This window comes from Megascapheus bottae, chromosome 5 (assembly GCF_031878675.1).
Source record: "Megascapheus bottae isolate mThoBot1 chromosome 5, mThoBot2.hap1, whole genome shotgun sequence".
NCBI lineage: Eukaryota > Metazoa > Chordata > Mammalia > Rodentia > Geomyidae > Megascapheus > Megascapheus bottae.
Window position 1 is genome coordinate 57,519,415 of NC_143513.1, and position 72,089 is coordinate 57,591,503.

Sequence of the window (72,089 nt, forward strand, 5' to 3'; positions counted from 1 at the left end):
CTTCTATTTAAAGTATTGTTAAATGTCTTGGTCACACAAGGAACGCACACCAAACTTGCGTTATCATTAAGATTTAAGATTCTCTTGATTCATTTAGAGCAACTGTCTACTACCTATTATTTTTAAAATATGAGTGATTTATTTTTGTATCATATCTTACTATTTTTCCCCTCTTCTTCCCTAAATTGAATTGAGAAAAAAAAACAAGCTTCTGAAATGGCACCCTAGGAATAAATAGGGTATGTAATGAGCAACCATTATACATGATTTCTTCACTCATGCAGAACCCCTATAACTGACTAATGAGTTCACCACTTGTGAGGCACTAAGCCCTTTTGTTTCAACTAGGTTAATCATATTTTATGACCTACCATTATGTCTCCTCTATTCCTGGGCACTGCTCTTTCATCCCTAGGTAAAATAGTCATACTTTATGGTCCAATTTATTATTTGATTACAGCTGAAAAATCTGGCCTATAGGAATAGTGTGTTTGATGCATATGCAAAACATACTCATGCTCCCATTACCTCTACAAGCATGTAGTAAATTATATCTTTTCCAAAATAAAATCTTAGTATAGGAAACAAAGAAAATGAAATTAGGAATTTTTAAGCTTTCTCATCAAAACTGGCCACCCACTAAATATGCAAAAAGTAATTTACCCCCACATCGTTAATAAAAGCTACTATCTGTTGAGTAATTTCCATATGCTCCTTACACATACACTTAAATATTTATTATTTCACTTAACCAAATTCTAAATGGGTCTAAAAGTCTATCACTGTACGATGAGAAAAGAGAGGGTCAGAAGAGGTCTATAGTTTTTCCATATCAACACAGAACAGCTGAACTTTGATTTTGTCCTGCAAGACTTTCTTGCATGAAAGCTTTTCCCTGCTCTCTTCCTTCCATTGAGTTAGACCAGCAGGGGGATGTTTTGTCTTTACTGCTATTCCATTATCTCTCCAGGTCATCTCTTCAGTTATTTGTTCAAAACATATTTCTCGATACCTACTGTAAGCCAGGCCTTGTTTTATGAATTTGAAGACACAAACTTACCAATCATCAACCAACCAAGCAAACAAACAAAATTAAGCTCAAGCATTTAGTCTCAGGGTAAAGTCAGGCAACAAGACATAAACAAGATAAATTCAGAAAGTGATAAGTGCTGGGAAGACTTTGTGGAGTGGCATGACACAGAAAGGGGGGTTGGTGGAGATGAGGAGTGTCTATTTTAAATGACAAGACCTTTCTGGGGCAATGACATCTCAGTTGGACTGTGAATGATTTGAGGAGAGTACCAGGTAATCTGGGCCTGGATGTTCCTGATGGTACAAACACCAAAGGCAGGAACAAACTTAGTGCTCCTGTGCCAGGTGAAGCAAGCCAGGCAGAGGAAATAAAAGAATAAATCGCCATGAAGACTCAAATGTAGTGAACGGGGAAGAAGGTTGGTAGCAGGAAATCAGATTGGAGAAGCAAGAAGTCCCTAAGTGCCAAGTTTATAAAGCCTGCCAAAGAGTTGAGTTGCTTTTGTTTTTTGTATTTTGAGGCTTATTTTTAATTGATTTACAACACATGGAAAGGTGCACATACAAATGTTCTTGTGAATGTGGTAACTACTATTTTACAATAGTAAGCAGGTTAAATGCATCTATCACATATCCATGAAAACATGCAAAATCCTTTCTTGTCACTTTTGGAAACAGTAGTCTATATACATATTTGCCCTATTGTATAATGGCACTAGAAATTCGTACTTAGCCAATGCAAATTAGTAATCATTCATTTGTCTTTCCTATCCCTACACGTCTAATCGCCCTAGTTTCTGTTCTAGTCTACTTCTATAAGATCAACCCTTGGCTTTGGGTCATATCATACAGCATTAGGGTGTGTATGCATGCCTGGGCACTATGGGCTTAAACTCCAGGTCAGGGCACTATCCTGGAGCTGTTTTTGCTCAAGGCTAGTACTCCACTACTTACACTACAGCTTTTTGGTGATTAATTGGAGATAAGAGTCTCATGGACTGACTTCAAAATGCAATCGTCAGATCTCAGCCTCCTGAGTAGTTAGTATTATAAGCATGAGTCACTGGCACCTGGCTAATTACATGCCATTCTGTATGTTGCTCACTTTCACTGTCTATAGCAAAATGCAGTCTATTTTGTTGCAAATGACAGGACTTGATTCTTTTTATGGTTGAATAGTATTCCATAACAATTAACAGCTATATTTTCATTATCTATTTATTATATGATGGCTATTTAGAATCTTCTCCTTTTCTGGAAGATGTGAAGAGTGCTGCAATACCGATAGAAGTGTATTTCCTTGCTTTGTGTGTGTGTGTGTGTGTGTGTGTGTGTGTGTGTGTGTGTGTGTGTGTGTGTGCCTGTGTGTGTGTGTGTGTGTGTGTGTGTGTGTGTGTGTGTATGCTGATCCTGGCACTATTGCCCTACTACTTGAGACACAGATCTTCTTCTGGCTTTCTTGGTGCTTAATTGGAGATAAATGACTCATGAACTTTTCTATCTGGGCAGGCTAACTCAGTGATACTTAGAACTCAGTCTCCTGAGTAGTTAGGATTACAGGTGTGAGCCACTGTCTCCAAGGGAATGTATTTCTTATAGGTGCTGATTTCATACCAGTAATAGGATTGCTAGATCATATAGTAGTCTTATTTAGAATTTTTTGATAATTTTGATAATTTTTCTTAATTAATATTTCAAATTTATTTTATTTTGTATTTCTGCTGTCTTTAGATAGTTCTGAAAAGGATTGCCATTTAGCTAAGCAGTTTATGAATTCAATACATGTTGATTAGTGTCACTGCTTTGAACATTCTTTCCCAACTCTTTCCACCACTTCCCCTCCCTCTTCTTACTTTTGTAGGACATAAATTGAACTCTTAACTGTGTTTCCTTTCTCCTCTTAATTCCTTGACTTTTCTTCCCCTTGGTCCCATTCCATACTTTTCAAGTACCTGTTTATTTTGTTGAAGTGTGATTTTGCCTTTCTAAGGAACTATACTCTTTGAGTTTTCCCTTGAATCTATGTATTTCATTTGATACATTCTTATCCATTTGCATACCACCCCACATAGTTTACTCATAAGCTAAATCTAGTTTCTACATATAAAACAACATGCATCCTTTTAGTCTTTAGCTCCAGCTTACAATTTTCTTTTTTACCCATTCTGGACTGTATTTATTATCATCTGTCTTTCATACAGCAACCTTTCTTACTGGGGGTGAGCGGATACCTCACTGTGGTTTAAAAAACTGTATTATTGGGGGCCAGGAGTTTGGCCTAGTGGTAGAGTGCTTGTGTAGCATGCACGAAGACCCATGTTTGATTCCTCAGTACCATATTCATAGAGAAAAGCCAGAAGTGGTGCTGAGGCTCAAGTGGTAGAGCTCTAGCCTTGAGAAAGTCCAAGGACAGGGCTCAGGGCCTGAGCTCAATCCCAGGACTGGTAAAAAAAAAAAAAACTATTATTATTGTTGTTGTTGTTGTTATTGTTAGTGTTACTATTATTTTAAATGGGATATACAGCTGGGTTACAGTTATATAAGTAAAGCAATAAGTACATTTCTTGTCCAACCATCTTACACCTTCCTTCTCTCCTCCCACTTTCCCATCCCCACCTCCCCCAGTTGTAAAATTCATTTCCAGTGTGGTGTCTAGTGCGTATGCCTGTAGCAGCAGTTCACCCTGTGTCCCACCAATTCTGCAATTCCCCCTTCCTTCCCCAAATCACATAAATTTATATATGACAAAGGGAACCCAACATAAAAACACTCACCTCAGGGAAAGGGTAGGGGCAGAAACAAAGAAAAATGAAATAATTGCAAACAGCATATTAAACAAAAAGGGAAAAAAACAAAAACCTTTTGTTTCCATATCTTGGAGTTCATTTGTATTAATTTCATTTTAAATGGTCATATGTTTATAGCTATCACTGTCATTTTGATGTACTTTTTCTTGTGATTAGTGATATTTAATATGCCTATTGGCCATTTATATATCTTCTTTTGGAGAAATATTTAAATATTTAGATATAAAGCTCAAATTATAATTGCTTTATTTTTATATTTTGCTATTGACATTTTGTTATTCCTTCTGCATATTACTCTCTTGTTGAAAGTGGAGTTCACACAAAGTTCCTTTTTGTTTTTTACATTCTGTAAGTATATCTTTACTGTAATGAATGTTTTGAAGTTCAGAAGCATTTTTGTTTAATAAAATCTAATATATCCATCTTTGCTTTCTTTCACTTACTTTGCTTTGAGGATCTTGTTCAAACAATCCTTACTCATTTGAATGTCTCTCTTGTGTTTTTCCTACTAGTGCCATTGAAGGCTTACAAGAAATAGTCAGTCCATTTTTGGTTAATACTTTCAATACTGAGAAACAGGGATCTCCTTTCAGCCTTTTGTATGTAGATACCCAATTTTTTTCTATGTATGTGGTACCAAGGAATTGAACCCAGGTCTTCGTGCATGCTCGGCAACACTCTACCTGTAGGCCAAACTCCTGGCACTGGATACCCAATTTTATTAGCACAGTTTATTGACCATTCTATCCTTTCCACAATATGCATTCTTACTACCTTTGTCAAATATTGATTGACTGAACTGCAGATGGACAAAAGTCACATACTTTCTCTCCTATGTAAATATTACATTAAAAGATATAAATGTAAACATATATATACATGTAAACATATTAAATTATTGTATGTGCGTGTGTGAGGCATGATTATGAAGTCCTTTTGAACAGCTCACAGGGATGACCAAAATGAAGATTAGGAAGTTGAAATACATTGTGGATGAGGTATAGGCACTATTGCAATGGAGGTGGGAGATTGGGAACATTTTATGTGCATGGGTTAAAATGAGTCAATAAAGAGGGCTAAGATTGGTTTGGGAAGAAGGGAGAAGAGAGAATGGCTCTGATCAAGATGCATTGTATGGATAAGTGGACATGTCAAAATGAAACCCCCCGGTTCAACTAATTGATGCTAATGTCTTTAATTAGCTAGCTATATATACTAAATCTCATTCCCATTATAATTCAGTTGGTATGTCTGCTATTTGTTAGCATCATACCATTTTCATTACTAATATTTTGTAGAAATTTTATGTCCTCTTGAAATGTCCACTTTTCTGTGAAATCTCTTTAGTTCTCCTGAATTCATATTCATAGGTCTTCTGTTTCTGCTGCTTGTAAATTTTGCTCAAACAGAATAAATACTATAAAAGAAAATCTTGGGAAGTTATGATGTAATTATCTTTGCACTTCAGGAAATCATCACAAATCCCAGACTGGAGGAACACTTCAGTGGACTGTGTTGAATGAGGAAATACTAAATTAAGGAATGATGCGTTGAATGTTGCGTGATACTGGTTTTTCAAAGGAGTTATAGTGATATAATACAAACTTATGGATTCATAATCTTTTATGTAAATTTAGTGCTCACGTTATATACAGTCACAATCCACATAGTGCCTTTATGCATATAATCAAATTAGATATAAAATTATACATATTATATGTAATACATAGTATATATAGTTTATATAGTTTATATATAGTATATATATTTATATTACATATAGTATATATATTACATTACATGTAATATATAGTATATGTACTATATAAATTATACATAGTTATATATATATATGGTTACAGTTATAGGTCCCTTAACTGAATGAAAGAACAATTGGAGTCATGGCACAAGCAGCATAAAGTTGCCTGACAAACATTGAGTTGTGATTTCAAACCCCAGCACCATGAGAAAATACAGAATGGAGGAAAGAGAGTAGCAGAAAATATTAGAAAAAGAGGGAGAGAAGGAACGGAAAGAATGGAAGAAAAGAGGGAGAGAGAAAGTGAAGGATGAAGGAAAATAGGAAGAAGAAGAAAATGAGAAGGAAAAAGTATTAAATTTAGTGTAATCAAGTCTACAAGTGATTTGAGGTTTAGAGAAAGATCTAGTAAGTAAATAGCACTGACCATGATTTTTCACATCTGCTTATTAAGGCCACCAGGGCACAGTAGACAAAACATCCACTCCAGAGTAAATAAACCAACCAGAATGTGATCCTCAGCCCTGCCATTATTTGTTCACAAAATGAAAATAGCTCAATTAAATTCATAGGTGTTTCATGGATATTAGATGATCATTTTAAATAAGAAATATACTATCATAAATTAATGGAAGGTGGACATGGATATTTTTGTTATTCCCTAAAACTTTGACACTCTATAGAAACTAAATAATGAGCTATCACATTGTTATAATTTATCACTAAGTTAATACACTAAGATACACATTTGAATTACTGAAATTACTTAAAGCAGAAGAAATCTTCCTTCTGATGAATACAATGCTTCCAATATTTAAATGTAGTCTTGTCTTCATGATTGCAGGTTGTATTTTCAATTTGGTTCCTTTCCAAGTCAGATGAATTTTCAAGTTGTACATGAAAAAAGAGAATTGGACACTTTACACATATAAAGCCTCTTTGGTTTTGACAAGTTGAGAGGTATATTGTGCTTAGTTCTCAGGATCATTTCCTTACTTTTCAGACAAAAGGTTTTCGGCTGCTCATCTGTCAGTCTTAAATCTCCTGGGATATGCTCTCTCCAACCTCGCTCTCTCTTGTTTTTTGAGTAAATAATTATATGATGTTTTCTTCCTAATGCATACATTGCTCTAAATCAAAGCTTTCTAAAAGAAAAAAAATTTACATAGTAATGGATCACATAGTATTAATGGTTCTTTGGAATAATAAGTACCAGATATAATGACTTTTAGCCAAGTCAAACTAAAAATAAAATAGAAATAAAGAGGTTACCAAGTTCAGGGCGATGTTATTTTTTACATCATTTGTTTCAAAGTTGAAAGACACAAGTGGAGAGGGAAAACAATAAAATGCTCCAGACTTGAAGCAACAAAGCATTAGAAGAGCAAGTCCAAGATCCCACAGTACCAACTTCAATGTCAGGGAATTTAGACTCCTAAGCACATGAGACCATTCAAAGTCTGGTTTCCTCTAATGCCCAATATTACATGCAAATTCCTATGGGTTGTTAACTCCATGCCTCATATGAATTACTGAAAGAGACTTTGTCAAGCATCATAGTCGGTTTAAACAAGTCAGCCATAAACTTTTAAATTTGAATAACTTTCTTTTTATGTGCTTTGAAAAAATTATATATATATGATTGCTGGAGAAGCATTCAAGTTCTTTAAAAAAAGAAGGAAAGAGATTTGGATAAGATGTTTAAACAAAGACAAATAATATCTTTTGTGAAGAAAGATAGTATTTGGAAAATGCTGTGAGTGCTTGGATCACATAGAGCACATTCACCAGTGCCATTATTTCCAAGTGTCTCTCTCTGCATTGCTGGTCCTTAAAGGTACTGTGGAGTTCTACTTTGCACGCTGGAATTGGGAGCCCACCTAACAAGCCACCTGTATTTTGGAAGCAGTAAGCAGGATGATTAATGAGTTACTTAGCCCTTCTCCTTTATAATGAGCATTTATTGAATCTGACAGAGACACAGAGAAGTGAATGATAGAGCATAGAGTTGCATAGTTCATCTCACTCTCTGCCTTAATTTGTTTGCAAAAATGGATTGAGGCTGATGGCGAATGGGACTGTGCAGGACAGACAGGATAGAAAACTAATAGCCACAAGAGAAAGATTCTGCTCCAAATCTAATTTTTGCACTAGCTGCTATTTTTATAATCTAGGATTTTAGGCACACACAAGCCATTTTAATAGCATGCATATGAATATATTCACAAAGTTATATGCAGTTTACTGCCTTAAAAACAAGGTTTTCTAACTTGCAGGGCTGCATGCTTGATTTCATGTATCTGGGTCTGAAAATAAAATCCGATCATGTTCCAAGTCTCCCATATCATCACTAATAGAAGAGATTTCTTATATTGGACCACCACAAACGGCACCTTTGTTAAAGATGCATTAAGAGAATAGTACATTTTATCTTTCTGATAAAAGTAAACATTCATCCATCACTTAAAAGGTGCATTAGCAATTCAGGAAAGAAAAAAAAACAATTAGAGATAGGAGTGTCTGTTATTGTTTGTTGTTGTTGTTGTTGTTTCATTTCTTAAGACATTCTGTGGCTACCCAAAAATTAAGGTTATTTTTTAAAAGTTTGTTTTTTTTGTTGTTGTGGTAAGGTATAGAGTGGTTACAGTTAAATTCGCCAGATAGTAGGTGCATTACTTCTCAGACAGTGATACCCCTTCTCATGTATTTTTTCCCATTTTCCTCCTCCCACTTCCTCCCAATCATCTTGTTTTCTCCCCTTCCCTTTCCTATTTCAAATGAACAAATAAACATATAGTATATATACGATACACCAGGTAACAAAGATACAGTAACAATAAGAGATTGACCAAGGGGAAACAAAAGAGAAGAGAAATAACATAGTATATTAGGAACAACAATCACTCACGGGAAAGCTCTTGTTTTCATATCCTAGAGATCCTTTCGTTTTTAGTCTCATCCTATATGACCGTATGATAAAGGGAAAGATTTGAAAAGTTGTTCCATCTTCTTCCATGTGGTTTTAGTTTTTATCTTCTCTTGTTTTGATGAAGAAAAGAAATTATAGAGTGAAAACTGCTAATTAAGAAGTCGCATGGACATTCTATATTATTTTGTCTCTTTTTATGAGACCTTGAGACCTCATAATTTCAAGATAAGAATTCTACCAAATGAGTCATGTTGCCCGCCATTCCTTCATTTACCTTATTTTATTTTATTGTATTTGCTTTATTTTTCAGAAAAAATCTTGGGTAGCTGGAAACATAAAAGTACACTACCATATAAACTGGGTCTTTTAAAATAACATAAATTTGTTGGGTCACAGTTTTGGAGAGTAGAAGTTTGCAATGAAGGTAGCAACATATACCCTCTGGAACCTAAAGAGAAATATCTCCCTTGCCCATCTTGTAATTGCTGATGCTTAGTCCAGTCTCCATGATGACATGCCTGTCATTCCCTGAGAATATCTCTCTGCATTTTCCTCTTCTCAAAAGGACACCAGTTGTATTGTATTTAGTTCTAGTATGACCCTTAACTAAACAATTACATCTACATAAACGCTGCTTTTACACAAGTTCACACTCTGAGGTACCAGATGCTGAGGCAGCAATCTATCATTTTGAAAGTTAAACTTGAAGCCAAAAAGATAAATAATTGTTTTCCTCAATCTGACATGCTTAGATGATATTTTTCACAAGGAGAAGAGTAAGAGGAGCAAAGGGCAAGTTTCAAGAATACTTAAAGTTACTTTTGAATTCACTAACTCACTTATCAAGTTAATTGCAGCAGTCTTCTCAATTTGTTTTAGAGGGTTTTTTTTAAAAGAATGCTTGAAAACATATTTCTTACTTGCCAGAATCTTGTCCTTTTTATTTTACCAGCTACCAATGAATGAGCATATGTTTCTCAACCCCCACAATTTTACCTATGATTCAAATTACCTTCAGGTAGGCTCTGAATTCACACTGTTGACAAGGTATTTTCTATAAACCAAACCCTGCTCCTCCTTTTACCTCCCCTCCCTTTATCTTGAAACTCAGTATTAGTTCTACTTTTATGTTTTTTTTTGCAATGTTGGCTCTAAGAATTGTTGATCTCTAGCTATTTGGTTATCATATTTCTCATCGTTAAGAGCAGCAAAAATAATGATTCTCATCTCTCTCTCTCATTTTACCTAGTGTAATGGAGAAGTAGAAATTGATGAAGACCACTGTGCACTTCTGACTCAAGCTAAGTTTCAGTTTGAAGCCATCCCAGGAAGTAAAGTCCATGCGACTATTATCTCCACTAAACTACCAAGAAAGCCAGAAGTGGAGTGGTGGCTCCAGTGACAGAGTGACAGCCATGAGCAAAACAAGCTTGAAGACTGTCTTCAGACCCCTGAATTCAAACCCCAGCATGCAGAACATCAGCTAGAAATGATGAAGACAAACATTGTAGCAGCCCAAAGGTTAGTGGAAACAATCAGAGAGGGGATGCACAGCTATAAAAACCATTCTTATCTCACAGGTTTCTACAGACTTTTCATGGTGACACAAACAATAAATAACAATATATTGTAAAATTTTTAGTAGATAGTTGAATTAGTGGCTACTAATTATTTCCATGATTTTGTTTGAATCAGTAATATGATACAGTATTGTTTTAGGACAAATCCCTAGATTTTTAAGCATTCATGCATATCAAATAAATGGTCATTCAACATGTATTATTAAATTAAGAACTAGATTTTATGATCTGTTTTGTGACCTTTCCTAAACATTACCTTCACCCAGTAGAATCATGTTTACTAAGCAAGGCTTTGGGGGGTGTATCTCCCCACATTGCCCTCTTATTGTCATTTTCTCCCTCTCTCTTTATAATATGTGAACAACCACTGCGATCAATAAGTACACCAGTGAGGTAGTTATTAAAATTAAAATTCAATCAGGCCAATTAACCAGAAAGTTACTTGCTACCTCTTTGAACTCCTTAACCAAACAACTTTCAAACAGCCTTTTAAGGCTGGATAATATAGTCTCTGGAAATCAGGGGTCGCAAAGCAAAATATCCACATGTTCAATAACAACTAATGAAATCCTCCCCACATACGTGTTCTTATTCTGTGGATTGCAAATCCTCAAATGATAATTAGCAATTAATTATAATACATTTTACTGGGAGTCACTGGTATTCTCTAGCTGTACAATAGTAGCTTTTGTCCTCTCACAGTGTCCCCTTTTGAATTCTACCTGCAGGGGTCACTGGTGTCACAGAGCAAACTTCCTCTCACATTAGGTTTTGATGGGTAATTACCTACTGGCAGGTAATGTATTATAGGAATAAAGTAATATATTCTTACAATTTACTATTCAGTAAGGAATTCATTAACATAAAGATTATGACCTAGAATATACCCTTGGGAAACTTTCATGTTGATATGCTTTTATTTGGAAGGTGAGTCACTATGTTTGCTACAGGAAAATAGTTGACAGTAACTTCAATTTTAACTTCTTTTATTGCATGTAACTGTGAAATTCAGTCAAATGACAATGATCCAAGGGAAAAAGTGAGTAGTTTATTGAAAAAATATTAAAACAGAATTTGAATGTCAAAAATGGTGCAATTGTCATAAGAAAATGCATTATGAAAAAAAGAGAAAATGCATTATGTAAACCTGCTTAATGACCACTATCTTTATACATTTATAAGTTTGCTGATAAATTTTAAATAGTTGCCTTCACTCAATCACCCTATTTATAATGTACACATATAGGATATCTTTTCTATGGATTACTTAAGTAAACAGTGACAATAAAATAATACTTCACAATGAAAGTTATTTCAATTTTTTATTCCTGTTATATTATTTACCTTAGTATCATGTGTTGATTTTTAAAATCATTTTCTAATTAATCTCAGTGGCTCAATCACACTAATGGCAAGCTCTTTGCAAAAATGCCAAAAATATAGACATTATTGAAAAATAGAACTAAATCAAATCACTTCTTTATTTTTTCTTTTGTTTGTCTGTTTTGGGGTAAAAGTGTGGTCCGGGACTGCGATGTGGCTTGGTGGTAGAGTGCTTGCCCTACCATGCGTGAAGCCCTGGGTTTGATTCCTCCATACTACATAAACAGAAAAAAAGCTGGATTTGGCACTGTGGGTTAGAGTGGTAAAGTGCTAGTCTTGAGCCAAGCTCAATGACAGCTTAGGCCCTGGCTCTAGGACCAGCAAAACCAAAAGAGCAAAAACAAGGTTGGCATGGTGGCTCATGCCTGTAATCCTAGCAATCCTAGCTACCAGGAGGCTGAGATCTGAGGATCGTGGTTCGAACCCAGCCTGTGACACTCATCTCCAATTAGCATCCAGGAAACCGAAAGTGGCGTTGTGGCTCAAGGCGTAGGGTGGTAGAGCTGAAGAGCTCAGGGACAGTGCCCAGGCCCAGACTTCAAGGCCCAGGACGCAGAAGAAGAAGAAGAAGAAGAAGAAGAAGAAGAAGAAGAAGAAGAGAAGAAGAAGAAGAAGAAGAAGAAGAAGAAGAAGAAGAAGAAGAAGAAGAAGAAGGAAGGAGGAGGAGGAGGAGAGGAGGAGGAGGAGGAGGAGGAGGAGGAGGAGGAGGAGGAGGAGGAGGAGGAGGAAGAAGAGGAGGAGAAAAGAAGGAGAAGAAGGAGGAGAAAAGAAGGAGAAGAAGGAGAAGGAGGAGGAGGAGGAGAAGAAGGAGGAGAAGAAGGAGGAGGAGAAGAAGGAGGAGAAGGAGAAGGAGAAGGGAGAAAGAGAGGAGGAGGAGGGAGAAGGAGAAGGAGGGAGGAGGGAGAAGGAGAAGGAGAGGAGGGAGGAGGAAGAGGAGGAGGAGGAGGAGGAGGAGGAGGAGGAGGAGGAGGAGAAGGAGGAGAAAAGAAGAAGAAGGAGGAAGGAGGAGGAGGAGAAGAAGAAGGAAGGAGGAGGAGGAGGGAGGAGGAGGAGGAGGAGAAAGAAGGAGAAGGAGAAGAAGGAGAAGGAAGGAGGAGGAGGGAGGAGGAGGAGGAGGAGGAGGAGGAAGGAGGAGGAGGAGGAGGAGGAGGGAAGAAGAAGAAGGAGGAGGAGGAGGAGGAGGAGGAGGAGGAGGAGGAGGAGGAGGAGGAGGAGGAGGAGAAGGAGAAGGAGAGGAGAAGGAGAAGGGGAAGGAGAAGAGGAGGAGGAGGAGGAAGAGGAAGAGGAGGAGGAAAGAGGAAAGAGGAGAGGAGGAGGAGGAAAGAAGAAAAAGAAGAAGAAGAAGAAGAAGAAGAAGAAGAAGAAGAAGAAGAAGAAGAAGAAGAAGAAGAAGAAGAAGAAGAAGAGAAGACAGGAGGAAGAAAAGGAATAGGAAAGAAGAGAGAAAGAAAGAAAGAAAGAAAGAAAGAAAGAAAGAAAGATAGAAAGAAGCAATCAGGAAAGAGGGAAAAATGAAAGAATCTGTAGGCTGGAGAATACATGGGCAAATAAATTAATTGCAAATGTGTTACTGCAGGAAGAAGAAGAAAGAAGGAAGTTCTTTATAAGTGTCCTTGATAAACCATGAAACTTCCTCTGTGTGAGTCATAGAGTATTGAAAAATTCAATTGCTGCTATGTTTGTTTTGGTTGGGAAAATAAAATAAATGTGTCTAAATAGAAGAAAAATGGTAATTTTCCCCCCTAAAACCTTAGATCGGTGATAAAAATCAATCTCAAAGTTTATTTTTAAGAATTGATTCATTTTTCCTTAAAAGCCTGACTTGGCAATGAAACTATCCAAAAGTCAGAAAAAAATGTGAAACTATAAATTTATTTTTTATTTGGATTGAATTCATTAAGGTTTTCCCAAATTAAAAAGATCTTCAGAGTTAATTTTTTAATTCCTTATAAATTTTCTCCTACTTTTCCAAAGCAAAGCAAACACTATCCTTGAAGTTTAAAGGAGAGTCATTTAATTTTGGAAAAATAATAAAATGTATTTGAACTAGAACTGCAAATGTTTGACAGAAATTGGAGAGTGGCCTCTCTAAAGAAACTCTTAGCAGGAGAACCATACTTTTAAGATTTACTTCTAATGGATTCCCACACTAACAGGACTTTGTTTGCAGTAGCATCTTAAGTGTATCTAGAGAGCATTTAGTGTTTACAGATCAAGACATGCAGCTTGATGTGATTCATGGAATATTGTAAAAATATGATGTGGTAGTCACACTAAAGGTTTCCAAATAAAAGCCTTGCAGGTTAAGACTAATTTTGCTTTTTGGAAAAATAAATTATGTTGAAACCTTTCATAATTTGTAGTTACTATATCATCTCTTAAATTGCAAGTTAAATTTCTTATTTTGTTCATAAACTATGCTCTTCTTTTCTTTTAGGAAGTATGTGGTCTAGTGTTTAGGGTAAGATAAAGTTAATCATAGTAAAGTAGCATATTTTTTAGCTCAATGATGCAGCAGTGGTATAAACAAAACATGATTTTAATTTTACAAGTCATAGTTGTTCTAAAAACTTGATCTACCAAATGTTTCATCCTATTGGAGGAGAATATAATATAATACAAAACTTTGTGCTAACATTGGTCCAATAAGCCAGTGAATATTATTTGAGCCTATAATGTATCCTAGTCTCTGTTTACAGAAAAAAACCCATAAAAATGGTGCTTCTTTTTGTTGACTTTACAATTGGTTGTAAACACATACATAATTATTTTAAAGATCAATAAAAAGTTACTAAGTACCAAGTAACTGGGGACATTACACAAATGCAAGTCAATATTATGAATTTGCTAAAAGAAGAAAGATAGCCCTAAGAATTATCATTATGAATCAAAAAATTGTGAAAATATTTAAGCACAAATTAAAGAACAGAGAGTTCATGAGATCTACATACCAATTTGATGAAAAAAGACAAGTTAATAATCTATGGTGCTCTCAGGACCATGGAAGCTTAAGTAAATATGGAAGCAAAAGCAGTTTGGATTCCATGCCCATCTTAATTCTCACCCTCCCTCCCTCCACTCTGTGCTCTGTTACCCAAATGATTTTCCAAAAATGCCTTTGATCTGTCACCGACTTGTTTAAAAACCTCTACAAGGCTCCATGAGAGCTGAACACAGGCTGCTTTTCCGCCTCTCTTCTCACTAACCTCCTGCCCTCTGTGTATATTAAACATGAGCTAAGCTATTCACCCAAAATGGGCTCAACATTTTTAAAACAACATTTCGTAGTGCACATTAGTCCTTCCCCTCTAAATGCCCTCCACCTTATCTTTGCAACTTCAAACATATCTGTCCTATGTTCTACTTACAAACCAAAACTTCTCTTCTATTTGGACTAAATTTATCTCATGTTTAGCCCATATAACTCTGAGATATATATCCATTCTTTTTTTTTTTTAGGAGACTGAAAGTTCATTGAGGAGTGAGACTATTTACTGTATTTGTGCTTTCTGTAGTACATTGAAAGCATACAGACAGACAGACAGACAAGTATATATATATATATATATATATATATCCACAGAAAGAAGCAATGATATAGAAGTATATTATTGATAATAGCAATATAATTAAAGTGATTATGTGTATTAGGTGCTTAGCCTATGTTAGACACTGGAGATGAAATAAGATTTATAGGAAAGCAGTCCTTGCTTTTATTTAACAGCTTAGGCTCTAGAGTCAACTGCTTTCGACTGACTGTTGATTCTATCTCTGTAACTGGCTCAATGTTTCTTTTATAAAATAAAAAGTTATAACACCTGACTTATAAGTTTTACAATAGATTAATTTAGGTAATTCATCGTATATTCTTTGAGCATTTTTAGGCATCTAGCAGCATAGGTTAGAAGTTCGTTCTGTTTTTTTTTTTTCAATTTTGTAGTATTTGTTGACTTAATTATTTCAACCCTCAAGTGAAACTCCAGATTTTTCTACCACTTGTCACAATCTCCTAGATTTAAAGTGAGGACCTATAAACCAGCTACTCTGTGAAATCATTTCAAATTCTTTCACTATCATGTATAAATCTATCCTTTCATCACAGTTAATTATGTGTTACGCTACAGAAATTAGTTATACCAATAGTGATAGCTGTACTAACAGCATGAAAAATAATTAGAATTAATTATAAACTTGTTCTCATAAGAACAAAAATAATCTTTTTTGTATTTGGGATCCAATTTTCTTACTTAATTAAACATGTGAAAATATTCATGTACTAGGCAGAACACTAAGAAAGACAGGGATGAGAATATACAAAATAAAAATCCTGTAGTTGGCCTCATCTACAGCAGAAATTTTAATTTATATATTAGAAGAAAAAAAGGCTTCCAAGTCCCTATGTAGTACTGACATGTAAAAATGAAGTATTTAGTCATTATGCTAGTAAAATCCAAATTTAATTCAATCATTTGCCATACAGGAATTATTTTGGTATCTGACAACACATACTCAATTTTCTAGGTTCTATTAAAGCAGATTTTAAAGTGGTAGTCCATGAAGATGTATTTTGCTATAATGAAAGGTAAATATATTCTGGGAATACCCATTGAATAAGATCAAAGCGATTTTTACAATTGTCAGGGATTAATAGCTTGTTAGGTCCATCATGATATAGCTCAGGAGAGTGACATAAATAACCAGAGGAGAGGTCTCCATGAAGTACTTAGGGGTTGTTATCATATTAATATGCCTTTTGATGGTGAAACATAATACTAATTGAAGTCAATCATCAGCTAATGTGTTTTTTCAAGGCTGAAATATTTTTTAGTTCTTTTCTCTAGTGGAAATAGTCTATATAACACTAAAGGTTATTTTTGATTTTTTAGTACTTTTATAATTTAGCATGGTAATAGTAAGCACTAATTTATTTTAAATAAGACAAAATTTTGTGAGATATTTTATTTTTGAGTGTTAGAGAGCACATCAAGGTAACAGTAAAATATTTTTAGTGGTAAAGATTAGGAAGAAGCAAGGGGATTATGGGATATAAAGTGAAAATGGGAGAATAAAGAATTATAAAGCCTAGATTTTATCTCATGATTCCTAGTGGAATTAAACTTGTGTACAGTGATATTCTTTTTCCTTGTACAGTGTAAGGCATGGAAAGAAACAGCAACAAACCTGAATTGCCAAGCAATGGTGCTTTCTTACCTGTTATTTAGATGTACATTTTTAAACATTGCAGAAAACTTGAATTACAATGGAGGAGAGGTTTCCTAAAAATGTTTGGACGTCTTTCACACATAAATAGAGTGGGTTTTCAAACAAAGGAAATAAAGTAGTAAAATTTGTTAATGCATTCTGAATATGTGAGGATTTAATTGCCTTTAACATCTATTCGTTCCAGACTCACTTATTTCAGTGTTCACCAAAGAGAATGAAAGACAACATACTAAATCAGAATTATGATAATTTAATCAGTAGACTTTGAGAGTTAAAGGGATGATATTAATAATATTACTGAGAAATTTAACATGAATAAGCACGTGCCCAATCATACCAAGATGTACACCTACTTATGTATGAAGAACGTAGAAGTTATGAGGCATTTGTGGGGTTTGTTGCAATTTATTCATACCTGGAATTGCAGTGGTAAATAGATGACTCATCTCTGAAAATAAGGTAAGTACTTGAGTGATCAAACAGTTCTTTCTTCATGTTACTTGTACGATTTATCTTGTTATTGAATTATTTCCTTATGTCTCATCTCCTTTACTGTGTTCAATCTAGGTAAAGTGTAGGCCTAGTCTATTATTTATGGTTGGAAAAAATATATCTTATTTAAAATAAATTGAATAAAAATGAAATTGTCAGTAAGATTTTTTTTAAGATTTTTAGAGTTGTAGAAATAGTAATGACTAAGTAGATAGATATTGGGAAAAGATTAGTAGGGTCTTAATTTAGAGTTTATGATTTACTAGAAACCAAGAGTAAGAGGGGCTGAGAGTGCTTGCCTAGCATGTACAAAACCCTAGGTTCAATAAGCCATATAATGAATGATTGTTGTTCTTAAGGTACTATGTTATCTCTCACCTTTTTTGCTGTCCCTTGGTTATCTCATATTGTTACAGTATCTCACTTTGTTACCTGATATATCAGATATATTTGTATTTGGTTATTTGAAATTGGATAGGGAAGGGGGGAAAACAAGATGAGGGGTAGGGGTGACGGGAGGGAAATGGGGACCAAGACATGTGAAAGGGTATCAATGTATGGGAATTAATGCACCATCTATCTGGCAAATATCATGTAATCCTTCTATTAATTACAATAAAAATATATGAAAAAAAACCCCTAGGTTCAATTCCTAGTACCACATACACAGAAAAAGCCAGAAATGCTGCTGTGACTCAAGTAGCAGAGTGTTGGCCTTGAGAAAGCCCAAGAACAGTAGCCAGGCCTTGAGGTTAAAACCCAGGACTGGCAATAAACAAACAAACAAACAAACAAATAAATAAATAAATAAATAAGAGTATTTTTCTTCATTAAGCCATGCCATTTCCATTTAATCACTCAAAATTTGACTCCAGTTTTGTTATTATTATTACTGTTAAAGTTTGATCCTCATGCACACAGATCAAAGAGATAAATGTTTTGTTTGTATACTCAGTAATCCAAACTACAATTATATGATGCCTTGCTATTCATTTAATATTTAATAGACTCATGAATTTATGTAAGAGTTTTAGAATGACAATAGGATTAACAGGCCAAATAACTCCCATGAAAGTAACTAACTTCAATTATAAGCAATTGATTCAACACAACACATTAAATACTATGAAATAAACAGGAGCATTTATACCCTCCTAACTTTTTCCTCACTTTCCTTTCCAAATTTTGAGTGGAAATGCGCTAAAAATATTTCCACATATCTATAAATTAGGAAATAAATTATTTTATTTATAATCTTTTTTTTCTTCCTTTAGATAAAACTCAAATTTTTTAACTTTAAAACAGATACCATTTATATTGCCAATGATAAAAGATAATTAGGTTTCTCAAGAGTTGATTTATAGCTTGGGAAGACATCTCATGTGTAGAAAAAAATGAAACATTATTGCATGTGTAAAACATTATTGCATTGCCTTAAATAGATGTTATTTTAATTGATCTTCTTTGCTAATGAATATAGTATAAACTCTAGCATAAATGCCTCCTAAAAAAGTTACAGTAGAGGAAACAGGAGTTTGGCCCAGTGGTAAAAGTGCTTGCCTAGCATGCACGAAGACCCGGGTTCGATTCCTTGGTACCACATACATAGAAAAAAAACAGGAAGTGCTGCTGTGGCTGGAGCTCTAGCCTTGAGAAAGTCCAAGGACAGTGCTCAGTCCCTGAGCTCAAGCCCAGGACTGGCAAAAAAAAAATAGTTACGGTATATTATGAGTCACTGAAATGTTGGCATAGAGAATTTCTAGTATCTGACATAATATTTAAGTATCTTAGATATTCATTTCACATACTGCTGCATATTGATCTGTTTTGGGATAAATGTCATAAACAAGACTATCTTTGTGCTTCCATATGACTGTGATTTCAGTATCTGATGATCCTCCTCCAGGAAAGAGTAAACCTGCACATAGAACATGAAGAACTACACATGGTGTTATAAAGTAAGACATCACTGCCATTTATCCATTAATTGCATGGTATAATTGTGTCTGTGTTTGTACACTGCATATATACTAATCAGTAACTGCTTTTTTTGCCAGTCCTGTTCTTGAGCTCAGGGTCTGAGCACTGCCTTTGGGCTTTCTCAAGGCTAGAACTCTACCACTTGAGTCTCAGCACCACTTCCAGCTTTTTCTATGTATGCTGTACCAAGGAATAGAATCTAGGTCTTCATGCATGCTAGGCAAACACTCTACCACCTCTCCAAACTCCTGGCCCCAGCTGCTTTCTTTTTTAAAAATCCTCTGGCTATTTCTGTAATCCCTTGTGCTTGCTATAAAGGTTGTTATGCAGAACAAGTTGAAATTGAGAGGTCAGCCATTTTCAAAGGGCAATGATATGGTTAGAAGATTTAGTATCTTACACTTTCTACCTTGTGATGTTTGTTGATTTTTTTTGCCAGTCCTGCACTTGAGCTCAGGGCCTGAGAGCACTGTCCTTGGACTTTCTCAAGGCTAGAGCTCTACCACTTGAGCCTCAGCACATTTTCTGGCTTTTTCTAGGTATGTGGTACCAAGGAATTGAACCCCAGTCTTCGTGCATGCTAGGCAAGCACTCTACCACTAGGTCAAACTCCTGGCACCTGTTTGTTGATTCCTTTAAGCTACTGAGCTGATTTACTGGAAACAAACCTTTTTGTGTTCATTTTTTATGGTAGTCAGTGAGTTAAGATATGAATTATCATAATTTCAATGTGTATTTGGTATGACATTTTCTATGACACAGAAAGGGAATATTTCATGCAATTAGAAGAATTTATAAATATGGGAAATAATTTAATTTAAGAGAAATGGAACAAATATTTTTCATTCCATATCCCATGCCCAGTGTATCGCTCCCTCTTGTCTCTTCATTCTCTCTTTGTCTTTCTCTCTCTTTTTTTTTTACCTATCTCCAGAAGTTGACTGAAATATAAGTAGATTTGACTTGGGTTAGCTTGTTCAGTCATAAATCAGATCTCTGAGTATGCTATTCACACTTCAGGGCCAGAAAAGAAAGAAGTCATTATTGCAGTTCAATCCTACCTACAACTATTGACTGGGGACTTGTACAAGCTAGATAGATCTCTGATGGTTGTTGGGGGACTAGAAAAGCTTTTTCCCTATCTTGAGCAAGCAGACATTTTTACAGACTAATTAAACAAATCCCTGTGAATGCAAGAAACAGGTTAATATCATGAAAAATTCACACACCCTGAAATAATAAGGCACGACTGAAGAATAGAAACGTGTACTGGCATAGAAAAAAATGTATGGACCTGCAATGGAAATAAATCAGTCTAGATAACTGTAGATGTCTTCTAGTCATATATATATATATATATATATATGAGAGAGAGAGAGAGAGAGAGAGAGAGAGAGAGAGAGAGAGAGAGAGAGAGAGAGAGAGAGAGAGAGAGAGAGAGAAATAAGCATTCCATTGTCTGGAAGAATACACACATATATATATATATATCTTATCAACAGAGGATTTCAGTCAGCAAACAGTGGTAAATTGTTTGAGCTTGAATACAAGCATCAACTCAATCAAGAGTAATATTTTAATTTGGTATTTTAATATACTCCAAAATCAGATGTTGGAGTCATCACAGCCAAATAAAAACCCACTATAAATTTACCTTTGCCCACCCTTATGTTATTATCACATAAATAATTAAATACAGAACAAATATTTATTTGTTACAGGAAATATTTATTAAATTTCCATTTAATTTATTGCTTCATGTTTGACAAATAAACATATATATGCATTTAACAAATATAGAAATAATGGAAGTCAATAATCTTTTTAAAGAATTGTTTGCTTAGTAAGGTTTTAACACACTACAACAAAATATTTATTAAGAAACATGTCCCATCCAAAGTTAGTGTGAAAGCCCAATGAAAATTTAATTTACAGTTTAAAAAGTTATACAGAGTGATTGAAATATTAGGTGAACATTATAATCTATTTTAAAAAGATGAAAAAATATGCCAAAGGTTTTAACTGTAAGTTTTCCTGAAAATATAAGATCAAGCAAATTTAATCAAATAAATACAACTCTCCTTTTTTACTCTTTCCCTCAGAGAAGTATATAACCTGTGGAGATGCCTGAAGAGCATGGCTTGTTGTCTTATGTTCAGACTTTCTTGCTGAAATCTGTCATCTTACTCTTCAGTTCCATGGGATCTGGTTAAGACCATATTCAATTAGCCAAAGAAAGTTCCATTTCAATAGGTACTCATTCAAAATCTGGTAGAAGAACCTGCTATATGGATAGAAAGCAGCAGACATATTTGCCTTCAGTTTTACCTATTTTTCCAGTTTTTAATCATTTCTCCCCTCTCTTCCTCCCCCAGAGAATAGTCCTGTTGACATAAAATAGTACTTATGAGTAGAAAAAAAAACCAAGGAAATATTATGAATGTGATAGTGAGAAAATAATGTCATTATTTCTCCAAATTTTAGTCTAGGTATTTCAAAATGTTGCATGAAAGAGAGCTTAACATGGCAAATTAAAAATAATCCAGCTTCTCTGTTAAAATAGAGGCAAATATATGAGTGGCTATGCTGTGACATAATTCCCTACCACAAGATTGAAGCTCATTGGGAAACATCCTACAATGTTGGAGATTGCACATCTATCTCATTTATTTACTAATGCTTGGTCGTAAAATCTGTTGTGATAGAGCTGGTTAATGCAAACCTACTTGTTTAAAGAGATTATCGACTGCCTGCCTGCCCTTGCTTGATTTGCCAAGTACTTTTGAGAATTTTGTTTCTAAGCATCAGATAAAAGGCAATGGTTATTATATCATAACTTTATTTTTTTGCTTTATTTTTTTATTGTAATTAGTAAAAGGGTTACATGATATTTGCCAGATAGAAGGTGCATTAATTCACATACATTGATACCCTTTCACATGTCTTGGAACCCGTTTCCCTCCCCCCCACCCCCCACCCGTCTTGGTTTTCCCCCCTTCCATATCAAATTTCAAATATCCAAATACAAATAAATTCAATATATCAGATAACAAAGTGAGATACTATACCAATATGAGATAACCAAGGGACAGCAAAGGAGATGAGAGACAACATAGTACATTAAGGACAACAATCATTCATTATATGGCTTTTGTTTCACTATCCTGGAGGTCCTTTCAGTTAGCTTCACATTATATGTCCTTATGAATCAAGATTTTGCTCTATTGCAAATCTCTGCTAGTAGAGCCCAAGGTTTCTACTGATTATGACGAATGAGGGAAACCATTGAGCCTAAGTTCCTTTGAGTCTGGCTTACTTCACTTAATATGATTTTTTCTAAGTCTTTCCATTTCCTAACAAATGGGGCGATGTCATTCTTTCTGACAGCAGCATAGAATTCCATTGTGTACAAATACCACAACTTGTTGATCCACTCATCAACTGAGGGACAACTAGGTTGGTTCCATATCTTTGCTATGGTGAATAGTGCTGCAATGAACATTGTTGTGCTAGTGGGTTTAGTATGTCCTTGTTTCTGGGTGGTTGGGTAAATGCCAAGTAGTGGAATTGCTGGGTCATAGAGGAGTTCTATGTTTAGCCTTTTGAGGCACTGCCACACTGCTTTCCATAGTGGTTGAATAAGTTTGCACTCCCACCAACAGTGTAGTAGTGATCCCTCCTGGCCACATCCCCTCCAGCATCTGTTGTCATTCGTTTTCCTGATCCTGGCCATTCTAACTGGAGTGAGGTGAAATCTTAGAGTTGTTTTGATTTGCATTTCTTTTATGACCAGAGATGTTGAGCATTTCTTCATGTGCGTATAGGCCATTTTTGTTTCTTCTTCAGAGAAGACTCTCTTTAAGTCTTTGGCCCATTTTTTAATGGGATGGTTGTTACTTTGGAGATTAGTTTTGGAGTGATTCAATTTTTTGAGTTGTTGATATATTTTAGATATGACGCCTTTGTCCGTTGTTTGGTTGGTGAAGATCTTCTCCCACTCTGTAGGCTTCCTGATTAGTTTAGTAGCTATGTCCTTTGCCATACAAAAGCTCTGCAGTTTAATGCCGTCCCACTTATCCAGCCTTTCTCTGATTTGTTGTGATTCTTGGTCCTTATTAAGAAAGTTTCGACCTGTGCCAAGGAGGCCTAGTGTATCTCCTATTCCTTCCTGTAGAGTTTTCAGTGTGTCAGCTTTTGCCTCCAGGTCTTTGATCCATTTGGGGTTAATTCTAGTGCAAGGTGACAAAGAAGGATCCAGCTTTAGTTTTCTGCAGGTGCTTAACCAGTTCTGCCAGCACAACTTGTTGAAGAGGCTGTCTTTCTTCCATTCTATTTTTTTGGCTCCCTTGTCAAAGATTAGGTGGCCATAGGTCTGTGGTTAAATATCTGGGTCCTCAGTTCTATTCCATTGGTCTTCAGGCCTGTTCCTGTGCCAGTACCAAGCTGTTTTGAGAATTATAGCTCTGTAATAGAGTCTAAAGTTTGGAATTGAAATTCCTCCAGCGCTGTTCTTTCTGCTAAGAAGTGTTTTTGCTATACGGGGTCTTTTATTATTCCATATGAAATTTTGGATTGCCTCTTCTATTTCTTTAAAGAATGACATTGGGATGTTGATGGGTATTGCATTGAATTTGTAGATAGCTCTTGGCAAGATTGTCATTTTCATAATGTTGATTCTTCCAATCCAGGAGCATGGGAGGTTTTTCCATTTCCTTAGTTCTGCTTTAATTTCCTTTTTTAGGGTTTTAAAGTGCAAAACTTCTCAACAAAATACTGGCCAACCGTCTACAACAACTCATCAAAAAAATTATATACTATGATCAAACTGGATTCATCACAGGGAGGCAAAGCTGGTTCAACATACGCAAATCAATTAATATAATTCAGCACATCAACAGGAGCAAGGACAAAAATCACATGATTGTCTCAATAGACGCGGAAAAGGCATTTGACAAGATCCAACACCCCTTTATGTTAAAAGCTCTGGAGAAACTAGGAATCCATGGAACATTCCTCAATGTAATAAAGGCTTTGTATGAGAAACCTACTGCTAGTATTACACTTAATGGTGAAAATCTAAAGCCATTCCCTCTAAAATCAGGAACGAGACAAGGATGCCCACTCTCTCCACTACTCTTTAACATAGTACTAGAATTCCTAGCCAGTGCAATAAGGTAAGAAGCAAGCATAAAGGGGATCCAAGTAGGGAAAGAGGAAATAAAACTATCCCTCTTTGCAGATGACATGATTCTGTATTTAAAGAATCCTATAGACTCTACTCCCAAGCTCCTTGAGCTGATTCAAAGCTTTGGAAGAGTAGCAGGCTATAAAATCAACCCTCAAAAATCAACTGCCTTCCTTTATGCCAACAGTGAGAGGAACGAGGCAATAATCAGGAAAGAAACTCCTTTCACAATAGCCTCAAAGAAAATAAAGTACCTAGGAATTAGCTTAACTAAGAATGTAAAGGACCTTTTTGACGAAAACTATATCATAACTTTAATAAACCACATGAAGGAGATATGCAAAGGACCTCTACAAAGGTCACTTTATTTTCCTTTTCATTAATACTTGATGAGACATGAGCTGGCAGCTGTGCTTACCAGATAATCCTTAACCATGATGATGTACAACCAAACCTTTGTTAGCTAGGGGAATCACAGTCCTTCCCAAAGTCTGTTGTTCCCATTCAACATAGTCGTGTGACTAAAAGAGGTTGGAAAAGTTCACCTTTCCATCCATGAAGAGTTTCACAAATTCTTTTGACTTATTTCAAGTTCTTCATATGTAATACTAAGGAATTCAGCTCAATTATCTTCATTGCATACAACAAAGAAATACACAATTGAGGATTTGAAATTCATTTAAATGTATTCCTGTGTTACTAAAAATGTAGGAGAAGAGTTGGATATTGGAGTCAAATGCAAGAGACAAACAAGGTTTTGTTGTTTTTGAAGGGAAGAATTTTAGTGCTGGCACCTGTGTTCATAAAGCTATATAGTGTTCTTTGCATTAATGGGACATGGCAATTGATTAAAACTCTTCAAAAGTAGATATCAAAGACCAAGCCATTAAGAACTGAAGAAATGTCAACTTTAACTCCATTGTAATTTAGACCTGTCAACAAAATTATCAGGATAGAATTTTACAGATAATTTCTAGGCACCACTTCGAGTATTCCACTTGTATTTAATGAAAATATGCTTTCTCAAACAATCCAATATTTGCCTTAAGTTCTACTTCAGGATGTTTATATTGGCTTAACTAAAGAGTTCAGGTGAAGCATTCATTTTCAATGGGTTTTGAGAGTAGCATACAATTAGTGGATTTGGAAATGTAATGACAATTAAGGAAGTCGTTTACTAACTGATTGAAGCCAGTTTCAACAGTTTGTTCTTATTTTTCTCTTTCCATGTGTGTGCATTTCTTAGATGTATGGAATAGCACTTTTACATTTTTCCCATTGAATAAACCATTACAGGTAAATAAACAAATACAGTTTTTGAAGATCAGTCTTATATATGTACTATGAAAGAAGATCCCTTGAAAGAAATAATTCAAATAGGGTCTTTCTGTGTGTCTTTCTTCCATACTCCAGTCTTACTGGAGATTATTATACCACATGCTTATGCCTAAAGTTAACTATACAGAGTATCAAAAGAATATCTCTGGCATGAAACAAAACACAATATTTTGCATATTATAGTTGTTATTCAATACATAGTTGGTGAAATACATTGCATTGAATCATTCCAACATTCCTACAGTGGGAAATGAATAGTTTCATTATTTCACACCTTTACTTATCAATAACTATAGCAGACAAATGTATTGCTACAATTCATATTAATTCTTCTTTGATAGATTTCCATATATACCCATTTGCATGCTTAGAGTTTTGAATTATTATTGCACAACCTGATTTTTCTTTTAAGGAATATCACCATACCCACATGTGTGTTTATTCTAAGCACATTTTGGGGAATCATTCTCTATTTTGCTATGAGAAAAGAATAAATATTTGTTGGAAGACAGAACTACTACCACGTACAATGAACAGCTCAATTGGAAATCTTTTTGATAGTATCATTAATGCTTCATGCATTATATGTACAAAGTCATTCTGAAACAAGGCTTGTGTGATTTTTTTCATCCAAAATTTCAAACTCCGAAAACATAGCTCTCATTGGCATTATTCAGACATTTTGTAGGCTTTTTTTAAGAGGAAAAACATTGCTTAAGACATAGACTCACATAATTTTGGAAGATTGAAAGTTAATTTACCAAATATTTAGTCTTTTGTTAAACTTGGAGTATCAATGTCCTGACTTTGTAGGTATAAACTTAGTTCATGAAAGGAAAAGTGTAATACCTATGAGCATAAATTTCTTGAAACTAACTGCACATTTCAGCTTTCATGGATGGTGTCTTAGAAGAATGAAATAAAAATTGGCATATTTGATCTGTCAGTATGTACTGATAAATGATACAGTGGTAACTTCTCAAATACAAGTAAACATCCTCTGCCAATGTCTATATTCTACCTATTTTTAAAAACTGTAGGGGAGATGTGCTCTCGGACCAAAAAAAAAAATGTCACTTTACTGCTTAAGAAATAAATGTGAGAAATAGCACTTTAAGTAGTGAAGAGACATGAAGCATTGCAACTTCATAGCCAGCTAAGAAGCAACAGCTGCACCTAATTTCAACTTGACGTGCTTCACATCTCATATTCATATAGGTATTTAATGATCCAAACATAATGGTCCTATATAGAATAATTACTTATATGAAGGAGCAAACTTCATACGCATTCCTTTTTAAATGATCCTTCAAGAGAAAAACTGCACCGGCTCTTTGAACAATGAATAGTCTCTTTCACCAATCCAAATGTTTGGGGCTAAATGGCCTATCTTTTAAGAGAAAATAATAATAGTGTTAAGATTATTCCTTTTTGACAGGTTCCTTTTGTCTACCCCCTACCCTGTATAGCCAGTACAAAGAAATCAGGTAGAATGCCAAGCCTATCATTAAGTCAAAGTGGTAGATGGTTACAAGAAATATCAGAAACAAAAGAAAATAAGGTATTTTAGAGGTGCTATATTTTGAAAGCCCAGCCTCATTGCTTTCAGCTTGATTTGCCTGGATAGAAAGCCTAGAGGAAGCAGAGCTCTCTGGTTCCTTGTGACCTGAAGTGGATTGTGTCTGTCCAGACTGTATGAATCCTTCATTTTCATGCTTTGTCTCATCCATGTTATCAAAAGACTTACTGGTTAAAATCATTGGCCCTAGAGATTTTTCCACACCACATTCTCCTGGCTGGAAAACCTGGCACATAGATCTTGCTTGTCTATTACATGAAGTCATTATTTCTGAACTTCTGAAAACATCTTCAGGTTTAGACACAGGATGGCTGTGGATTTCACTTGTTGGATTATAATTATATTCTGCTTTAGTAGGAATAGATTGGGGTGTCAGAGTAGTAATTGTATTCTCCCCAGCAATTGCCTGTTCCGAAGATGGCACTGACATTTTAGTACGGTGAGTGGGAACATGAGAGGTGTTTTGAGAAGCTCCATTCGTGTCTGAGTTGAAAGCAGAAGGAATTACAGTATCAAAGTCTGTTTTCCTTGATATTTCTTGGAAAGGCCCCAGGTCTCTCTTTGCTGGGAAGAGTCTTTTGTCTGTTGATGACACTCTGAAATAAAAATCCGGTTTTGACATTGCTTTTTGATCTCCTGTAATGAACTGTGAAGATTCTTCCACAGATACTATATTTTCAGTGCCATGTTGCTCCCTGTCGTGTGTCTTCCCAGGATTGTACATAGGCATGGCTTCCTTCTTTCCAATTTCTTCTATGCCTACATTACAAATATCCAAACGAGATTCCTTTTCAAAATGCTTGTCATAGATTACCCTTGCTGTATCCCGTTGACAAAGGGTATAATGTGAACCATCACTTCTCCCTTCATCTGGATCAAACGCTGTTTCTTTTACCTCGATGGGCCTGTCACTTCGTGCTGTCTCTTGAGGTAGCTTAGCAATTATTGCGTTTTCTCTCGCAGACATGCTTTCTGGAGTACTTTCTGATGTTGCCTTAATTATATAAGCTGTATCCGCTTGTGATTTTTTAGTAATACCATGATCAGCTAGTGAAGACAGTTCATAGTGCTCTGTTTCTTGGCAGGTAAACAATTCTTCTGTAGAAGTAGCTTTCAAGCCTTTACAACCCACTGCTTCTTTGATCTGCTCAGTTACATTCGTCTTACTCCCTCTTGCTTTTCCCTCACTTTCCAGAACCATCCAACTTCGAATGTGCAGGGTGTTCTCATTTGGACCTTCAGGATTATTCCAATCGGACTGTTTTCCTTCACTTTGGAAAAGATAAGCATCTTTCAAAACATTTCCATTTTCTGTTGAGTCAGCTCCACTAGTCATCCATCCTAAACTGGTGCCTTTGTCGAGGGAAAGATGTGTGTCTGGAGCTGTTAACATAGCTTCATCCCAATGCACATTTGTCGTCGGTGAGGGAGGTGTATGTGCTGTGGTTACCCAGGGGCTAATTTCAGAATCATGACGTGACAGAACATTTAGATTACTAGGCTTAATCTCTTCCACCCCTATTTCACTGTGGCCCATTTTGCTTTCATGGTCAGAGGACACAGATTGATGCTTTTTGTTTTGCTTTGCATTCACACCTGAGCTTGTTTTTTGTTCCATTCCATCATTCTCCTCCTCATAATCTTCTTTGGAAAATCCTTTTCTAGCTGAGTCTTCCAGATAGGTGGGTAGATCTGAATGGAAATCCCTTCTTAAATAGCCCCAGTCTTTTATTTCCATTTTCTTAGCTCCTTCTTCCAGAGTCGTCATAAGGTTGCCTGGTTCTGAAGATGGATGTGGCATTTGCTCTCTGTCACTGCTGTGGGCTGGATTAGCATTATCATCCAGGAGTTCTTCACTGCTGATATTTAATTGAACGAATGCACTGTTACTGATATCTATTGTCGTCAATTCTCCCATATCTGTGGTAATTTCCTCTGGAGGATGATATCGCCACTCATTTCTGGAGGAATACTTTTCACTGTTGTAAAATTCTCCCGTAAAGGAGCTTTCTGCAGATGACCACGAAGACAAAGGTCTTCTGGACAAATCAGTGCCTGTTTCACAAGGGCTTTCCTTCTCTTCTAGCCCCTCAGTTTTGTTTGGAAAATCGACTGGATCTGTTGGAAATGAATTCTTTTCGGCTTTGGAATCCGCACTTTTAGTTATTAAGTGTTGGTTTCTCTTTGGGGATTGGAAAAGAACAAAAGAAAATTAATCATAGGACCCTTTAAAAATACGCAGCACATTAAATAGGTTTTCTTAACTCAGTTAATAATCATCTAGTATATTTCCTCAAGTCACTTCATTTGTAGATTTTCACCAAAGCCACCATGCCATAGGTTTTGTTGGAGATCTGGGTAGACTATGATTTGGGAATGAGATTAGGAAAAAGGGGTCCAAATTAATCACCCTCCTTCCCAGCTTGCAAATATCACATTGTATTATTCAACTATTCGTGCTTGTCATTGCACTTTCTCCTCACTTAGAATATGCACATTGATAGCTCCATGCTAATCAATTAGAGAGCTGCTTCCTGGGTACCCCTTCCTGCATTTACACTTGCTGGAAAGGTGCCTCCATTATAGTTTCTCTTATTAATATGTTTTCTGCAAAGCTTCTGCAAACTATTAATAGCAAAACGTCACTCAAAGAAAAGCGAGGGAGTTAATGTCTCTGCAAATTCTGTTTTAATGACCCACTGCCAACTGGTACTCAACTGTATTTGAGCTCTTCAGTGATGCCAACTGTCAGGATTTAACAGTGAGATGCCTGTGTTTTTTTTCTCCTCATAACTGACATTTGCATGATCTCAATAATTATATGCAAATCTTACGTTTTTCCCCTTCTTCTCACATAAGGCTCATGTTACTTGTCAACTGCACAGCTGTCTTGTAAGCCAATGCCTGTGGGTTCCACAGATTTGGTTGTATTTCCATCTATTATAGAGCTTCATTGTTTTATGCATTAACATCAGCATAGAGCAAATTAGCATCTAAATTACAGCTCCCTATTCATTTATTGGATGTACAATCTCATGAACTTCTAAACAAACTTTTATATATGAGCCTGCTCATTGTAATGAGTTATACTGGTGAAGCATGTGATTTTTCTGATTTTTCAGGGTCCTTTCATTATATTCTGTAGTTTGGGGGAAAAAAGGGCAATGTTAACTTTCAGCTGGTGAGAATTCTCACAATGGATGACAACTTTGTAGTTTCTTAAAGTTGGAGCAAAGTAAATTGCATACTTTAGAGATGCGCTTGCCATATCACTATAGAAAAGGTAGATTGTATGAGAAGAAAGATGAGCTCTATTTTCTTTCAGTTTCCATGCTGACACTTGAAGACACCAATGTCATTTTAATCTTAGATGATTATGAATCCATGTATTCTGATGATATGAGCTCCAACCAAATATAATACATGTTAAATTGCATTATGTGACTCATTTATTTCTATTTCTTCCTTTATGTTAAAAATGCTAGCTAAACCATCCCCCTGCCATATTCAGAATAGATTGAATGTTCACCAAGTGTGAAATTTATGATAACAAATTTAATACTAAATTGTACAGTACTGAATTTGTTTCCTGTCTAAAAATTATAGCACTGGCTATTTCCTTCTCTTTCAGTGATTCAACATATTATAATGATAGAGAAGTTTGAGATTCTCTCCAGCCTGGATGTAAGTAAAACCAAATGCTGCTACACACAAGAATTAGAGACATACAGAATGAAGTGGGACCCTAACAACCAACTCATCCAGCCCTCTCATTTTGCAGATGAGTTGTGCCAAGTGTATACTTGTCACAGAAATTAGAAATGCACATCAGGATAGTGCTACCTCTCCTGTAATTCCTAGAACTATTATTCAAAGCCACTGGTAATGAGATAAGAAATGAATGTTACTAGTGTACCACTGCAGAGACCAGACAGAACACACTAGAAGCAAAGTGCCTTGTTGATCAAGGACAAGACAGAGTAGGCTGCTTGTGCTTTCCCATTTACAAATTCTATCCATTGGTGGTACTGAAAGGCAGGACTGGCAGCATGACACATAAATGGATTCATCTTTTCTAACACTGGCAACCAGAACACTTACCTTCAAGTCTAATTCTTTCTCATTATGTGCATCATGTCTCCTGTTTACGTCTTTTACATTTTGATTGCTGGCTTCCATGTCTTCTTCATTCTCAGGAGAACAAATGATTGTTGGGATGTAGGTGTCTGAAATGTATAAGGAATTGTAACACAGTAAGATGATTTTAATTTTAGACTTTAACAAAGCAGAGGACATTGTCGAAAAGTTAGATAAGAATGTTTACCTGTAATCTTTGAATTCCAAAAGTTACACTTTTCTGATGTTTCTGATGATTCTTTACTGTTGAAAGTAAAATGAAAGGTTATATTTTTTTCTAGCATTACACCTTTAAGTATTAAGTATTTAGTATTAGAGGAAATTCAAACCAATAACAAACCAAAGAAATATGATTCAACATAACTGTATTTTGTAATACTTTACACATTTTTTAATAAAATGGATATTTTGTAGTAAATATTAGCAGCCAAAAAGTTTTACTAGTCTATAGAAAGCCATCTTTCTAAGCAAGATTATTCTGTTCACAAAAGATAATATAAAACTAAGTTAAAATACATGTGAATGTATATTATTACATCATCATGCAATTAAGCTTGACAAGAGCAGTTTCCTTTGATTTTAAATGATAAAGTATCATAATTTTTGATCTGGGATCAAAAATTGCTTTCTAATATTGTAATTATTGTGTATTATATTCCATTTTTCTTGAAATTGATTCACATGAAAAATTGTAACTCTTTATCTAGAGAAAGGCAAAAACAATATCTAACTAAATACAGTTAAATTTGTACTCATTTAAAGTTTAAATGTTATGTAATTTGCTATTAGTTAATTTTATAAGTTTTCAGTTCTCTTACATTCAAACATATTTTTCTTTAAAATAATTTAGGTTATATATCCTTTCTACTGCATTTTGTGTTCTGACAGGGAAAGATGAATAACTCTTCTTTCATGTGCAGTCTCTTTTTAGCTGAATTTTGTGGGTATTAGGGTTTAGAATGTCTACCACACACCATAAAAAATGGTTAGAGACAATTTCCCCATCTTTCATCATTACATCACAAATTAGTTTAGCAGAGATATTTAACCTAGTTTCTGCATTTCCTTGGACTGTCTCAGCTGAATTTTCCTGTAGTGACTTTTTTCTTGATGACTTCTCAATTTTTAAAAGTAGTTCATTTTTTAAAAAGAAGTTAGAGACAAGAAAACAATAATATGTTTTCTTTTAACTAAGGGGTGATTAAGGATCAAATTTAATTATTATGATGCTGACTTAGAATACATTTATTAAATAGAGAGGAATGAAAAAGATAGCTTTACATACTGATAAATACACAAGGAAGGAACTTAGATGCTTAGTATCATTACAAATAACATTGTTAATAGGAGAGGGACAGAATTTATAAAGGGAAAGGGATCTAATATTAAGTATATTAAAGGAAATCTATTAAGCTGACAAATATACCATGTACATAGATAAGAAGGAAGGAAATACAGCAAAGGTGTCAATTCTTTTTCACATTGAACTGCAGATTTAAATCAATTGTAGTGAGAACTTTCAAAATACCTTTCATTGAATTTGAAAATATAATTCTAAGAGAAGCACCAATGATAATTGAAATATTTTGAAAAATAGAGACCTTGAGAAATGCTTTGATTTCATGATCTCCTCTTAGGATTTAACTGTAATGACAATGTTAGGCTGGTATAGGAACAGAAATACTAAATAATAAAAATAGAGTTAGGTCATATCTAGAACTTTTTAAAATGTCAAATGGAACATGGCAGAAAACAGAAAACAAAAGACACCTCTTAGAAAGGGAAATAGAATAATGACTACCATTTGGAAAAGAATGAAAAAAGCACATATGTAAAATAAAACCACATTGCATTAAGGCATTAAATCCTTAGTAGAAAATACATATGAATTTTTTAGTCCTCATAGTCTGAAATATTTTTCTTAAATAAAAGTAAATACACATTACACAGATTACAACTTACTATTTTTTTATTTTGTTCATTAAAGACGTTTTATTTTTCCATCCTGGTATTTGAATTCGGTGCCTGGGTGCTTCCCTTGAGTTACTTTTGCTCAAGGCAAATGCTCTATCACTGTAGCCACAACAACACAACCAGCTTTTTTTGTAATGTATTGGAGATAAGATTCTCATGGACTTTGCTGCCTGAGCTGACTTCACATTGTGATCCTCAGATCTGAGCCTCCTGAGTAGCTAAAATTACAGGCATCAGTGCCCAGCAACCAGCCAAAAGACTTCTTAAAAATAAATTTAAAGGGGCCGGGAGTTTGGCCTAGTGGTAGAATGCTTGCCTAGCACATGAAGACCAGGGTTTGATTCCTTGATACCACCTACATAAAAAAGAGCCAGAAGTGGTGCTGGGGCTCAAGTGGTAGAGTTCTAGCCTTGAGAAAACCCAAGGACAGTGCTCAGGCCCTGAGCTTAAGCCCAGGACTGGCAAAAAATAAATAAGTAAAATAAATTTAAATATATAAAATCTGTCAGAAAATATTTTTATTACACAAAGTCAACACGATAGTCAAAAACATTAAAGATTTTCTAAAAATTCATTCAGTGGAGAGAGGGAGAAAATCAACAAATAAGAAAAATAAATTTTTAAAGGGATGGTATTAGAAAAGAGGAATGGGGAAAAATAGTTGCTAGCACTTATACACATTTAATTGGTAAATTTTCCAAACTTTGTCATTCCTGTGGCCACTGTTATTTATTTCAGTATCTTTTGTCTTGTATAGGTATTATTTGGTGCCTTTGTCTTCCCTGATTTGGAGATGGGAAGGGGAAATCACAGAAAGAGTGTGACAAAAGATGACCCAATGCAATTTGCTGGATAGTAACTTGAAAATAAAATTCAAAAACGGATGGGGGCAGGGGCAGTCATTGAAGGAGAGAGGGGAAGCAGGAGAAAGTGAGGGAGGAGGTAACACTATTTGAAAAGAAATGTACTCATTACCATACTTATGTAACTGTAACCCTTCCATACACTACCTTTACAATAAATAACAAGTAAATTAAATAGTTTAAAAAGAATTCAAAACCAAATATACATTGAAGCCACAAGCATTCTGATGATAGCATAAATAATAAACACCAGTTTGGAAAGGGGTTTGACAGGTTTTTCTAAAATTTAACCTGTATAATTTGTATCTAGTACATTTCCTCTTGATTACCAGCTGAAGAGAAATTCTTGAACACACTACTTGGGGCAGAAATAGCAATATTTATCATGGCTTTCTTTTCAATGGAAATGACATGTATGCCCATTAACAAATGAGTGGGTGCAAAAGGATGGCATATCATACAAAAAGAAATATAAAACACTCAAATCACAGAAAGTACAGCACAGATAAATAAACTATTTAATATTGAGTAAATAGTCTCTACTGGTTGTTTTACTCATATATGAAAATAAAACTAGGACAATTGAAGGGATACATATGTTTCGGAGAGCTGGGTGACATTGATGAAGATGAAAACTGACATTGATCCATCAGTACACATACACTGATATGTCATATTGAAACCACTTTGTACAGATACCTAAGATAATAAATAAAAATTAATTTTAGGGCTGAGAGCATGGCCTAGTGGTAGAGTCCTTGCCTAGCATTCATGAAGCAAAGTTCAATTCCTAGGTACCACATACACAGAAAAAAGCCAGAAGTGGTTCTATGGTACAAGTGATAGAGCATTTGCATTGAGAAAATCCAAGGACAGTGCCCAGGCCCTGAACTACAAAATTTATTTCTATATAATTTAAATTAATTCTATTATGTATATTCAATAGAATATATTTGTTATCTTGAAATTGAATCAATATATACATATATAGGATCACAGAGTTTGGGAGATTATAATAAAATTGCATAATAAAAGAGCTTGATTTGCACGATTATATTTGTTTTGATTCTGCATTTTTATCCTAATCCTTCATTGGAGGAAATGAAATGCTTCGCCTCCACACTGCATTCTCCTGAATCCATAGCATTCTTAAGCATTACTTGTAAATACAATTTAATAGGTGAGTCTGTTCTGCACAGATAAATTTCTAAAGAACAAGAAGTAAAGCCAATGTAGAAACTTCAGGCATTCTAATTGTTCAAGAACTTTACTACTGGGTTCCTTTCTATCTCCTTGTCTACTGTAGCTTTAAGATGCAAGAACAATTTCCAGAATTTTTTTTTCATATCAGAAACACCACCCCTACCTCTGTACCTTCTAAATTAGTGTACTTGTGTAAGAGATAAAAAGGGGGAAGGAAAACAATGGGGTGCTAGGTCATTTTGACATGGGGTTAGATTGCTAAATTCCTGATATTAAAAACAAAAATACACTTCAGGCTGGGCACCAGTGGTTCACGCCTATAATCATAGCTATTTAGGAGGCTGAGATCTGAGGATCTTGATTCAAAGCCAGCCCAGGCTCTAAAGTCTGTGGGACTCTTATTTCCAATTAACCACCAAATAACTGGAAGTGTTACTGTGGCTCAAATTGTAGAGCTTTAGCCTTGAGCTGAAGAGCTCAGGGACAGTGCCCAGGCTAAGTTCAAGCCCCATGAATGACAAAGAAAACAAGAAAGCATTTCAATGCACCAAATTCCTCTGGGTTTAGCAAGCTCTACTGCTCCTTTTAGATGACAGGCATTTCAGAGATATAATCATTTAGATTGATGATATTGTCTCTTCAACTTTCTGCCAGTTTTATACTCATTTTTGGTATACTTTCACACTGTTTGAGGAATACTTAGGATGAGACAGAAATAAAGCTTTTAACTTAAGGATTTAAAAGGAAGTAACCACAATCCCTTTAGACGGAGATTTTAGGACACAGACAGGGAGGACAAGGAGGATTCGTTTTATTGAAGAAAAAAATGCTGGGCCTATAAGGCCTTTCAAGTCAGAAATGTAAACTAGCTCTTGGAGGAAAAATGACCCCATATGCCATTTTTCTTTCACAATATTAGACTTGATCTACCTGGAAATGGATGTAAGTTTATCCTTACTATAGAACTAGAAAAATATAAGTGAATTTTTTTTATCATTACCTATCAAAGGTATTTGGTAAATACATAGAGAAGAAGTGAATGGATTCCAGGCAGTAGCATGCTTGTGAAAGGTCAATATGATTTTACATTTATTCATTCAATCACCATCAGGTTTACTGAGTACCCACAAGTTTCCGAAAGTTTATTGTATCTCCAAAACAGAGAAGAAAGAGTCCTTGATTTCATATGGCTTCTAAGGCTAAACTAGTGAACGTACTTGTTCAAAGAATTAAATAAAGCAAAGACACCAGAGTGTGCTCAGAGAGGAGCTGAGAAAGCTAAAAATAGCCTCCAAGAGGACATAGCTGCAAACTGACACCCAAGGTGGCATCAGTTAAAGAAAAATGAGAGCAACAATTGCACGTTGAAGGTATCATATGCAAACACCTTATCAGTTGAAAAGCATTAGTCTAAATATGCCAATTCAAGATAACTTTTAGAGCTGGGTACCAGTGGGTCATGCCTGTATTCCTAGCTACTCAGGAGACTGAGACCTAAAAGGATCATGATTTGAAGCAACTTGGGCCTAAAAGTTGCAAAATCTCCATCTTCAGTTAACCTGCAAAATAATTTTTGGTGGATTTGTGGCTTGTTGTAGAATACAAAATATAAGCAATAACAAATAGAGAGAGGGGGAAGGAGAGAGAGAGAGAGACAGAGACAGAGACAGAGACAGAGAGACAGAGAGAGACAGACAGACAGACAGACAGACAGACAGACAGACAGACAGACAGAGAAGCAGAGAGACAGAGAGAAGCAGAGTAGACAAAAGATAAAAAGCCAGGGCAACATTTGGTAGTGAACTAAATCAAAACACTGATCTTATTTCTGAACAGCACTCTTAAAATATGGTTCACAGGTCTCCTATGTGAAAATGCTCTGATATTATATCAAATACTGTGTAGGAACCTGAAAGTATTTCCAGTTCACCACTATCTATGCACAGGTTCTGCAACTAACAAGAATCTTCAAGTTAACTGAAATGCACTCCTATCTGAAAACACTAATCTAACTTTACATATAGAAAAGCTTGCAGGCAGACCCTGTAAGACCACAAAAACATCCTGCCAGGGGAATGAGAGCTCTTTAGGCCTTCGATTTTGCAATAAAACATACTTGTTTATTATAAGGATAGCATTAGCTCTATGTATAAAGTAAAATAATCCCCAGAATAGTGCTGTTGCTCAAGTAGTGGAGTGGTAGCCTTAAGTATAAAGCTCAGAGACAGTGCCCAGACCCAGAATTCAAATCCACGGACAGACAAAAAACATAGTCTGCATAAAAAAAGTGATCATGCACTTATCTCATGTTCCCAGGAATGAAGAAATGGATCAAATGAAAGAACAATCTTACATGCCTTACAGAATGAAATGATAAAACATTGGTGGGAGTAGTATTTGAATGGTGCCTTAAGTCTATCTAAGAAGTTAAAGAGAAACATTGCTTTCTGTTTCAGAGGTATGTGCCAATCAAAACCTTGAATCTCACACACAGCAAACATAGTTTATTTTAGTCTTTCACCAAATTTCCTTAATTCTACATAAATTTCAGACATATAAAGGAGCTCAGACTTGGATGGTCCCATTGCACTATTTTCTAGAGAAAGATACATCTATTTAAAGAGTATAACAAAACTATTTAGTTATAATGCTATATATAGTTCCAAGCGCCAGTATTTATGCCAGTATTCTTTCCATAGAGGATGCAATACAGAGGTGAAAGAGCAATTTTTCCTCATAAATCTTCCTTCCCTGCTCTTTAAACCTGACTAGGCAATTACTCACCAGTAACCTCAAGTCATATACATAGCTTCTCTGCACTTTATTTTTCTCTAAAAGTTGCATACTCTTTATACAGAAAAAAATATTTAGCATATTTTTCAAAATATGTAAGTACTGATGAATTTATCATGATCATTAGTATAGTAATGAAATATAAAAATATCACATTGATGATTACTTTTATCTTACAATAGGACCCATTATTTCTACCTTTCTTTTAACCTAGAGCTTTCCATATTTTAATATTTATTATACTATCACACATCTTCAATTTCTAAGTTACTTTTAAGAGTAAAATTGCACTGAAAAATATATGAAAAAATACAAAAGAGTAAAATTGGTAGCCCATAGTAGCACACTTGCTTACATCTTTTTAAATTTGAAGCCCTCACTCAAAAATTAAAGCATTAGATCCTTAAGAAGAGTCAACTATTATTTAACAAATGTCCAATCCAAACCCAATATACACTGTAATTCTAGCTCACAACTTACTGTATTTCTCAACTGATTTATTCAGTATTGGGAGTTAGCTACCATAGGAGTTCCTGGATAAATTGTATATCCATTTTTGGATGTGCAGTTGTGATTAATTTTAACTGTCAAAATACATCAGTTTTTAGGATAATAGAGAATATAATTCTTCCCAGAGCCCAGTAATAATATTGTAAGTCTACATGTCTTTTAAAATACTAATTAACCTTCTAAGAGACTTGTTCCACAGAAGTACATTCGATGTGATTCAAATTACCTAGCCAGTTAGAGTAAGCAGCAGAATTAGCTGTTAAATAATAAAAGTAACTGCCGCTTTTGACTATTCTGTCAATTGTAGGGAACCTATTTTCTACCAAAAGTCCATTTGGGTATAATGTCATTCCTAGACCATACAAAAGCATCAATGCAAACAGATAAATCATGAGCAGGCAACAGGAAACACATGAGAAGCCTATGAACCTGTTCTGTTCTGTACCAAATAATTCCATGGATTGTTGCACGGTGGATGTACTCACCCCATTTCCCAGTAAGTCACGTTTTCCCAGTTTTGCCTGACCATATTCACTATGGACTAAAGAAGGCCATGCCTGGAAATTTAGTACTTACCTCTCACTTTATGATAGACAACAGTATTAAAATTTTTCTAGAAATTCAGATTCATCATCTCTGTTCAAACTTTGTGGCCGCATTTATTTTACTTTATCCTCATTTTTCCTAAGAAAGAGTTTTTATATTTTTATTTTTTTATGTTGTCAGTTCTGGGGCTTGAATTTGGGGCCTAGGCACTGTCCATGAGATCTTTTGATTCATAATAGCAATCTACCACTTTGTGTTACAGTGTCACATCTTTTCTGGTCATTAACTGAAGATAAGATTCTCAAGGTGTTTCCTGCCCTGACTGGCTTTGTACTGAGATTGTCAGATCTCAGTCTCCTGAATAGCAAAGAGATTACAGATGTGAGCCACCATGGCCCAGCCTTATTTTTTTTTTTTTTAACATAAGGCTTTCCTAGGTAGCCAAGGCTGGCCTCAAATTATTGAGATTTTTTTTTTACTCATCTCCCAAATGCTAAGATTGCAGACATGACAGTGCCACCGTAACCAACTCATAAGTGATCTTTTAAAATCAGAAATAATAGGAACATTGTGGAATTTTTTTCCTCTATGAAGAACAATATCAGTATTGGCCCTAAGGAAATACACACAAACAAATACGCTGGAAAAAAATCCTCGTTTACACGTATAGTCTATGCTCTTTCTTTGTGGTTCCTTTCATTCCAACATTTCATAGTAATTTATTATTGGAAGAGAAGGAACACAAAATTTATACTTAATGAGAGGTGAAGTTTATAATACACTCGCCCAGTTCTATATATTGATGGCTTTTTCTTGGGTGTCATAATAATAGTAGTCTTCTGTTTCACAGAAAGAAAACTAAAACCAGAAGAGATACTTGATAAAAAGAGAGATAATGGAGATAAATGTCTAATTGTGAAGGAGATATGTCTAAGGAAAGAAAAACTCCTAAAGTCATTATGCAGACAGAATTTAGGATGAAAAGATGCATTAAGTTCGGTTCCTTGAGGATAATGTCAGAAAGAAAAACAAAATGAATACAGTTCTGCATTATTAACAGTCATTGAGAGAAGAACAAAGTATTCTCCAGGGGAAAACATCACAATTTTTAAAATGCCTTTCTGTTCAGTCTGTGGACCAGTGACTGACATGGTAAGGGCATTGTGTGTGCGTGTGCGTGTGCATGTGTGTGTGTGTGTGTGTGTGTGTGTGTGTACATTTCTTCCCTCTAACTGAAGACTCAGAATTAGATGAGAGTATCCAGCCACCATTTATTCATTGATGACTTCCTTATTAAGAAGAGTTGATGTTTCCAAACCCTAATCAATTGCTTTATTGCTCAAAATATACCCTATTTACTCTTTGAAAATTTAATATTCAATACTTTGACTCCCTATCTACAGAGCTTTATATCATAAAACCAATGGAAATAATTATTTTATAAATATAATTTAGAAATGTTGCTGATGAGGGATGGGGTAGGGAGGGAGGGAAATGGGGACCAAGACATTTGAAAGGGTATCAATGTATGTGAATTAATGCACCTTCTATCAGGCAAATATCATGTAACCCTTCTATTAATTACAATAAAAATATATGAAAAAAAAGAAAGTTGCTTTTTGAAAATTCCTTAATTGTTTTTCAAAAGACAAAACAGTGGCATGATCAATGGAAACAATTTGAAATTTCAATCCAACTAAAGATATATTCTCAATTATTAACTTAGGGCCAATATTACCATTTCATACTCAATTGCACAAAAATTTCACTTGCTCTGCATATGAGGTAGTCTTATTCTATTGTATATTGTGAAATTTTTGACTCCTACATTATTTTATATATGCTCAAGTAAAGAAATCTTTTTCTTAACTATTGGAGCATTGTTAATATAAATGTATTAAATGATATCTATAAGAAGCTATTTTGTATCATAAGCCATGGGTAAAAGTAAACTGCAAGGCTCTTCAGAAAGATACATAAATTGTGTAAGCATTCAAGTATCCAAAACATACAATTAGCTTGGTGGCCACAAGTTTTGTCAGATTGTTTTTAACTTTACAGAATGCTAACTACTATATCCCCATATCTATTCTATCCTTGTGCTTAAGTTTGAAAATGATGGTATTTTTTACCTTCTTTTTATTTTTTTTAATCTTCAAGCAGTTATACACGGGGGCTGAAATTTAACATGTTCATATGATTACTCTTTGCTTCTTGGTAAGTTACCTCTTCCATCATTCTCCTCATCACATCTGTTCCTCCCTCCAGATTCATTTCACATTTCTACTTCTTTTGTCAGATATAAACATGGAGTACGCTGGCTCTTTTTCCATTTTCTTTTCATATATCTTCCCTCCTACTTGATGCTCACAACTTCAATAGCCAAGAAAGAAGTAAATGAAAAAAAGCCTTTAGTAAACCTCTTTTCCACTTTTTTTTTCACTCAGCTCTTCATCACTTACCAAGACTAACATGTCTAAGTCTGCTGCATCATTTCAGAATGGTTTGTGTTGGTTCACCTGCCTCAACCTGACAGAGTTAGGGAGGAAAAAGTTTACATTTTATTCTGTCATTGAATTGATTATTTGGCAAAGTTCTATATAGACATATACTTTCTAAAGAAGCACTAAATTTAAAGGATCTTGTGCATAATTAAGTAGAATCTTGGAGGTCCAAGTGGATATAAAAAATCTAGATTGCCTTGCAATAAGATGTAATTATATGTAGAATTCATGAATTTTAAGTAGAAGAAGATTTATAGATAAACCTTGCTTAAAGGACTCCTCCATGACACCACAACCTGCCAATTTTATTTTATGGAGAAGAAAATGTAAATGATTTGAAATGATAAATAGAATTATAAAATACCAGTAAGATATCAGAAAAAAATCTTAAATCTTTTTTAAATTTACTTACATTAGCTAAATTCTTAAATGTTCTTATTTGCAACTCATGGACATGTAAATGACAAAAAAGGAATAATTTTCAAGTTAGGAATCTATTTCTAACACATGACTTCTCTACTCATCACATTTCTCCCACAAAGAGATTTTTGAGAGATTTATGTTACTTATATTTTTTTTTCTTTTTTAAAACAGAATTCATCCAACTCCATTTTTCCACTAAGATTAATAACTTTCAAAATTAGTTTTTCATAATAGTATTAACTTGTATTTGTTTTAAAGACTATTACCACAAAATTCACACTTCTGAGCCAGATAATTAGATTAAAAACAACAACTTGTTTTAAATCTGTTTTTTTTTCCTAGAATCCAGATGCCCCACAATAGATAAGCTTATTCAAAAATGTAGTATCTATACACAATGTAATTTTACACAGCCATTAGAAAGAATAAAATAATTTCATTGGCAGGGAAATGGATGGAGCTAGAACAAACTGTATTAAGTGAAGTTAGCCCAGCTCAGAAAGATGAGGTGCTTGATTTCTATGATATGCACAAATTAAGTCTAAAATGCACTGAAATATGACAAACTATACAGAATTCTAGATATTCACACAGAGTAGGGCCAAAAGAGGATACTGTCAGGAAAGAAATACAAAGGCACAGAACCTAACTGCCTCCTCATATTTATATAAAATAATATACATACTGAAACAAATTCCAAGGTACGGAAATAAAAGATGTTTTTCTACCTGTCTTTCCTTTTATTTTTTTAAGCTTTTGATGATTCTGTCTTCTTTACCTTATGTGTGGTGTATTAAAGAACACATCTTCAGAAAGGTTGGGAGTTGGTACAGAACTCAAGGGGAAAAGTGCCATAGTGGACACTAATGAAAGTGACCTGCACAGCTTGGGAGTGGAGATGGGAAGGAGGGACTGGGAGAGAGTGAGGGGACAGAAGTCATTGTATGAAAGGAAATGTACATGTTACATGATTCAGATCATTGTAATCCCAGTGTACATAACCTCAAAAATAGCAGGAAAGTAAATTAATAAAGACAAAACTACATAAAAAATGAACTTCAAAATTAAGTATTTTTGTTCTGTAAAATCTATGGCAACCATCATGTAAGCTATTTGATTTGTCTAACGCCAAGGTCTGATATCCAAAGTATACAATTGTTGCATCATATATTGTTTTGAAAAACATCTTAAGAAATCATATTGTTCATTGAGATGTATGCTGATATCTCCAGTGTATATTTGGAAGAAAGGGAATAACTAGAGAAAGACATGAAACAGCATCAATATTTCCCTCTTATATGAAGGAGTGTGTTATTCAATAAAAATATTGGAAAAGCAATTCAGCATTTTTAGATAGATCATAAACATTGGATTTCTAAGGAACAAATCACTAGATAACTTCAATATCAATAATTAGAACAAATAAAAGTATCACAAATAGGAACGTTAACATACTTGATATCTTGCCATGACTACTTTCATTAAAATATAAAATTAAAAAGCTATGAGAACATTACTAGATTACCAAACATTTCTGGAATGCTATGCATTCAAATACAATCTAGTGTGTCTTATGAATTTTTTTCAGTTTTTATACTATTGGTTTATAGTATCAGTTGTTCTTTAGTATTATGTAAGTTTTTGGTAGTATATATGATTTGAAGAGTACTTCATAAGTGTATTTTCAAGTTTGTTCTTCTACTTCTGTTAATCACTCCAAATATTACCAAATCAATGAAAGAAGGAATAAGATAAATTGGGCTAGATGAGTTGCCTAAAAATACTAGTAAGAGTCCTGTTTTTCTGCATTTTGGGAATTTTAAGACAGGCTCAGTAAATCTTAGAGGATTATTTTAAATATAATGATTCTGTGAATTTACGTCACACACTAAAATTACCCTAATGTACCTTTTTGTCAATTCTTCACAATAGTATTACAAAAGAAAGGGAAGAGGAGATACATTTAAAAAGCAAATGAAAAAGAACTCAATGGAAGTCTATTAGGCTACCTGTTGATGAGCATGTGAGAGAGTCATTAATATGCAGATCATTGACATGATAGGCCATAATGACTCCTCTAGGGACATATCACTCTATTGTGTCAGAGAACTAGTTAGGGATTCATTAATGTGAAAGGCTTGTGACTTCTTAATATGTAAATTGCCAATGCCAAGCACTGAGACATACCTCACAAATGTCCACATTTTGTGTTACACATTTTCTTTGCCAACCCCACACCCACACCTTTTGTGAACTATTTTCTTTCTTCCCCCTACTGTCACAAAAGATATTTCCTCCCCAAAGATCCTATAGTCCTTTGGAATTCACCGTTTTATATTCAAGCACTAGCTTGATTTAAGGTTCATAAATACAAACCACTTGAAGCATTTTGACTAATTCAGTCAAAATTTAGTACCAAATATGATTTTGTATTTTTTTTCCAGTGTCAAATTGGTTTTTTGGCTCATGACAGAACAGAGTGAAAAAGCACCCTTTTTAAACAATGAGATTCTGAAGCATGAATAATATAACTTGTAGACACTGATTTTGCATAATTTGGGTGGAGGGTGGATAGGGAAATGATAGTGTTGAAGGAAAAGTAAGAAGAGAGGAGACAAAGATTACAAAGCAGGATATAAGAAAATAAGAGCAATTAAACTAGCTGAGAGTAAGTATCCATTATCAATACAATACCCATTAAATGTGGAGATGGATGTAAAACATACAGGGTAACACACACTAAGTAGTCAGTCAGTGTCCAGTCTTATTATCATGTCAGAAGTTTTCACTTATGCAAAAATAAATTAAACCTCACAAAAAATGTAATTTATATAAGTTCATTCTGTTTTGTAGCTAATACACTATGAAAAAACAGGACCAAGCATATTTCCTTTCAAGAAAATTAGTTATGCAGTCCAAGGAAAATATCCATGTCTTTTCAAGCTTGCCCATTCCCTTTATTCTAGAAGATATCTTACAGTATGACTTTGGCCTGCTATTTTATACATTGCTTATATTCACTTCCAGGTTACACGTCTAGCCTATTCCAAAATACAATGCAAACTTTCACTGTTATTTTCCTACTAAATCTCAGAACACAACCTAAATTTTCAACTTGTACACTCCACAGGTCCTCAGTTCCTTCAGTGACTCTGTTCATTTTCATAAAGTCTTCACTTATCCACAGAAAATCATTAATATAACTTTACATTAGTCTCGTTTTCACTGACTTGAGGAAATTCTACCTAGATATTTTTAATTAAAACACTTTGACTAGAAGTAACATTTTATTTAACCAAAATAATAATTATTGATCTGTCAGGTATATAAGCCAGTTTTGTGAAGGCACATTCATACTGACACACATGAAAATATTGGCCACAGATTTTTTTTTTTGGCTAAGTGTGGGGCTTGAACTCAGGCCCTGAGCACTGTCCTTGGACTTTTCTCCAGGCTAGAGCTCTACCACTTGAGCCACAGCACTACTTCCATCTTTTCTATGTGATACCAAGGAATCAAACCCAATCTTTGTGCATGCTGAGCAAGCACTTGACCACTGAGGCCAAACTCCTGTGGCCACACACTTTAAGCAGGATACTGCAAGAATCTGTAACCAATATCACGAAGAACACTGCAAATGGACTCTCAAGAATTCAGTTTTCCTTCTAGGCATAATGCTAATTCAAAGCAATGGTGGATAAAATGTGTATACATTAAACAAAAATTTCATAGGTACTAGATATTAGGCTAGGAGGTAAGCCACTAGGACAAATTAAGCTAAACTGTCTGTGCTTTCATGAAGGATAAAATATTAAAAATAAATTAGTACTTTAAAATTGTTTCATGATCGAGGTAGTATGGAGTCATACAGGAAAAAAAAGACATAAAAATATTATTAATATGGAGTCATAGAAAGGAGGTAGCCAGATGAGGCTGCATAGAGGAGAAAGAATGTTATGTGATACTTGAGGGAGCGAGACCATGAGAGACACGTTGAATACCATGTAGTATGTTGGAAAATTTTTTCCATCTCCCTCTCTCTCTCTACATTAAAAGACTTAAATAAATAATATTTCTAGTAGTTCCAAGGCACATTGTGAGGATAATCCTAAACTGCCTGAAATGGTTGCCTGGAAAAAAGTCAAGGCTGCACTATTTACCATAGCAAAGATACAGAACCAAACCAGATGCCCCTCAGTAGATAACTGGATTACAAAGATGTGGTATTTATACACAATGGAATGCTATGCCGCCATCAGAAAGAATGACATTGCCCCATTTGTAAGGAAATGGAAAGACTTAGAAAAAAATCATATTAAGTGAAGTAAACCAGACCCAAAGGAACATTTGGTTTCCCTCATTTTTAATGATTAGTACACATCTAGGACTCTCTTAGCAAAGGATTACAATAGCTCAAAACCTAGATACATAAGGTCATATAGGATGAGACTGAATGGAAGGATCTCTAGGATATGGAAACAAGAGCTTTATGTTGTGATTGTTGCTCTAAATGTACTATGTTATTTCCCTTCTCTTTTGTTGCTCTTTGGTCAATCTCATATTGTTACAATATCTGACTTTGTTTCCTGGTATATTGTATATATGTTTATTTGTTTATTTAAAATAGGAAAGGGAAGGGGGAAAACAAGATGATTGGGAGGTGGTGGGGGAAGGGAAATGGGGACAAAAGCATGAGAAGGGGTATCATTGTGTAAGAAGTAATGTACTTACTACCTGGTAAATGTAACTGCAATCCCTCGATACATTACCCCATCAATAAAAAAAAAAAACAAAATAAATCAAGGCTGCACAAACAGTATCAATATGGTTATGAACAAAATTTACTATTAGGAATCCTTTGTCTATTTGACTCTCTCTCTCTCTCTCTCTCTCTCTCTCTCTCTCTCTCTCTCTCTCTCTCTCTCTCTCTATCTATCTCTCTCCCTCTCCCTCGCGCGTGCACGCTTTCTTCCTCTTTCTCTCTCTGTATGTATGTATGTATATCATTCATCACCTACTTCTATGTATTGTATCAATATCTATCATATCATACCGATCATCTATATCATCATCTTCTCCAGAGGAGAGTATTATTCTGGAAGACTTGAAGGCAACAATTCCTTTAAAATATAGTTATCCACAATGATAAGATGTTTCTCATTCTCTATGGAAGAATAAAATCCTAATTGGCAGGCACTGGAGGCTCATGCCTATAATCCTAGCTACTCAGGAGGCTGAGATCTGAGGATCATGGTTCAACAGAAGCCTCAGCAGAAAAGTCCTTGTGAAATTCTTATCTCAAATTAACCACTGGAAAATCAGAAGTGACCTTGGGTGGGTGAGGGGGGAACCTTAAGAAAAGCACACAGGCATTGAGTTGAAGCCCAGCAACTTACACACAAAAAAATAGAAAAACAAAAAATCCTAACTGTGAGAATTGTCAACTGACACAGATACATTATATATACTAGCACTTCATGATTTTTTATACTTTCTTAACTCTACAATGTTCTTGCTAGCAAGTTTCCAATTTTGTTCCCTGCTGACCATATCTAGTCATCTCTATACAAACCCACATTGACTGCTGTTCACATTTTACCTTCTTCCCTATTGTGATAGTGAACTACTGATCAAAATGTTCTTCAAGAATGCTCTTTAAGCCTGACACTGTGGCTTGCGCCTGTAATCCGAGCTACTTAGGAGGCTGAGATCTGAGGATCTAGATTCAAAGCCAGCTGGGCACAAAAGGACTTGAGACTCTTCAATTAAACTCTAGAAAACAGAAAGTGTGGCTTGGCTGAAGGGTAGGGTGGTAGCCTTGAGATGAAGAACTCAAGGACAGCGCCTAGGCCAAGTTCAAGCCCCATGACCCCCCCCCAAAAAAAAAAAAACAGAACAGCTCTGTAAATGCTACATGCTTACTTCACTTTACATGGAGATTAACTTTACTGTGCTATATGAAATCTTTTTTTTCCCTCAAATGAATAATTGCCTCAGAAAATTAATATCTAAATGACTTCTGCTTGTGGATACATTCTTAATTTTTTATACAAAAGAATATACTTGATTCTATTTGAATATCATCTTGGTATATATTTAATTTAATTTTTACAAACATTCCCAGTTTCTCTTCAACATCTTACTTATATAATGATATTCTTGAATGGAATTTAAAACTGGTTATCTAGAAAATAGCATAACTATTGTTCTGAACCATTCTCTGTCTAATGGATCTGCAGGAATTCTAACATAGAAGTCTTTTTTTAAGTAGATGAAGAATAAACTAAGTAATTTTCTAAAATATTTTAACTCTCTAATTATTTTTTATGCCAAGGCTCTTTGTCTTCTCTTGCTTCCAGATACTTAAAACTCAAACTTAAATGCAGGATTAGGAGCTCCTGCTTCTGAGCCAGGATGTTATTAACCTATTAGGTAACCCCAGTCCTTCCAAACTGTCATTTCTAAGTCCTTATAATGGTAACCTTTTTCATACCCTTTGAGAATTTTGATGGTAATGTTTTGTTTTCTCTGATTTTTATCTTACATTGTTAGGAATGTTATAAGCCTCAGCAGACACAACTAGACATTGAAGTGACTTGACAAGGACAATAGGCATCAATGACAGAGGAGAGACTGGTGAGTCATGCCCATTATTGTAGCTTCCCAGTAGACTGAGAGCTGAGGGTGGTGTTTCAAAGTCAACCTGAACAGGAATGTTCACACACTCTTATCTCCAATTAATGACCAAAGCTTGTTGGACATGGAGGTAGAGTGCTAACCTTAAGCACAAAAACTCAGGCCCTGAATTAAATCCCTAGAAACAGCACAGAAAAGAAAATGACAGGAACTGTACAATTCTGCTTTACTGCACAGGATAAAGATAGGAATTCCAACATTTAACTCAACTGAAAATCAAAGTAAATGAAGGATTAAAGACAAAACAGTATAAATGACTACTTTAAAGAAAGAAAATTTCCTCATGGAACACACTACTGAATAAAATTATCTTTCCAGAAGAGTATTAAATATATAACAATTTAACTTGGATAGTTAAAATAATTCCAGTTAGGTAACCTCTCACACAATGTTATCTAATGAAAATTGTTCGGAAGCTAAGAACTCGGGACAAGAGATGTAGCTCAATGGTAGCATGATTATATAAAAATTTGTACAATGCCCTGGTTTCAATCACTAGAAACACACACACACACACACACAGAAAAATTGTGCTAAAATTGGAAATAGCAATTATACCTAAACTAAGTAAAATAATTTTGTGTACTCACTTAAGAATATATATAATGTAAAATTTTTGCTTCACCTGTATGTGATTTTTCTATTGGTTAGAACTTAAAAAGACTATCATATCCTTATAAATTATAAATATTAATCTTCAAAGCAGATATCAGTAAAATATTCTTTATCAGTATTATTTGTGGGTATCTTGTGAAATTGAAATTTACCTAAGGAATTCTTTGTGATTTATTATTTGTTGAAGGCATGCACAGTAATTTTTAAGAATTAAAGTCAGTTTGATGTTTTCCTTATTGGTTTAGATAAAACTATTAACATTGTACCTTGGCTTCATTTTGTAAGCAAATCAGAAGGTCTGTGTTAGTATTCTGATGCTATCTATGGATCAGAAAATGTTTTCTGGTAATTAGGAAAAGTATTAGGATTTACAAACACGAAAGGATGAGATTTAGCTTGATCTTTTATATTATATCTTTATATTATATTATATCTTTTATGTTGTATCTTAAAAGAGATAAATAAATTGAAATCCAACCTTCACACATGACAACTATTATGTCATGGTATTTGATATGATATTTAAGTGCTTTTTATAGTAATAATTCCTATATCACTAGCATACAACAGATAGCTTATTTTTATAGTAACTCCAATAGGAGATAATATGAAAATTTCCTGACAGATTTCTTGAACATACAATTGGTATCTGTCATCAAACAGTACAGAAAAACACCAGTCTGATTTAGTAATTTATTTCTATTTTTATCATAAAATCTTTAAACATCAGGATGCATGAATAAACATTCAGAAGCAGCATTAACTTTTAATGGCTAATGACAAGTTAGTTAACTTAATAAGGTATCAATAACAGAACAGAAACCTAAGAGATTCATGAGATATGCATTGAGAAACTTTCCCTTTTTCCAAATAGTGTTGGCTACAGAGAGAATTTTAAAACAGAAGGATAACCAAAATTTAATGGTGCATAATATAATTTCTCAGAGTAACAGAATTATATAAATTTCTTCATATTCTGTTCATACCATAGGAAAGGATGATAATGGTGAATTGTGCAGACCCAACTGTTTTTTGGTCCAGAAGAACCATCTTAAAAAGAAATGGCTCAAAAACATTCTGTACCTCATTTAAAAACCATGACCTATCTCCAAGTTATGGATAGGTAATGTTCCAAAGTTATTTTGAAAATTGTGTTTCACCATAGGAGCATAAACATGTTTCCCAAGTTAGTGCTCAAAACTTTATTGAACATGACAAATTTTGAAACTATTTGTATTAATTTGATTCTTGGCAGCCAGAATGAAAATAAGGAAAGAAGATATATCTCCATTGAGCATAGGCCTAGGAATAGCCACATACAAGAAGATGGGATGCAGAATTTATGCTTAGAACCATTAATGCTACCATTTGAAATATCTACAAAATGTTGGTCACTTTTGATACTATGCCAAAATAAATGATTATTCCTATTTTATATCTCAGCAAAATGGGCACAAAACATAATTTATTCAAGTTCAAAAGAGGAAGTCCCATGTTTTCTTTCTTTAAAATCTAGCTCTTTTCATTGTGATTCAGTGGATGTGGAATCAAGTAGCCAATCCAGAGGCATACTTTAAAAACGGAGAGACCTAGTATTTCCACGATCAATAATTAAGTGTTCAAATTTTCCTTCTACCTGATCATATTCTGTGCCCTAAAATTATTCATTTGTATTATCTCAGAATAAGTGGACTCAGTGATTACAAGGCAGAGACAACCAGTGCCATTCTTAGACATGTTTTGTGTTTATATGTATGTACATACATATATACACACATAGGCATTGTATGAATATATGTAACTATATTTCAGGCAAAGTTACAAAGGAAAGTGTCATATTATAATGTATCATTAAGTCTAACAAGACACTGTGCAATCAGGTCCACCTGTAGTATGTCTGAAGTAATCTCCCCTAAACTGCTTTCCTGGCGACTGGGGTGAAAAGATGGAAGAGGTACAAGAATCGCAGCTAGAAGAATTATAGAAACATAAAACTCTATGTCAGTTCACTGTACAATGATGCCATCATTTTTTTTCTGGAGTAGATTACTTCAGTGTTCTGGGGCTCTGCTCCACATTTACAGGCTCCATCTGGGAAGTTAAACTCCCAGAGATCTCCAAGTAACCCCTTGAGGTGTGGAGTCCCCCTAACAGCCCCTTTCAACTAGAGGTTTGGAGAATTCCTGCATAATGAGAACTTCTTGCTCTTCACTCTCACCAGCTCCAGACTCATCTAATGGTACCTTAAGCTTTATGAGGGTTTGGGTTTCTACAAAATCAGGAAGTCATGGAGCCCTGATGCATGTCCAAGAAATGAAGCTGGCAGCTTCCATCACCTTCTTGATGGATCTGTGCAGCTGTGTTTTATATTTCCATAAGGCTTTGCCAGAGGTCCTCCCCTTAAACAGACTCAGCTTCTACAATTAGCATGGGCTCAAAGTGAGTTAGTTATGGAATACCTTAGCTCCCAGAGGCCTTGTAGAACTATTTACACCTCTTTGGACTATTTCCAGGACCCCAGATTATGCTGCATGTGTAAATTAAGGAAGTCTTACAGCCTAATGGCTCTGAGCATAACACACATCCTGGCCTTGCCTTATGCCCGTTTTCCAATGCTTTTCTTGGACTCATTTAGACAGTTTTACTGTCCTGTAAGATAAACTATCTGAATTCCTAAAATCTTGCTTTAGGGAAAAAATGTCTCTTCTTTCCTTAAATTTACCTGGTTCTATTCTTCAAGCATATAAAACTTGAAGACCAATCAATTTTTCCCTTGGCATTCAAGTCATTTCAGACTTTATTTGTTTTCACCTGGCCAAGTTATAAATACCATCCAACACCTATATTATGCTGCATCTTTATTTATAGTAATAAATCGGTTTCACTTAATAAAATACAAAGCCAGATGAAGTCAACTTGTGTTCTCATCCTGTACAGAGAACACACATTTAACAGGTGATGAGGAAAATGTATGCTCTCCTGGCCAGCACCCAGTGTCAGTTATAGAATGTGCATTTTGTAAAATCAGGAAGGTAAATAGTCACAATTCAATTTATTTTTCCAGTGGTTTCTATTATATATCCAGAGAATCAAAATGTGGCTTTGCATATCTGTGTTGTTCTAGCCTTTCTGTTCTATTAAGACTGTTCACTTTTATTTCTCATTGCCTCACAGTCTGCACAGTGTTTCAGCCACATGTCTCAGGGTCTCATCCCCCATAACACAGGACCCAACACAACACATAGGCCCTCAAGAACCTTTTGTTGAATTTGTTCTGGAATTTGGGTAAGGAAATCTGTAATGCCTGGAGAAATAATGAAATCAAAGAATCAAATTTGTTAGCTGTGCAAGATTTGAAAATTATGTTAACAATTCTAATTGTTTTATTGATTAGTTCATATGTACCTGACCCTTAAAAATTCTGAAGACTACCTCAGTTTAATTTAGTTTATCACCACAAAATCAGGTATCATGACATTGTTTTATTCCAGGGAAATAAAGTAAGGATCTGAGAAGAAAAGTAAGATATCCACAGCCTAAAGTCATTATACATATTATGTTATGGAGATTAATATCTGTACAACTTGATGTCAAAAGTTAATGCCTCTGTTACCCCACCAAATCCAGTCCTTCATTTAATATTAAATACATAAATTTCAGTAGTTATTAAGCTGATTTCCATATTTAAGATGCTCCAAATTTTGAGCACTCTCAAGAAAATTTACAGTTCATTTTAACTTATTTGTTAAAATTCACAATTGACCAAAAAAAAGAGAGGAATGAGCCTTTCCAAACCTGGATATTTAGGATCTAAATATCCTAAACCTTTAGGATATTTAGTTTTGAATATACTGACACCTTTCCTGATACTAGATACTATGTTGAAAGTTTATATGTATTACCTGTATTCAAATGAGATTTTTTTAGTACTTTTATTATTCATATTTTTCTTATTTTCATCATCACCATAATAATAATAATTATTATCAGATGAGAACACTAATTTTAACTTTCTCAATTTCACTATAGAGTCTAGAATATATCTGGGACCCAAACAGATTTGTCTAGCTATCAAATCTGAAATTTTAGATTTGGGAGTATATACTTCTTTATCCAATTTAAAATGCACTCATGTATATACATTTAAATGTGGCATGTCAGTGCTGTTCCCTGATAAGCAATCTTCACTGGTAGCAGATAGTTCAGCGCTGCATGTGTTGGTAACATTAAACAAGTGTCTCAACTCCTGTTGCATCTCTTTCAATGAAATTGAATATCTTTGGGTCATTCTCAGTCACATGCCTGTGAGTTTCAAGCTCTATTTTCTTCTCCATCTAGATATTTATTTCTGTCCAAAATGGATAGATTAACAAGCAGCAAAAGGAAATAGACAACCCATCTAATGTGGAGATTTGCTAACTCTAACCTGAGAAAAATCTCCCGAGAGAAAACATAATGCCTGGGTAGGTGATTGACATAACAGAAATCCTACCTCACTGAATGAGTTGCCACAGTTCATTCTGTACCTATTAGACAGGATTATTTACACTTTCAGAAGATACAATCTCAGAGACCCTAATAACAAATTAAGTTTGGTATTAAGGGTAATTGAAGTTACATGTTACTAGGTGCACAAGAACAGCCTAATTTTCATTTTAACTGTGAGTTACATTGCATACTATTATTAATCAATGTGCATGAATAAAGCAAAATTTCCTATGGATTTCTGTGCTGGTTTTAATTTTATGAAATAAATTAATGATCTTTGATCAAGCTGTACAGGAAGTATGGAAGTGACCCCACAAGACATTTTAGATCTTATAGCTATTGAGAAGGGGAGGAGAGATAATTCAGAAACTATAGTTTTATCAAACAGTATTAATTCATTCTTATCTTAGTCAAATATACCTTTTGTAAAATAGTATTAATAAGCTGTGTTATTTTCTTTAACTAAATTCTTCCCAATGAAACCCAACTACAATATTCATTTAGGAATTTGATAATATTCTCTTGTGTTAGCTTTAGGAATACTGGAAAGCCCATTGCATATAAATCATATCATGGAAAAGCTGTATAAATATTCTATTATGGCACATGCTGTTCTAAGGATCTGTCAGGATTTCCTTTATACACTCCATTTTGAGTGGTATATAAATCAGATGTAAAAATTCACATTGGACTGAAACTAAGCACAAAAGTCTCCTCGAGAGGCAAACACTTTTTTTTTCAAATGTGGTTTGAATTATGATGGTCATTTTTAAGTTATAGAAGTACAGAAAATGTATTTGTGGTTTTGAAGGAGAGAGATTTTTTTTCCATTTTTATAACTCATTAGGAAACTTTACAGGCCTTTAGACCATTTTGTGGTTTTGTTCATCTCAAATTTTTCCCAAAAGCAATATTAAAACTTGAATGGTGTCCCACTGTGAATTCAATGAATACCATTCTGAATATAAATGTGTGTGTGGACATGCGGTTATAGATACCTTCAAACAGAAGTTCCAGTAATATCCAGACTGAGATGAAAGATTAGGCCTATCAGTTTCCCTACTTTGCTCTTAGCATCAGGTCAAATTTGGTCTGTGATTGTGATTATCTAAACCCCAGGCAAGTATTCCCTGTGATTGTGAAGCTGCATTCCTAACATACAGAAAAATCCAGCCATCTGTATATATCTGCATATGAACTCTTCAACAAAGAATCTTTACCTTTCTTAAAGTTGGTTTTCTCTATCAAGTTACTGCATACTTTTTACTCACAACACACTCATTTATAGTTAAAATATTCATGTTAACATACATAAATTATTTTGCATTACCTTGAATCATTTTATTCTGTGTGGTTATTTAACACTAACTTCATAAACCTGTAAAATATTAGTCTAGTTTAAGTATAGATCATGTTTATTTTGCTTTTTAAGACCTTGTTAAAATCTGAGAAATTTAGATTTGAACTTAAAAAGCTAGCAATTCACAAAGTAGATTAAACTATTCTTTCAAATATCTGAGAAGATTAGCATAGAAATATTGAGTACATTTGATTACTCCATTCCTTACTGTATCTCATTTGTTAATGCAAACTACAAACAAAATAATTTGATACTTAATGTTTATTGCTTTATAGATGAAAACATGAAATGGTTACATATATCTTAAGTCAGAACTTATTTTCTAATTAAATTTTACTTAGGAAATTGGAATCTGCTTGTACTGATTCTTAACATAGTTCCTTCATCATATCACATTATTTTTTATTGCTAAATTCTTTAGATTTAGGGACAGTTAGAATGGATCACTCAGTTAATGATCAGATATTTGCCTGTGGCTTCTGGAGCACTTTGGACTTTGCTTTAAGACAGTGTAAGGAACAGAAAGGATCTAATCCTCTATGTTTATATACTAATCTAATGTTTTTTTTAGCTAGTTCTCCATTAGAAATACATTTGAATACCATTTTTTTAGATTTGGAGAGGATTTTATTGTGTTTGGAAGATTTTTTTGGCCATTCTTTATGGTATATAATAACCAAGCCAGTCTTTTGCTCTAAAAATGAATATCATTTTTTCTTGGGGGGTATTTCTGTTCTTTACTATTTTCTTTTCTTTCCACATTAACCCAATAGGGTTATTAAAGAGTGAGCAGGCCTCAAACTTCAGATATCTATATCTATATCTAATCTATATCTATATAGCTAAATATCTTAATCTCATGGTGAATTCTTCTCTACTTTTATTGGATGACTGCAACATGTGCTCTATAATGCTATCTTTGATTATAAAAAGTTTTACTTGCAAATTACTCACCATTCATGAGCAATTTCTTATTCTTTTATCTATAACATATTTGCATCACATGATTTGCCTTAACATGGATCACTCCTAACATTCTTGTATGACTGAGTCCATCAGACATTAAAATACTTGCTGCAGTGTTTGTGAGAATCAACACATTTCTGAGTGCAAGTCACATATTGAAATATAGTTTTATATGAATAAATTAAATTTCAGAGCAAACAATATTTAGAAACAAATGAAAATAGAGTTTTAAATAATGAGTAGATTTAGACAGAAATGACGTAGCGTAAACAACTTGAAATTAAGTAGTTTTTAACTAACTGGGCAAGTAGTAACACATATTGCAGCTCTTCCCACCCTCCTCACCTCCACACATCTACATTATCCTTCTGTTTTCCTCACATTTGGAGAAAAACTTCTCAGTGCTCTTATTTGCACAGAAGTGGCCTGGAGGCCTGACTCATTTGTTCCATGTATAGCCAGCAGTACATTTTCATAATTAAAAATAAAGAATAGAAGAAATATCCTCACCTTGATTTTACCTTTAAACATCCTTTAATTTGTCTACTAGGAACTTCTTCCTGAGGCTTTACAGGTTCTGGCTCCTGTTTTTTCTTTTGACAAACTAATATATAATTTGTGCCATTATTATTTGACCAAAATGTACCAACAGAAGTTTCATAGCGAATACAAAATTCAATTTTAGTGCCATCCTTTTGATAAGGAGGAACCAATGTAATCTTAAAGGTGAACTGGTCGGTTTCACCATCACACGAATTAGGAACATATTCTGCTAAAATGTCATAATGAGTCTGCCAATCATCCAAGGACATTCTCACATACACTAACTTCTCAAAAGATACGTTCAAAACACGAATAATGCCTTTCATAATCGTAGAGCCAGGAAGGTACTCAGTTGACTCTAGCATTGCTTTCTGTGTTTGAAGTTGTCGCATAAGCTCTTCCTTGGAAGAAGGCAAGTCAAATAATGGAGATAAAGTATATTCTTCAGTGTAGAAAATATCCTTCTTTAAGTCAAAATCCGTAGAAATATTTGGTACTTCCCAGCTGTCAAATTCTTTAACAGAGACAAGATTGAATCCAAAGTTGTCAGCGAATGAAACTCTCCGGGAACCTGAAGTTGGGGTGTCTGGGCATGTGTCTGCAGAAGATCCAGAGCCTCGTCTACTTGGTTGAGGGGAGAAGCTAGGTTTGAAGGTAAATTGAACTTCTTCATCTTCACAAACAGAAGTAGATAAATTAGGAATTTCTAAAAAATTATCTTTGCTAATCTGACTAGGTGCTTCAGCCGGCTCCATTGGGCTCTCTGACAGCAAATAAGAGAGAACTGTACAGCTAGTAGGGGCTGATATTTGAGATAGTGAAGCTTAAAATAAGTGTAATGTTACAGTTGACATTGCAAAAAGGAGTCCACTCTATAAATAGGCTCATAGGCCTGTAAACTATGCTAGCCTGCTTCCAAAGGCCTTTAATATGATAGTGTCCGTGCCACTTGTATCCTATGTTTCAGGTTCAACTCTCATTTTCAATATTTCATTTGTTTATGGGCTAACTTCCAAGGAGACTTTCTAAAATTATGTTCTGCTGTTAGAAATGTTGAAACCTTAAAAACCAAAATATTTAAGCAGTTATTATTAAAATTAAAAACTTAGACCATACAAAAGTAAAATCACAGAACAATGCTGAATATGTAGTTTCTGTTAAATCAATTTATAGAGCAAACATGGCCAGAGAGGAGATATTTAGAACATTTATAGACTTAAAGAAATCTAGAATCTGACAATAATGATAGCTAGCATTTTCAGATTTTCACCATAAAGGTTTTTCTGCAAAAGAGCTAAAGGTAGGGAGAGGGGATGGAAAGTTCTGAGGTGGTGATGGAGGAACCAAAAGCATGGTTTAGGGCTGGGAGTTTGGCCTAGTGGTAGAGTGCTTACCTAGCATGCACAAAGACCCAGCCAGGTTCAATTCCTCAGCACCACGTACAAAGAAAAAAGCTGGAAGTGGTGCTGAGGCTCAAGTGGTAGAGCTCTAGCCTTGAGAAAGTCCAAGGACAGTGCTCAAGCCCTGAGTTCAAGCCCAAGACTGAAAAAAAAGTATTGTTTAGATAAAGAAGGTTCCATCTGAAATAAACCATAAAAAGAAATACATTTTGTTCAGATGGAAGAAATAGTTTAATCAAAGAATGAATCATTGCTTTCATCTTGAACATTAGTTTTTTTTTATTTTTTATTTTTGCTGATGCTATTGATTCGGTTGGGATTTGAAATGACAGCCTCACACTTCCTAAGCTAGCACTGTACCCTTGAGTCACTCCACAAGCCCTTTAGATGGTGGTTCTTCCTCGAGATAATTTTCTAATGTTTATGTTTGCCTGTCTCATGATCCTCTTGTTTGTACTTTCTCCTGTAGCTGAAGTGACAGGTATGTGGCACTGCATTGATCAAAATGGATTCTTGTGAATTACCGGTCTGGCTGGTTGTGAATTGTGATTTGCATCATTTCTGCCTTCCTGGTAGCTGGAATACAGTCTTGAACCATTCCAATCAACTAATAAGACTTTAAAATTTAAACTGTGGGAAAATACTTGTAAGCCATAAGTGAAAAGTTAAGACATTGGGCCGCGAGTTTGGCTTAGTGGTAGAGTGCTTGCCTAGCATGCACGAAGACCTGGCTTCAATTCCTTGGCACCACATACATAGAAAAAAAAAAAAGCTGGAAGTGGTGCTGTGGTTCAAGAGTAGAGCTCTAGCCTTGAGAAAAGTCCAAGGACAGTGCTCAGGCTCTGAGTTCAAGCCCCACAACTGGCAAAAAAATTTTTTTTAAATGGCAAATTGCCATTTTATCATGATCAGTTTTTATGCCATGTTATGGCACATTTGAGTTAAATGTGAACTTTAAAAATCCATCAACATACTTGGACTGACAAATGTGAGTTTTGGTTTGTTTTGTTGTCTTTTTGCAGTTGTGGATCTTGAACTCAGGACCTGGGTGCTGTCCTTGAGCTCTTTTGCTCAAGGTTAATTCCATTCTGGTGCCTGGTGGTTAATTGGAAATACGAGTTTCACAGATTTTCCAGCTTGGGCTGGCTTGGAACCTCAATCTTCAAATCTCAGAAAATATGAAATACGGAAACTACAATGGAATAATTTCTTTCAAATGACAGCTCCATAAATGTTATAAGTTATTGAGCAAATTTAATTGCATAAAGTAGTGAATGAAGAAATTATTTTCAAAAAATGGACAGTATTGGGTAATCTAGGAAAATTTGTAGGGTTTACCTGATCCACATAGCTAGGTGAAGTGGTGACATGAATTGTTCAAGAGTGATTATCCCTCTATAACCTGACAACTAGAATAGTTAGCATATCAAATGTGTGTTACTGTGTAAACGAATTTAGCAACAAAATACTTCTGAAATTAATCAAAGATTCCACATATAATGTAGCAATCCAATGATTGATAGAGATGAAGATTATTGGTTCAATATCCTGATTGTATGTTCAATAAGCCTCAGTGGTCTATTAGTTTTCTTTAGTATTATAAATCAAGTGTCTCTGAACCATGTAAAAAACAAACACTACAATCTTTAGTCTTCTGATTTCATCTTTGTATTTAGTTAAGACTCACAATCCTTTTATTCCCACATAATAGGTCAATATCCTATTTTCTTCTAGCTATGTCGACCTTAAATTCAGCATAACTTTTGCCACAGCTGCTCATTTACTGATTTTAGTAGACTGCAAACTTGTTTGAACCAAGGTTCAATTCTTATTCCATTACTATTCCAATTTTTTTTATATTCGTCTATGGTTCTCAAAGGTACCCTTAACATGAAAGAGAAACCAGTCAAGATCCCAGTACGTAGAACACAGATGGTGTGCTCAAATAAGATAATTCCAAGAGGGTTTATTTACAAGAGTCTATTTATAAACTGTAAATACTGCAAAGCTAAAAGGGCTAGTGTGCCAAACTGAAGTCAGTTGCAACAGAAACTATAATCATCCTTCAAAGAATAAGGAAGGGAAATAATTATCAAAACTTCAACTCAGAAAGTGCATAAAGAGTTCATTGGTTAGAAACCTGGTTAAAGGATGCAGCTAGTTGAAGATAACCTAGGTAGCAGTGATTCAGAATCATAAATATGCTGTATTCACTCTTCTGTTTTAGGATATCTTACTTTCAGTAGAGAGCGATGAACTTTTACAGTTCATTCAGGCCAGTAACTGTAGCAAGGAAGTAATAAACAAAAATACTAAACACGGTGTGCATATGTAACACATATGTATTTATGGATCTTAAAATATATGTGTTCCTCTTTATACATCTTCTGTTTTAGGATGACCTAAGTTTCTGTGTCTCTTTCACTGTGCCTCTTTTTTGAATTTCTATGCCTGGATCACAACCATGCCATTTGCCAAGACTATTTAACTGGGTGATTTGGCATTAGCAGTCATCAATAGTAAAGAGTCTGTACCGTCTAGTAAAATCTATTAATAAGATTATGATGTTGTTGGTGACATTGCTATACTTTTATTTCTGATAAACCCAGCTGTTGGATTCAAGAATATAGTGTCTGAAGATGTACTGTCTAAACTTCAAACTTATTTATTAGCCAAATATATAATCAAATAATCTTTCTGTGCTTCTGTTTCTCTTCCTGAAGAAAATATCAGTGCTTTCTACTTGAAAGGTTTCCTACAAAGTTCTTATGAGCCAATAATGGAAAACCTTTTTAAGTAATAAAAATGTAAATAAAAGTTAAAATTATGATGGTTAAAAGTTGAATGGAAAAGGGCAATTAAAAATTTAAAGTAATATTGAATATAAATTAAATATAAGCATTTTATGTATATTTGCATATAATATACACAAATGTACATTTGTACCATTTTATGAAAGTTCCATAGAAATTGGTTTACTATACAAAAAATTATATCCCTATGCTTCCAAAATGTGAAGATGAGTGAAATCATTCATGGATGGATGAACAAATGGCTGAATCACTGGATGGAGTGCTTGGTGGATGGATGTGGAATAGGCAGAGTGAATGAATATAATGCAAAATTTCCTACTATTCTATTTTCAGTAGGCTTAGTGCTATTTTTACACTTTAAATAGCCTCTAAACTAGAAAACAATTATATTGTATGCATACCAATTATCTACCAATACTAACAAAAACATTATTTTTTATTCAAGCCAGATATTTTGCATAGGTAACAAAGCAAATATTAATGCAATTGCTAACTCTCTGTTAATGTGTACAGCAGTAGCAAATTAAATTATGAACTTCTTTAGCAATTTTATTTCCTATTACAATTTTATTTCCTATTACTCTACTGTGTTTTCTTTGAGTTGTTACTGTTAAGTCAGATTGCTACAGACAGAAATATTCTCTTCCTCTCCACTCCTTGCATGTCCTTCTTTGTTGTCACTGAATTTAAAAAATGATTTAACATGGGAAGAAACAACCTAAAAGATGGACGGAAATAAAAGTTGAAAATTCTTGAGATTTCAAATATGGGATCTTACTTAAATCATCATGCAAGAAAAGTGCATTTTCCCCTATTCGGTATATAGGGTAGTAAGATATGTGACTTAGTTTCTCAAAGATCTTGTTATTTGGGTTACTTAATATAACTAAAAATTCAGCAACAACTATGAAACTTCTCCAAAAATTTTAGAGATTATGCATTGCCTTGCTTGGCACAGTTTGGGGTGATAATGAATACTTGATGTCTCTGAAATAACTTAATGAACCAACTGAATTTATCATGCAGTACAGGATGTTTAATAGTGTTTTATGATAAAACAGCAAGTTTATTAGCAGTACTTATCTATTAAACTACATGTTCTATCGTTTACCAGACTGGAAGTTTGCACTCTGATGTAGTTTGTAAACTGGAGGTTTGAGGATATGTAACAAAAAGATTCAAAGTTCTCGGAAATTATGTTTATTTGGTGTATGGGTAGACATTTTACTATATAGGAAACACAAAATTTTCAGTCCCTGTCTCAAATCCCAAGTTTGTTGTTGTTGTTATTATTATTATTATTATGTGCTAATGATTATTTGATAAGCAGAAGTTGGTCTTATGAATTAAAAGTAACAGAATGTACTAGTCTGTTTCTATGTACCTTTGTTCATTACTCAGCCAAGTCACTCAGTATCATATTATATCTATGAATATATTTACGATCTAATATTAAAAATACATGATAATGTTTATATAAATACATATACACATTATGCATACATATACACATTATGCATACCTAATCTGAATATTTAGGTGAGTAATAAATAGCACTTAGTAAATTTTTAATAAAGTGCTTTCTGGTACAGTGCATACATAGATATATTTAGAATCAGTCTAACTTTTCCCGTGGCAAATCATCTTTTTAACAATAAAAAAAAATTCCATTGATTTAGAGTTATTTGGAATTTTTCTTAAGAATTAGAGATTTTTTTTAAGAGAAAGGAGATGTAAGTATATTTCTTGTTTTTCTGTGGGTTGTGTGTATTTCTGTGCCTTTGAAATCATGTAAAAAGTGTGGCCACAACCCAAGGAGTAAGAATAGAAGTGACTTCAAGTGGAATCAGGTTATATATAAAATGAGTTTCTCCCTGATGAGCAGACTAATGAACAATGTTTGGCAAAGTGTGTGACATCATTAGGAAGTTTTCATTCTGTGACATTATAAGGTTTAAAATTATGCAGATCTAGACTTGAAAAGCTGTTCAGTAGCTACTTAGTATAAAGCCCATGTTTCAAGGACTTCTCTTTAAGGTATATTAATAAGAATGGTTCTATCTTGAGTTTGGATTTCCCCTATGAGAGCAAATCAACATTTTATAAAGTGATACACTTCATATTTTTAAAGCTAATAAAGCATATTTCTTACTTTTTGTCACAACATGTTTTACATTCATTCTGTTGAATTTACCTTTTTCAGAAGTAGCATTTGATATTTTCACAGTAACTTATTGTATTAGTCAATGTCTGCATAAGAACATATATTCCCACCTGAATTAAATTTTTTTCTGTATATTACAGACTGAAAAGTTAAAAATTAATAACTGTATTAGTAAGTGACATTGTTACAAATCAAACTTAACAATATAAGTAAAATATTTCACAACCCTTCAACAAACAACCTCAAATATGCCCATTCCTAACATTCTGATTTCCACTGTTGACTTTAAAGTTGAATAGTGCTGATGATTTTTTTAAATATAGGCCTACAGACTCTATATTTATTCTTTTTTTTATTGTAATTAGTAAAAGGAGTACATGATATTTGCCAGATGGAAGGTGCATTAATTCACATACATTGATACCCTTTCGCATGTCTTGGTTCTATATTTATTCTTTAGTTTAATGTTCATGAGATTCATCTATCATCTTGCAGTGTAATATTCTGTTTTAAATGTAGATGATTTCTTATTCCACAGTAAGGAGACATTTGTTTCTTTTTGTAGGTTTGACATTTCCACCTAATATTCTGTGTACAAGTTCATATATTTCTATCCTAAGGAATAGTTTGGCTTGATAATGGGGACTGTGTGTAGTCAGTTTATGAGGTCCTAGCAATGAGTGTTTCAAAGTGGAAGGAAAACTTTGTTCTCTCAACAACCATGTGTGAGGGTTATAATTGCTTTTTCTTCTCATAAGCACTTGGTATTGTCAATATTGTCATCCATCATTGTGGCAGTTATAAGGTGACAGATGTCCAATAAAACTGAGAACATTTCATTTTTAGCTATTTGGATATCTAAATTTGTGATGTGAATATTCAAATCGGGGTGATCTGTGTATGAGTCCTTTGTGATAAATTTGTGCCCAGATTTATGTGTGTGTGTTTTCCCTCAATATATGATGTCACTATTACCTTTGAGTGAATGAACTTGATTTTAAATATAGGTTATTTGTCAGTCTTCATTGAGTTCTTTAGAACTTTCCCTTTATGTTTACATCTACATATTTCAGGAATTGATTTGTAAAAATAATTTAGGGAAGAAAATCATGATTTATTGTTGTTGCACAGAACAATAGAACTGATCCAACCTCATTTGTTGAAAAGATCAACCTTTTTCCTCCACTGTGGTGCTACATTTATGATCAACTTGGCATTCATTTTTGTGGACATCTGTTTCTCTGACTCCACATCTGGACAACCTGTCTGTGGCTAGCAACATATTATTTTCTAAAAACCAAGTCTTCATGCAGTAAAATGTTAGTCTGAGGTTTATTTGCTAAAATTTTCACAGCCCTTTAGCATTCTACTTTAAAATAATTACTAATGTTAATTAAATTAATTATTTTATTAATTTCCTCAAAACTACTGGTAGGATTTTACTCAGAGTACATTGCACATATACAGTACTTACAAATGATTCCAAAAGAATTGACTTAAAATTAACATATTTGTTCACTGTGCTTTTAGCTATAGTATATTTGCCACTGTTTCTGAACTGTAGGTTTCAACTTTCAATGAAGGATCCTTGCACACCTAATATTAGATTGATTTTAAGGTGATGTCATTATTCTTCTGGTAGAGAAAAATTTGAACATATTGATGTACTCTTTCTCTTTGGTTGGTGTATATATACTGACTTAAAATCTAATTAGCTTATCCATTATTGTTGTTGTATTTATTGTCTGTTTGGTTTTAGGTATACAATCTCTTATCATCTGTAAATAGTGACTTATTTCCCAATTTCTCATTTTTGTGTCTTCTGTGCTTTATCGTTGCTTTATTGCACTATCAAAAGATTCAAGTATCTTCTTCAATGTAGTGTCCAGAAAGGCATTCTTGTCTATCTTCACTGACCAGAGTTCAGTGTTTCAGCAATAAGTATGCTATCTTAATTTTAGTTAAATGAATGTTCACCTGAAAAAATTAATAAGAATCTACTTTTTTATTATATTTTACTGTCAAGATAACGTATAGAGGAGTTACAGCCACATTCATCAAGTAGTGGGTACATTACTTTCTTTTTTGTGGGTTATGGGGCTTGAACTTGGCCTGGGTACTTCCCTGAGCTCCTCAGCTCAAGGCTACACCTTACCCTTGAGTCAACCCAACTTCCAGTTTCTGTAGAGGTTAATTGGAGATAAGAGTCTCAGGTACTTTTGTGCCCGGGCTGGATTTGAACCTTCATCCTCCAAACTCAGTCTCCTGAGTAGTCACGATTACACATGTGAGCCACTAGGACAGGATGGGTACATTTACTTCTTAAACCTAGATACCACTTCTAGTATTTTTTCACCCTTTGCCTTTCTCCACCCACTCCCAATCATCCCCCTTCCTTTCTTTATTTCAAATAATAAAATAAACATACATACAATATACCAGGTACCAAAGTCAGATACAGTAACCACATGAGATTAACCATAAATGAAAGAAAAGAGAAAAGAAATAACTTCTACTTCTTACCATAAGTAAAATTTTATTAAAAAGAGATGAAAATGTAAAATAAGACATTTCCTTTGAGAAAACATTGTGTGAATCTTCATGACCTTCAGCTCGTTAAATATAGTACCAAGTCCACAAATAACAGAAGGAAAGCATCAACGTTTAAATTTTATTCCCATAAGATCATTTACAGAATTGATGTATATATTTGCAAATCACATATCGAGAAAGAACTCATACCAGGAATATCTAAAGTGCCTTTATGAATCAACAATCAAAAGACAGTACAAAATACAAAACTAGATGACAATGTAAATTGACATTTGTAAGGAAAATTTATAAACAATTTATAAAGACATGAAAATATGTTTTTTCTTAATACCATTCAGGAAATATGAATGAAACCACAATGAAAAACCATGTCGTATTCACTAGGATGGCTATAACCACAAATAACATAAATGTTGGTGAGATTCTGCAGATATCAGGACCCAAATGTACAAGTGTACATGTACAAGTGGTGCTGCTACTTTGGGAAACATTTTGATATCTCAAATGGTTAAGTATGAGATAGCATATGAATGAGAAATTTCATCCCTACATGACGTACATTGATTCAAAAACTGATTCAGGAATGTTTATAACAATCATGGTTATAGCTGGGTGTGGTGGCTCACATCTGCAATCCTAGCTACTCAGGAGGCTGAGAACTAAATATAGCAAGTCAAAGGCAGCCTCGTAGCCTACTCACTAAAGACCTTGAGAATCTTATCTCCAATTAAACACCAGAAAACCAGAAGTGGGGCTGTGGCTCAAGGGGTAGGGCGGGAGCCTTTGCGCTGAAGAGGTAAGGGACAAAGAGCAGGCCCAGGGGTAGGGTAGTAACCTTTAGCTGAAGAGCTCAGGGACAGCTCCCAAGGCCCATGACCCCTAAGTCCCACAACCAACAACAACAACAAAAAGAATCGTGGTTATGATAGTCCCAAAATAAAGGGATGCTAATGCCTCTCAAATGATGAATCTATATATGAACAGAATACAGTATATGGATGCAATGAAATATAATTCAGCAAATGAGGTGCTTAATATGATTTTCCAAGTTTTTTCATTTCTTTATGAATAGGGCAATTTCATTCTTTCTGATAGAAGCATAGAATTCCTTTATGCATATATACTGCATTATCTTTTTTCATTCATCCATTGAGGGGCATCTTGCTTGATTTCATATCTTAGCTATGATAAATAAACTGCAATGAATATGACTGTGGTAGTGGCTTTTTTGCAGCCTGATCTGTGGCCATTTGGGTAAATGCCCAGGAGTGGGTTTGTTGGGCCATCGGGAAGCATTATGATGAGCCTTTTTAGGAACCTCCACATTACTTTCCAGAGTGGTTTAACAGATTTAAATTCCCACCAACCCTGTAGTAGTGTTCCTTTTTGGCCACATCCCTATCAGAATGTATTAGATTTCCTGATAATGTCAATTCTAACAAGGATAAGGTGAAAATTATATTCTGTAATATAAGCCAGACACAAAGAAACACAGGTTTATTCCCTCATTTGTAATAACAAGAATGGTTCTATAAATTTACAAGTAAATCCAGTGGATAGTAAAAGACAAATAATTCCACTTGGTCCTGATTAATTAAATACTCTGAGCATTCATATAGTGAGAACAAAGGAGGACATTCTTAGGACAGAATCACAAGGGCTTAATATCTATGTGCATATGATCATATAAAATGATGTTTATCAAAATGAACTGCAAGAAACAGAAGTAAGTACTTTCTTATACTATTTGCAGCCATTTCTTTTTTTCTTCTGTTTATTCCCTTTCGTTACTGCTTTTGATTTCTGTATCCTTTGTCTTGTATGCAAGTTTATCTGATTTGAGAAGGGGAAGAGGAAATACAGAACTGTAATTACAATTCCTCTGTATATCAACTTTACAATAAAATTTAAATTAAAAAAGGAAAGGAGGTGTTAAGACATGGAAAAAATCTATGCTAGTACGTGGATAAAAATGGACAGTATTATCATAAACACAAGAAGATGGGCCATATGTTATGATTATAGGAAATGTTGACAATGAGTAAATCTGCTGAGAAAGAAACCACAGTGTTTCTCAGAGGGGAAGAAAGAGTACCATGAGAAAGAACTTCAGTTGGTGGAGTCAGGTAGTGATGTGACATGGATTTGTAAATAGGATAAGAAACTACTAAATTATACAACCAAAAAGGTAGCTTTAATGGCATATGCATAATATCCCATTTATTAAAGATCAATTTTCCATTAAAATTCTCAGTCATTTCTAGTTTTGCATAAATATTCATCAGCCACAGGTTATGGAATTGTGGAAAAACAGAGAAGTTAATTTCTCTGTCTTTTTAAAGAGTGTGCCAGTTCCTCCTCAACTTATATTTAAGTAATTAATTAAATTAATTTAAATATGTGCTAATATTCTTGTCAGGTTCTTTACTCTGTTGCTGCATGAGGCTTTCCTATTAGTTTCAGCTCTTGGCCTTGCTACAGAGTATTGCTGGACACCACATATCTTTCAGCATCTAAATTCTTCTTTGACCATTAGATACATTTACAAAGTCCCTCACCTGCTTGGAAAGGGGCAAACTTCCAGCTGTGGAATAAGGGTCATGTATGAGATTGAGTGCCAAGAACAACTGCCTCACATTAAAGCATTCTGACACAAAGAGAAAAATTAAAGCCTATTATCTTTAAGGTTAGCTGCAAAGCAAGAAAACCTTTGAAAGAAATCAAACATGTCCAGGGCATTGAACTACCTCTTCTAAACCATTTTCCCCCCACAGAGATGCATATTAAAAGACAGAGAGATAAAGTACCCTGACCCCATCCTGTCTAGTTAGCAGTACTTCCAATACCAGTACCCTTCATCTTCTCACCCCTGTGAAATAAATCCAACTAAAATCCACTGGGATAAGAGCAGCCTATTATGAAAAGAGTATTGGAGTCAAGAAAATTCAAACCATGGTTTATACCTTATCAACCTTGTGACCTAGAGCAAGTACCAGAATTCTCTAAAGAATTCTCAATTTTTTCCATGTAGATATAAAACAAAGATGTTAACAGAACGGTTATGAATAATAAATGATGTGCTTTAAAAAGTACAGATAAAATTCTGAATCGTGTGTGTGTGTGTGTGTGTGTGTGTGTGTGTCTGTCTGTCTGTCTGTCTGTCTGTCTATTTATCTGTGTATATGTGTGCACATGAGCAAGTGGGCATGTAGACAGTCCTGGGATTTGAACACAGAGCATTGGCATGGTCCTTGAGTTTTTGCATTCAAAGTTAGTGCTCAGCTATGCAACAACAGCTCCACTTGTAGCATTTTATTTCGGGTGATTAATTGAAAATAAGTGTCTCACAGACTTTCCTGCCCAGGCTAAGTTCAAACTGTGTGATCCTCAGATCTGACTCTTGAGTAGCTAGAATTGTAGAAGTGAGCCACCAAAATATGGAGATTAATGTATCTTTTATAGCAAATGTCTCCTGCAGTTTCTAGTTTTGAATGTTTCTTTAAATTACTAATTTACAGTATTCATTTTGTTCTTGAAGTAACAAAGAGAAATAATTTAAAGAATTGTTGTAGTTCACTAAGTGCTATAATCATGTCTGTGAGCCAAGCTACTCAAGAAGTAGAGGATCACAGTTCAAGGGCAGCCAGAATAACATGTTAATGAGATTACATCTCAATAGACAGGCTGATCATAGTGGTTGAAATCTATAATCCCAACTATAGGGGTGATATAACTGGGAGAATTGGGTCACATTCTGAGGTTGTCTCTGGACAAAAGGTACAAGAATGCAACTGAGAAGATCCTAAAGCAAAAAGGGGCTTGGAAGCATGCCTGAAGAAGTAGAGGACTGGCATAGAAGTGAAAGGTCCCAAGTTCAAATCCCAGTGCTACAAAAAAAAAAGAAAGTAAACAAAGACAAAAAGAATTATTGAAACGTTCTACCCCAAATCCCACCAGTGCATTTAAAAATTATTATTTTTACTCCAAAACCATAGCAAGAAAAAAACCCCTAAACAAAAACCTATGAAGAACAGGCAGTTGCTAGAGGACTATAGTGTAAAGAAACACAGGTGAGGAAAAACTTGATGACATCTTCTCTACATTTCTAGAACTCAAAATTATTTTAATTTAATAATTCCCTCAGAAAGGTTAAGCATTAACTCTTTTTTATCCCCAGTACCCACAGAATGAGAATGTGATTTCCAGTTATCTTTTCTTATTATAATAGAATTTCACTATTATAAAGGAGTTGAGAGATCTCTATGGTCCTTTTCAATTTAGTAATTCTGACTATATGCCTCACAATTTTTATTAGCATTGGCTGGACCTATATATGGGAATGTATCCATCCAGTCTGTGGACAGCTAAATTCTGCCAATATTTTCATATGAAGAGATTTGTTTCACCATATTTTTTGATTCTTACCTTGTGCCAACCTCTGTAACAGGGAAGAAGACTAGCTGCATTCCCTGTGATCAAATGGATCACAGAAAACACAACTCTTTCTGTAACATTCTTTTCACAGTTTAAATTTTTACCTGACAGCTTTCCATATGCTGTGTAGGTCATTTACCTACATCAGAGGTGCAGCAGACTGACAACCTGGATGGCCATGGAATGGTTTTCACTCATCGTGCAATCTAGTTACCAAGAAAGGTAATGAGAGCCATATCAGAAAGACTACCAGAACAAAATCAGGAACCATTCTGAGATCCTTTCCATTGCCTGCACAATATTGAAGAAATAACTCAGTTATATAAAAGTTATTAATTTAATCTAGTATTTTAAGATAAAAAAGAATTGAGAGTTATTAAAGGGTTGGATAAGCATTGTGGCACCACATCTACAGCCTCAGGCATGCACTCTTATTGGCAGATGTTTGAATAGAGCATATTTAAACTGAAATGGATTTGCAAAAGCATGCAGATTCTGTTTCATTTCATTGCTAAAAGCAGCCTTTAGACAACAGAGAAGTTTCCTAGTGTGGTGTAGGCAAAGATAGGTTGGTCAGCTGGCTTAAAATCAAGTCTTTTCCTCTGAACTCATTTGGTGGATACTTTGGGGACCATTCAGACCACCCCCCCACACTGAAGTGTATTCCTGTACCACTCCTAAGAGTACACTTCTAAACACTGGCAACTTGACTATTATTTTCTAGATATTTTCATTGTGCTCACAGTTTAGACTGGGATGGCCCCTGGAGTTCAACTGTGAGAATTAGGTGGTATCTATCCTCTGATTCCAGAATAACACAAAAGATATCTTTATCATATCCTAAGATAAAAAAGAAAAAGAAAAAGAAAGCCCCATGATTGCTCAGTAGGTGAAGGATTCTTATTACACTGTCAGCCATCATTTCACTACTTACCTCTACTTGCAGATTTCTCCTCTGATTAATGTCTAAAGGATGCACCTATCTCACCATTTCAAATCATTCATTCAAAAGATGCAGGTTTTATTATAGGATGCAGACACCATAGATCTCATAGAAATGAATTTATATGCTTATTTATATGAGAATTCCTATTGTACATTTGCATCCAGTTTAATATACACTTTCAAAATTACAAAGAAAAACAGTTTGAATGCATGAATAAATCGGCACATATTACATCATTTTAAAGTGTAATTTCATATAAAATGAAAAGAAAAGACAGGCACTTCTGGCTCATGACTATAATACTAGCTACTCGGGAGACTGAGATCTGAGGATTGCAGTTAGAAGTCAACTAAGGCAAATGAATTCAAGATATTCTTATTGCTGTTAACCAGTAATAAATTGGGACTGGAAACTTAGTTCAATGGGTACAGAGCCAGCCATGAATAAAAATTCTGAGCATATGAGTGATGTCCTGAGTTCAAACCACAGTGCTGCCACATAAATTAAAATAAAATATTAAAGATGTGAGGAAAATTATGTTAAAAATTGATTTCAAGGATGTAGAAGAGATGTGTATCAACGTTCTTTCCTGTTTGTGGTAAAAGTTTTAAAATTTAGAAATAGCTGATTTTTCTTTCCTAGGAGGCTAGTTAGAAATTAAATCTGTTATGTGGGAAGTTCCCCATAAATTCTTATCTACAACTTTCTTACCCATAGAAAGGAGGATTTAAAATATATATGCTAAACTGCTTAGAATATAGTCTTGTTCCCCACTCTTAAACAGTAGAAACTATATTCACCATGATAATGAATGAAGATTTAATATTTTATATTATAGTAGGTTATGTATTCTGACCATAGGTAAAATGAA

General features: G+C 34.5%; 1 protein-coding gene across 1 annotated transcript; it reads right to left on the reverse strand.

The window, feature by feature from the left end:
• Positions 1–27,129: 27,129 nt before the first annotated feature.
• On the reverse strand, positions 27,130–57,663 carry Ppp1r3a (protein phosphatase 1 regulatory subunit 3A). Its single transcript, XM_090332367.1, has 4 exons — positions 56,876–57,663; positions 31,612–31,667; positions 31,389–31,513; positions 27,130–29,469 (listed from the first exon to the last, which is right to left on the reverse strand). The coding sequence occupies exons 1-4, from the start codon at positions 57,661–57,663 to the stop codon at positions 27,130–27,132; spliced, it is 3,309 nt and encodes a 1,102-aa protein (XP_090188493.1).
• Between the last annotated feature and the right edge of the window lie 14,426 nt (positions 57,664–72,089).

What these genes read in the sequence shown, in the direction of transcription:
- Ppp1r3a (XM_090332367.1), bottom strand. Translation starts at nt 57,663, where the DNA reads ATGGAGCCGGCTGAAGCACCTAGTCAGATTAGCAAAGATAATTTTTTA. An exon ending in TGTTTAAAGGTAAAATCAAG is followed by an intron (nt 31,668 to 56,875) that starts GTGAGGATATTT and finishes TACTTTCAACAG; the next exon opens with TAAAGAATCATCAGAAACAT. An exon ending in AGAAAGAATTAGACTTGAAG is followed by an intron (nt 29,470 to 31,388) that starts GTAAGTGTTCTG and finishes CAATCCCCAAAG; the next exon opens with AGAAACCAACACTTAATAAC.